At 41.7% G+C, this 72089-nt stretch overlaps 1 protein-coding gene and 1 long non-coding RNA gene across 2 annotated transcripts; one reads left to right on the plus strand and one right to left on the minus strand.

Moving 5' to 3' along the window:
* Window positions 1-11899: 11899 nt before the first annotated feature.
* arsj (arylsulfatase family, member J) lies at window positions 11900-52538 on the minus strand. Its single transcript, XM_033651809.2, has 2 exons — window positions 51566-52538; window positions 11900-13890 (listed from the first exon to the last, which is right to left on the minus strand). The coding sequence occupies exons 1-2, from the start codon at window positions 51874-51876 to the stop codon at window positions 12492-12494; spliced, it is 1710 nt and encodes a 569-aa protein (XP_033507700.1). The 5' UTR covers window positions 51877-52538; the 3' UTR covers window positions 11900-12491.
* Window positions 36188-40277, plus strand: LOC117272762 (uncharacterized). The gene is made up of 3 exons (XR_004502965.2): window positions 36188-36279; window positions 37446-37497; window positions 37783-40277. It is a non-coding gene; the product is annotated as an uncharacterized LOC117272762 (long non-coding RNA).
* Window positions 52539-72089: the final 19551 nt, after the last annotated feature.

The following is a 72089-nucleotide window of genomic DNA, read 5'->3' on the forward strand; positions in this document are numbered from 1 at the left end:
GCCGGATTCTCTCGTCTTTTCTGTGTCCGACTTCCTGTTTGGTACGATCTGCTCAATCCAGCTTGACAGAAGCGCTCGCGGCTCCCGTGAAAAATAGACCAGACGCCGAACTGAAGCGCTGCCTCCGTGGGCGCTCCGCTCTGCTCAGCGGCCTGTGTGGACAGTCAGATAGGTTAACATGGGCGCTGACTGAAAACTGCCTCCGCTGCTGGGCGCCGTGCTTCAGTTCCGCGTCCGGTGTGTCCAGGGCGTTATGTCAACAACGCTACATGAAACAGATGAATGACTTTTTCTCTGCAGTGTGAAAACGGCAGCCACTTAAACCACTGACTGTGCACTCCGCCGCCAAGTGGGCAGGGGTGGTAATTGCAACCGGTCAAAATGACCGACGGCCTTCAGATTTTCCGGTCATTGTTGTAAAAAAACGGTCAATGACCGAGAATATCCGGTTAACGCGACCCCCGCATCACACTATCCAGGCACCGCTGCAATATAAGTTAATCTGCGAGACAGTGGAGCACAAAGGCTCCGGAGAAGAAGCCGAGTTAGTGACATGCAGTATGGCCGAGTTAGCAAGATGCAGTAACAGGGTTGTGTCATGTTGTCTTGTGGTGCTTTGCAGGGGACATCAGGAGGAAGAGTGGCGGCAAGAGTGTTTTGGGGGTGGAGGTGGTGGCAAGTGGACAACAACCCTGGGGCCTAAATACCACTGAGAGATGGACGACACTGTGTTTGTGTATAAGATCCAGGCCTTCCTTGCAACACAGCTGGCTCACCGACAAAACAAGCCACAGGTCTGAACTTGAGCTAAACTTTTGCAGAACTGAGCGAAGCAGTGAACAAGGGAGGACACACAGAGGATCAAAAAAGCATCCAGAGAGTAATGATAGGGGACAAAACAAAAGAAAACAGGATTGCTGAAAGCAGGAGGAGAAGAAAAGATGACTATAACCAATTACCTAACAAGATTAATGAAAGGAAGAACACAAAATATGAAGGTATTAAGGCAGTGGATCCGGGAAAATGCAAAATGGGGCCATAAAGTAGATAAAGTGGGAGTGGACGCCTGTTGAAGGCCAAGAAAAGTTACAGTTGTGCATGGGTAAAATTGCTCACTCCATGCTTGGAGATAGATGACCAGCCAAGAGTGTCCATTAAGCTGATTCACTGTTCTGCCTTCTCTCATACACTTCAAATCTTCTCCTGGGCTCCTACAAATGTCAGTGGCTCTAACTCCTGCAGGGGATCTATAATTACAATAGTACACTATGTATATTCCAGTGTGTGTGTGTGTGTGAACCCTTACATGCTTCCTACAGGAAAGAGGATGTATCATCTTTATCATTTTGGAACATTTGCAGACTTTTTAGAGCTCTTCCCAGGCAGGACATCCTATGACGTCACTGTCAAACATGAGAGCAGCTTCTTCTGCATGTACACCCAGTCGAAAAAAATCTCAGCTACCTCTTATGATTGGAATGTCACACTTTTGCCAAGTAGCTGGAAAGCACAGCCCTGCAGTGTGTAATGCTCTTAGCGCATGCACTGCAAGTGTTAAATGTGTTTTGGCATTTTGGGTGGCGTTCACAATATATTTCATGGACTCTGTATTCATTCTGATTTGTTTGGGCAACAGCTGCTTGATATTTGTCTTGTTTTTCATCACTTGACTTTGGGAGAGATACTTTAGAGCCCAACTTCGAGCTGAGACATGGTGTTCTGCATGTAGCTTTTGGTAGCGAGGTGGTCAGCCCTCTCCAGTTGGCTACACATAATTTGGCTAATTTGCACCTTGATCATACGAAAACCTAAACTATATGTTTCACATGGTGCCACAGCTGAAAGAAAACCAACTCAATCTGGCAAAAATCATACCGCCGTGCTCCGCTTTGATCAAAGCATCCTTACTCTGCCATCCATCAGGTTTATTTTCTCCTATCATTCCCAATGAGCACTAATGGGCATTCTTAATGCGAGGTGGCAGGATGAGGGAGCTTGATGTATTGCCTTACGGCTCAGTTACAGGAAAAAAAATACCCTCGACTTTTCCCACAAGAGGGATGCTAATGCCCATAACTGAAAGCAAATGTGAATTCCCAGGGAATCCAGGGTTTAACTGTTCCTCTTGCCCATGGGAGAGGAAATTCAGCATGACGCTACAAAGTACAAATCTGATCTTCTATAGTTCTCATCTGTCACTCATAATATGGAGGACATCTCCTGTGTTTTATGGTTGAGTGAAGATAAGCTTAGCCAGGTAAATTTTGGGTGCCATGGGAACAATCTGGGCTGTAGGCATAAATCAATGTAAAGGAGCTGAGGAAAAGCAGTGTGATTAACCCCAAGTAGACCTCACCTGCTTTGGATTTACAGAGGTTAAGGATCGAAAGATCCATTTTAAATCTGCATAAACTGTTAACACAAATGCCACTGTTAAAGTTGATTCGGTGCCTAAATGGGCTGAGGTCATAACTTGGCTCCAAGCACAGTGCAGAGGCAGGGGGATCCAAGTTAGCGTGGATGGGAGGGATGTACAGCACAGCAACGGGAAAGCCCCTCTCTCTGAAGCTCCTGATGTTTCATGTGTTCAAAAAAATGTCGAGCATTCAATCAAAGCAGAGCCACAGATTTGCATTGTTCTTGAAAGTTACTAAACTAAAAAGACAAATAGACAGCTGGGGAAAGAAACATATTCCATTTCTAAGTAACTATGCATCTTAAATGGTACAGTATATTTTGAAGTCATTTTGTGCAGGGGTCCTCTATGTTTTTCAGGCCAAGTAACCCTCAGCTGACGGAGCAGGGACCCTTGTACTTCGTATTGTGTACTTTTTTCACTGCAGTTAGAGTTCATGGCAACACTAGCTTTACTGTCACCATCTAAACACTGAAATCTGCATTTTTTCAATGAATGTCTGGAACACTGCCTTTACTGGTTTCTCTCCAGAGCAGAGTCCTGCACTGGGTCGGGTACCTGACAGGTAACCCGCAAAAAGCTGTGTAATGTGTAAAAATATGTATATAATTTGATGGCACAGGTAAAAATGAACTACAGGCAGGCGGGCAGCGGGTGAGAACAAAAAAAAATATATTTTTATGTTGCAGAATAAAACAAATGAAAAAGATGTGCAGTATGTGTGGGATATTTTAACATCTAAATCACTATTAGCAAGCCACAATTCCTTTTATTTTGAAAGTCAATGACACAAGTTAAACCTTTAACCCAGTTGTCACATTCGTCACCAACGTGGAGGACTACAGCCATGAACCGTGGAAAAGGTGACACCCTACATCGAGTTTAAGTTTAAGACACGATCATTTTATCGTTTTACGGTGGTGGAAGGAGCATGCTAAAATGTTTCCTAACCTGGCAGTGATTGTGCAGAATGTTTTTGCCATCCCACCATCGAGTGCAGCCAGCGAAAGAGACTGAGAACGGAGAACCCAGCTTAATGTGAGTGACTATAGCCTGTGTTGCAGGGGTGGACTGGGACAAAAATTCAGCCCTGTCATTTTCTGTCCAGACCAGCCCACTACATTATCAGCGGACACCACGTAGAAGTCCACAAATCTGGGCAGACAGTTAGAGAGGAAGTCTACGCAGCCAAAACAGCATGCCACCTTAAACCTGTGCTCCGTTCACGCAAGCTCCAGGTAGTGACACTGCTGATACTATCTTCCCTAGTTCACGACCCCATTTCCAATACTGAAATACAGACAGAGAGAGCAAGTCCTCAAAAATTGACAGAGGGAGGGAGGTCCACTTCTCAGGCTCTCATATGTCAGGTGCATGGTCAACCTGAGAGAGACATGGATACATTATTAAGTCTGTAATCATCACAAATTAAGTATGAATTCATAAAACATAAAAAATGATAAACTCACCATATCAGAGGAGACTCAACAGCCAAACTTTGGTGCAGTGAAGGCAGACAGTGGAGGCAGAGAGAGAGAGAGAGAGAGAGCAAGTCCTCGAACATGGACAGAGGGGGGTCAACTTCTCCATGTCCAGTGGACAACCTGAGAGAGACATGGATATATTATTAAGTCTCTAATCATCACAAATTAAGTATGAATTCTTAAAACATAAAAAATGATAAACTCTGTGCAATTTTAATTTCTTCACAGCATTGTGCAAAAGAAAAATACACACTTAGAAAGTCCCTTTGGATAGAGCTGTGCACAAACAATATTATAGTCCATTGGAATTGTTCAATTAAGGCGACATTGTCTGGGAAAAAAGTGATAAAGAAATGTATAAAATTTGCTTGACAGATTTTGACAACTAGTTGAACATGTTTGTATGTAATGACTCAAGTAACTAAATGAGGACTATTAGTTTTATAGGGAATGACTATTCAGCATTCATAAGTATAGTTCATTTTGACTGACATGACATAAGCAAATGATAATGTTATAAAACAGCAGAGAATTGTGTGAAAGCAATTGATGCATGTCCAAAAGCATTTGCAATTTGTTAGAAGGAATGAGAAACTGCTGCTATGATGTGCACATATGACTCAATGTTGTGAAGGCTGAACTAACAGTTATGAGACTTTTAATTCTGATCAGAGAAATGCACCAAAACAACTGAGAAAAAAATATAATATTTGAGAGCTGTAAAATAGCCTGAGCACTTTTACTGAAGCCTCAAATTGGACAATTTCTGACAATAACCATCCTTTCCTATCCTATCTCTCCTCATCTTGTACTCCAGATCAAAATATGTATACCTGTATAAACATTTTCTGTGCAGCTATTATACTTTTAAGGTATTTGACCCTTAATAATTCAAAATCATCAGGCAAAACTAATGCTTTAGTCTTTACATCCAAAACAGTTCATGTTTTTCTCCTGTTTTATGTAATTGGATAATTTACTGAATGGTTGTAAATGTATTTTCTCCATTAAAAAGAGTAAGAACTGACTAAATACTACACAGAAAGCTTCATGGGCCACTTTGCAGGTAAAGCATTGCATGAAGAAATGACTACTTGACTTTATCAGTAAAGGTAACATCACATTCAATGTAAAAACGTTTTTTACTTTGTTTTGGACATGTCTCAAAAATATAGCCTAGCCAGCCCCAGGCTAACGTTACTTACCATGTCTGCCTCCACTTGCTCATCATCGGTCACGGACAAGATCACCACCGGCTCCCACTGCTGAGTCTGACCCGGCCCACCTCGCTCGTCTCCCAGTGCAGCACCTGCTGCTGCTGGGGTGGTGACAACGGTGCCAAATAAGTCCGTCAATTTTGCACACTTAGCAGCCTCCACCTCGAGAGAGTTTAGCTTTTTAGTCCTCTGTTTCTCAGCACCACCCGGGCGTTTTTTCTTCCTGTCCATTTTCGTCGTCTTTTTAGTATTGGGCTAGTAAGGTAGCAAGATAAGTTGGCGAACAGCCTATGAGGTCCCGCCCCACCCTGGCTCATGTAGTGATTGACAGCACTGTCAGGGCTCTCTGAGCCTGTCAGCCCATGACTGATTGACAATGATAAACAATAGACCAATAATATGTGTCGATGGCTGCTGGCAAAACACTGCAGTGCTAGCCCTCTGTAGCCAATGATGAGTGGCTGGCCGGCCCAATTGGAGGGAGTTTAGAAAAAAAAAGAGACTTGCACCGGCCCAGATAGACCATCTGATAGGCCATGTCAAAATAATAATTAAAAAATTGGGTCAACGACCCACTGGGATGATGCCCGATATGCCGGGTGGCCAGTCCACCCCTGCTGTGGTGCCATTCGGCACTATGACTTATGTTGTGTTCACACCCAGTGCAAACAAAACAATTCACAGGAGTAAATTACATGTAAAGTCAATGTAAAGATGCAATGAGATGTGAATTCACACCAGGCGGAATGACGTGAAATACATGAATTAAGCAGGGCGAATGAAGAGAGTAGCGCGATTTCACGTCATACGCTTTTTCGCGAGAGAAAACTTAAGCGACCAATTCATGCTGTGATAGCCAATCAGCAATGACATCCTCTCAATCCTTGTATGACAGCAAGGACATACCAGAGGAAGTTCATTCATCGATCATTGATTTTATGCGCATATGATGAGTTATTCTTGTGAGTCAACACAAAGTATTTTGGTGTTCAGACTCACGAGTAATGGGACGCGAAAAATATGCATCACATTTGGTGTGAACACAACATCAGACATAAAGATGGGTAATGGGTTGGCTCTGGTACTGAGCTTTACGGGCACAGCAGGTGCAGGTTTCCCAAAATTGACCCGTGCAGGACACGTGCTTTGCTCTGCTCCACAGAGTCCAGAGAGCATCCCAGGACAGAGCTTGCCTTCTTCATCAGCTTGTCCAGTCTCTTCCTATCTGCAGTCGAGACGCTGCTGCCCTAGCAGACCACTCTGTAAAAGATGGCTGATGCCACCACAGTGTCAAAGAAGGTCTTCACGAGGGGTGTCGGTGGCTTAGTGGTAGAGCAGGTGCCCCATGTACAAGGCTGTTGCCGCAGCGGCCCGGGTTCGACTCCAGCCTGTGGCCCTTTGTTGCATGTCATCCCCTCTCTCTCTCCCCCTTTCACACTTAACTGTCCTGTCCATTAAAGGCAAAAAATGCCCCAAAAAATATCTTTAAAAAAAAAAAAAGAAGGTCTTCACGAGCGCCCCCTACACTCCAAAAGACCTGAGCTGCCTCAGCAGGTAGAGTCTGCTTTGGCCTTTCCTGTATAGTGCTGTTATGTGATTAGTCCAGTCCAGTTTATTGTTAAGATGAACACCCAGATACTTATAAGATGTCACCATCTCAATGTCCTTTCCCTGGATGTTCACCGGTGTTGGGGGAGGAGTCTTCGCCTGCGGAAATCCACCATCAGCTCTTTGGTTTAGGGGGTTAGTTTTGGTTCGTAAGGTACTATAGTTTGCATATGCCCAACTCCGACACCGACAGGAGAGAAGTGGTAGAGCAGCGCGGCCATATTATGAAACCAACACGCAGTAGAGACTCAGCATAGTGAACAATTCCATGACTATTATGACTATTATAACATCTACCTGCCAGTGTGGTGGATAACCTTCTGAGATTGACTTGCACTTGGCGCTAGCTGGGTGTTGATTTCAATCATTGATGCATTAATGTAGTCATCATTTCAATGTTGCAGCTGGTAATGGTGGAGCTCTGTTAAATTACTTTATATTTTACTGAATATATCATTATGAAAATAATGTGGGTTGCACAGGGTAGTGGCCACAGTAAAATCAGACTATCAGCGTTGACATAGGTTACTTAGTGGCTTTGCAATCTTTGTAGTAAGCTCCTGCCATCAGGGGCAAAATTTCGCGGAAAAAATTTGCTTTACGGCAGGAAACGCATCATGTTTTGCGAAACTGGTCGACCAGCCAATCAGGGACTGGAGGGTCCTTATGAGGAGTTGGGCATGAAATAGTTGAGTCACGAGCACAATGGCAGACGGACGAAGTTTGGAGACAAGTGAATAACGGCCTAGCGAAAGAAAACGAGCTCCTCTGTCTGAGGAGGCAAAGAAGAGCAAAAAGAGTGATAAAAGAAGAGGAAAAACAGGAGTAAACCTCAGTCAGGCGTTCAAGAGATGGAGGGAGCTCCGTGACCAAAGAGGATTCAAAACCGATGTCCAGCTAGCTTTCTTTTAATTGATCAGTACGTAACACGGCTAAATGTTAGCTAGACAAGAGAGGACTGTACTGTACTGGCTGCTAGTTAATTCCTAGCTGGCCAGCATCGCAAATCGCCGCAACCAGGGACCGGGTAGTAAGTGTTGTTCAGCTGACATCCTGGTGCCATTTTACGGCAGCCCTTGGACAGTGATACCCCCCTCCCTTCCTTCTGTTCTCTTCTCACGGAGGCAGCTATCGACGGACATCGCCCAGCTAAGTTACGCCCAGCTAAGTGAACACTGGACTTTTCACTGCAACAGCCTTAGACTGAGGAGCATCAAAATCAGTTAACGTTAGTCCACACAGCTCTCCCAAGCTGGCCTGGAGAGCAGGGGGGATCATGTCGGTCACTGGCCATAAATGTGAGGGCAGCCTTCGCAGCTACTGGGCACCCAGCATACTGGGAGAAGTGGAGTAAAATCCTCTCCTCCGCTCCCGTTTGTCTGGTGAACGCCTCTCCTCTGTCAATACACTCCGCCAGCAATTTAATAATATTGATGCCAGTTGTAACATTTGAATGTTTTAGTAGTAAGCCATGTTCTAAGCGCGACAATGTATAGTGAGCCGGTGACTGTTGAAAAATAACTCCGCTGCGCGTTGGGGTTCCCTTCCCCCGTCGGAGTTATTTTTCAACCGTTACCGGCTCACTATACATTATCCCTTACGTGTCTACTGTTGTTTGAACTGATACTGTACATATTGGTATAATTTACTGTGAGTTGTTTGTACTGGTATTGTGCATTCTGGTATAATTATTTGCATTGCTATTTGTTTGTTCTTCAGATAAATCTGATAATTGTTGCTTGGTCTCTTTACTCATTTATTTAGTATATTGTCCACACACCTTCTCATTCTACATATACACAAAGGTATATTGGTGGCTTTACAGCCTACATTTTATTGATTATCTCTGATCCCCACGGTCAATTTGGTCGTTGTGACAGTGCAAGCAACACCACTGACGCTAGGTGGCGCCAAGCTAAAAAACCCTGAATCCTATCTGTTGCCTTTTCGAACCTGTAATAATACATCATAATTTATTTGCTGATTCATACATTGTATGAATCATCATCAGTGTTGGGCAGTAACGTGTTATAAGTAACGCGTTATTAGTAACCCGTTACAGCAACGCCGTTAGTTTTGGCAGTAACTAATACTCTGACGCGTTATCAGTTACTGTTACCAAACGGTGCGTTACTCCGTCATTTTTGGCCAGGTTTTAAAACGGCGCGCAGCATGCAGTATTCCTTCACAAACTGAAGTTCCCTCTCACTAAAACACTTTAGCCCTAAACAATAAAAGATAGTCAAGTCAGATAGAGGTATATGAACAATTCTTACCAGAGCATCTTAATGAAACACGTCTCTCACCATCTCTGAAGTCACTGTTGACCTGCTGGCCTCACCACAGTGCTGTAACGTTACATTAAGCGGTAGCGCTTCTGTAGATTTTTAGTCCCAGTAACAGTTAGTTATAGTTATATCCAGTGACGTGATATCCATTGTTATCCCGAGGAAGCTTTTGTTGTGGACAGACAATGTCTGCAGTGGGCAACAGACTCGACACCATCATGTAGCTCTTCAAATGTTCTCTTTAGCTCATTTTCCATATTTGTATCCAAGTACCGTAAAACGTTTAGCTGGCTGACAGCGAGTGACTACACTGTATAAGACGGTTGCATGTTTCCTATACTGTTCAATTGTTTTGTCAAGTTGTAGTCTAACAGTCCCTTGGATAAACACCATCCCCTGCCGCTTAGGCGATGTAGCTACGAGCCAATACAGTTAGGAAATGTTTTGGGCTGCAGGGCTGAGTTTCCCAAAACATGATCCTTCTTAGCAATATTGTCTTCTTTGTGGCTTAGAAAAACTACACTGCAAAAAAGAAAAGCACCTAGCGCCCTCTAGCATCCCCACTCAGTCATCTACAGCAAGGATGTACTCAGTAACGCATTACTTTCTGGTTTAAGTAACTGAGTTACTAACTGAGTTACTTTTTAATGAAGTAACTAGTAACGGTAACTAGTTACTATTTTTCAGTAACAAGCACAACACTGATCATCATTCATCATCACCATTCATTCATTGTATGATGATGATAAATTGCCCCATTGAGATGTAGTGGAGTAGAAGTATAAAGTAGTAGAAAAAAATACTTACTAAAGTACAAGTACATTAAAGTACAGTGCTTGAGTAAATGTACTTAGTAACATTCAACCATCATTAAGGTTGTGTATTGTAACTGTAACTTTTTTTTATGAATAGGCAAATTTATATTTGATATTTTGGACTCATGTTAATTTGTATTTTTAGACTAATTTAAATTTTTGAAAAGGAAAATCTCAAAAAATAATTTGGTCACAAGCTGTTCACTTAATAAACCTACTACACTAAACTGACTAACTAGAAGCAACAAATCAAAGCATACAAGTGGGTCTCTGCGTGTGTGCGTGCGTGTGTGTGTGTGTGTGTGCGAAGGGAGAGAGAAAGAGAGGGAGAAAATGGTGGGCGCGACCTCCTGGGGTACACGTCACGTCACGCCAGGTACTGATAAGAGTAAGGCAGGAAATTTGAGAGAAGAAGTACTGAGGTGGGATATAAGAGCAAGACAATGGGTCATAAAACAGCTGGCCACGTACACCTTTACAGTATGCACAAGATGGCGTCCAGCGGGATCAAACACACTGTATGCTCTAACAAAATAGCTGTGCCAACACGTGTAGGTGTGTAGACTGTGGTAATGGCAAACTGCTCATAAGGAGTTGCTCACAGGACAATGTGTGATTTTACCACAGGTATAAGGTGTGTGTGTGTGTGTGCAAGTGTGCGTGTAGGTTAGTTAAAAGAGAGAGAGAGAGAGAGAGAGAGAGGAAAGGCGAGCAGGTGCTCGTAATGTGCGAGGTAAAAGCGGCCATGGGGGAACACCAATGGTCACTTTCCTATCCCTCAGACACCAGTAGACTAACTGGGTCAGCCTACCGTCCACTGGTCCTTGTTACAGGTAGGAATGCAGCGTATTGTGAGTGCGCGGCCAGCACAACTAACGGCGCGTTATCCACCGAAATGCACAATCAATTTGCTCTGGCAAGCACAACAACAAACAGCAATCAATGAACAGATTATCAAAGAAAGGGACATGGCGGTCCTCAAAGTTCACAAATCACAGTTAAAATTCACACTTAAATCAAAATAATATATAAATATAAAGTCTCTGCCCAGACTGTAGCTGTCTTACTTGAGTTGCACGGTGTGACGACGTGTGTCCCGTCTGTTGCTCCGGGACTAGGACGCTACAGCGGCCCCGCGCCCTACGGCGGGATGAAAGATGCTGTCCTTGGTGTGGCAGAAGAGGGATCAGTTGAGTCGACTCAGTTGAAGAAGCGGGGCCTTGGTGGCTCCGTCTTCCTCGGGAGAAAAGGGGGTTTCTCCAAACTCTGCAGATGCTGAGGAATGGTGGGGTTGTGCGGTGTTCCTCTGGTTCCCCGTGGAGTGTTAAAAAACAAAAAGAAAAAGTGTCTTTCCTCGTCCAGTGAGTCAAGAAACAAAAGAGTGGCCTAGGTCGGTTGAATTCAAATGTTTGAAGTGCTCCCTAGCAGTAACTTGCGCACAGAAAGCTTTGGCTTCCTTCCAGCAACTCGTCACTCGGGGATTGCGAGGGGCGTAAGCGCGCAACGGCAATTAAAGTCTCAGTGTTCCGTCTGACTCCACCTGAACCTGGCTGCTGTCGCCCAATAGGGAGCAGGAGTTTGAATTTCAAAAGTGATTTACACTTTTATATTTACCGGACCGATGGAAGCTTGGCGCGTTCCTTTGTTCTTAGACTGGCTGGTTAGCCCTCTCTATTGTTTAAAACGTGTGGCTGAGGTCCCAACACAAGCAACAGATGCATGTAAAAACAAGTTTTAGAGATTGCAACTTATGTTCAATCCATGTGAATAGTTCCATTTCTTTTTCTTCCTTGATCACAACTTCATGTACAGTACACCATGACTGATGAGGCAGCCATTTTTTGAGGACTGTAAGAAAACAATTAGGTCTTTATCACCAGTCGGATCCCACTTTACTGTATTTTCCATGAATAAATGTACTTAGTGGCCCGTGTCAGCTTCTAAATATGAAAGAGATGTTAAAACTTTCCAGTTACAAGAGTACTTATTGTAATCACAATAAAGGAAATCGGACTGTAATAAAATGCAAACCAGAAAGAGCTTGAAAGATTGCTGGAGACAAAAGATCTTTGTGTCTGGAGCTTTTATTTTGTGAGCTTGTCTTACATTCGGGTTGGCCTGGTGCCAGACCAGACATCATCTAAAGAGGGAGCAAAATCTATTCTTTCAGACAGACTGTGCTTATAAAACCAGCTTACGTCAACTTATACATAACATAAATCCTACATCCATTTCCATGATTCTGTATCATTGCAATCAACAACACAATACAACTATGTTTTCTTTATTTCTCTGTCACCAAAATTTATGGCAACTGTCGAGGGAAATTTATTTTGTACTTTGAAAGTGAAACATCAATCTACAGAACACTCAAAAGGTGACATCAGTTGAAGCATGCAACACAATCTAGAAACGGTAACATTCTTTAAATGCCCCTAACATTAACATGAGGTCTTGGTTGTGTCTGGGCATGACAGTAGTGTTTGAAAGAGAGGATCATTTTCTTATTGTCTTGAGGCATTTCAAAAAGTCCATCTGCATTGTGTTTCATACAGTATATTGCGGAGTCAAGTTGTGGAGTTAGAAAGTTTGAAGCGGACAATCCTGAAACAGGAAGTGTCAATCCCTGAGAAAAGGCAACTGTCTTTCACAAATGGGCGAGGCTACTCTTCCACTTTCCTTTTCAACTTTCTGTTCTTTGATTTCTTTTTCCACCTTCTTTTTCCAAGATGGTTGGTGAACAAGTTATTGTAACTCTCATCCTCCTCTTGCTCCTCCCTATCTTCTTTGTACCAAGGTCCCCACACGCCCCCATTGTACTGAGGGTTAGAGCGCAGATCTTTAGCCGGGTAGCGTACTGGCACTGCAGTCCTGTTGTGCTGCGCTAGCCGTATTAGCATCTTCTTCACTATGTGAGGGTAGCGCTGGGACAAGTCCACTCTCTCATAAGGGTCGGCTGTGATGTTGAATAGCCAGATGGATTTACCACGGTCCCAACGGACACGCTCATTATGCCAGCGATTGGTTAACCGCTGGTTGGAAAAGGTTTGCGGGGGCACCCAGTCGCTGTACCCGGGGACACCCGTCAGGAGCTTCCAGTGGCCCACCCGGAGTGCAGCCCGGATGGCAGTGTTCCATAAGCCATACCCGGCCTTCCATGAGCCATTCTTGGCTTTGATGTAGATTGGGTCAATGTTGTGAAGAATGTCCTGACGAGGAGATGGGCGGCCTTCACTGATAGCCTCCCAGACATCATAACCATCCAGATTCAGATCTTCGTCTAAAGTCCCTTCACCCAGGGTCACCAATGTAGGGAACCAGTCAGTGATGTGGACCAAACTTCGACATTTTGTCCCTTTATTAACCAACAGGGGACTGTGAACAAAGCCGACCGCCCGAATCCCCCCTTCCCAGTAGGTGGCTTTACTCCCCCTCAAGGGCCAGTTGCTTCCACCTGCTAGCGGTTGGCCTCCGTTATCTGAGGAGTACACTATAACTGTGTTGTCATAATAACCGTAGCGTTTTAGCGCTAACGTGAGGTTGTGGATAGCTTCATCTAGGCAGGACACCATGGCAGCATATTTACGACGATGCAAGTTTGGAATGCCCTTGTAGCGTTCAAGGTAACGGGCAGGAACTTGCAGTGGGGAATGAACGGCCTGATAGGCTAAGTAGAGAAACAAGGGTTGTCTGTGAGGGCTGTGATTGGCTAAGATGCTGATAGCCTTTCGAGTAAACATCACAGTCGAGTACAAGCCACGGTCCTGTTCCCAAGCTGCCTCTTCCCCTTCATACAAATCATAACCACACATACCGGGCCCTTCACATTTATAGTGACTGTAGTAGTCCCCACTTCCTAGCAGGGAGCCAAAAAAAGTGTCAAAGCCACGCTGGGTGGGCAGGCAGCCGCGCTTGTAGAAGCCAAGGTGCCACTTGCCCACCATATGGGTGGAGTAGCCTGCTTGTTTGAGCTTTTGGGGCAGAGTGACATTTTCCAGCGGCAGGCAGTTGGGCTGGGTGGCTCGGATGATGGAGTGTTGAAGGCCTGTGTGGATCTGATACCTACAAAATAAAAACAAATATTAGCCCATCAGAGACATAAACAGTTGTAAAGGGTTTAAGCAACTTTGATTAAAGGTGGTCATCTGGTAAAGCTGGTAGAAAAGCCTGTAAAAAAATATTATGCTACTGAAAAAAATACTTTTGCTATGTCTCCCTGCCAGCGATAGCCATTGCTTGAAGCATTATGTTTTTGGGTTGTCTGTCCGTCCGTCCATCCATCCGTCCGTCCATCTCATTTTCGTTAATGCGATATCTCAACCTCAACACCTTTAGGAAATTTCTTTAAATTTGGCTAAAATATTTGGACTTAACAATGAACTGATTTGATTTTCTTCAAAGTTCAAACGGCAAGATCAGTGTGACCTTGCATCCATCTCATTTTTGTAAATGTGATATCTCAAGAATGCCTTGAGGGAACTTTCTTAATTTTTGCAAAACCATCCACTTGGACTCAACAATGAACCATTTAGATTTTGGTGGTCAAAGGCAACAGTCATGATCAATGTGACTTGGTGTCTGTCTCATTTTCAAGAATGCCTTGACGGAATTCCTTTAAATTTGGCACAAACATCCACTTGGTTGCAAGGATGAACTGATTTGAAGGACACTGTGACCTCACAAAAGATGTCTTGGCCATAATGACAAAGGTCAACTTTACTGTTGCATCATAATGTTCTGCAGAGTAGGGCTGAACGATATATCGTTATCTATATCGAGATATGAACATGCAAGATATTAATATCCCAAAAAGCAACGATATTGATGATATAATTTCCCCATGAGTTTCCCCAGCTCGACCTGCATGTACAGCTAAGGCCAGCCAATTACAAACCTCATGTCCTGCTTGCCTTGGATCGACAACGAAGCCAGCCAATTACAAACATCCCCTTGAGCGAAGGAGGCTGGCCCCTAACAGTGGCTAACAGCTAACAGCGGTGCTGGCCTGTGATTGCATTACCTTTCTCCTTCAGCAGCACTTTCCAGCTGGGAAAGGCTACTCCGATGTTGACCCTCTTTTTTTGAATTCATCGGTCACGTTGCCTTTTTGATTCCCTTTTGCGCTTTCTTGGCGACTAGGATTCCATCTCCCGTGATGCTGCATATGCATGATCCTGCATTATGCTCAAAGAGTGGGACTTTGTTATGCTGCTGTATTGCCGGGGTAGCAGCTAAGTGGCTTCTCAGTCACGCAGCACTGGCATGGCTCTCAACAAAAACGCCGAAGGCGGGGCTATTCCCTGGTAGTGCTATATGTTCCTTGTTGGCGGACGTATTCTCAAGATGGCGAAATGTTATGGAACCTCCCCAGAAGACTTACCCGCACAATGTACAAGCATTCCGAAATTCTCCTTTTACGAGAATAAGTCAGATTATTGGTGGAGGTAATAATACACCAATGATGACATATTTATGAATGCAGACATCATTTTTTGCCAATAAACAACTGAAAATGTTACACAATGTCCCTAATTCTAATCATACCCAGGTCTATGTGGATCAGGGCTGACTTGTCTCTGATTGGGTCTGTTTTTATCAAAAATAATTCATACTCAGGCTTTCACAGGTTAAATTAATTTTAGATCAGGTCAAAAATACTCTACCCCTGAAGATTTCTAATTAGCCTTGAAATCCCTTTTGTAAAGGATATCCAGCCCTAGTAGAGTAGATTTCTTGCCACACCTTTGAATGAAATCAAGGAAAACTAAAGCTGTGGGATTAGTAGTCTAACTTAAAAGAAGCCAAGCCAACTTTGTCATCACTGAGACTGTAACTGTGTGTGATAGAGTATGTGACTGACTGTGTTCTTGGCCCACAGTTAGGCAACCCTGCTGCCTTTGGAAGCAGCTCTCAGAAGACAAGGACAATATGCTTAGACTTTATTTCTCTCTGACTCCTCACGTCTGCTTTGAGCGAGAGTAAGACACCTAGCACACAAGGAACTGATAAAGCCACCTTCTTCACTCTTTTGACCCCTCCTTACTCCCCCCTGAGGTTAGGGATGTGCAGTCAAGCTGTCAGCAGGAGAAGGGAGTGAAAATAAGTGTCTAGTTTTGGTTTCCAGAGAGGAAGATTTTACCTGGAGGAGAACCAGAAGGTGGGCAGTCCGCGCAAACCTCTGTTGCCACTTGAAAATGCAAAAATCCCTCGAGGGTTACATCACTGTGTGGTATGTGCAATGTTCCAAACTAGCAATAAACTCTACTACTACTTACAACTGAAATCCTACTCAAAAACACACAAAAAAAAACCCTAATACAGTTTACAATAAACATATCTGCATAAAAGTACAGAGTGCAACTGCAAACACATACACATTAGGGATGTAACGATTACCGATATTACGGTAGATCTCGGTTAATTTTTACACGGTAAGAATTACTGTTTATGTTTAAATTAATTGCATTATTGCGGTGGATTATCAGGATATGTAATAACAGCCTCATTCAAGTCTCGCGATGCAGGCGCTACACGAATGCGTAGCATGTGTAAACACAAAGAATGAAAACATGGCGGAAGGTGGTGATAGCGGCACTCAGGACATTTTCCCCCTCAACTAAACGCGCAAAGTCTGAGGTCTGGGCGTACTTTGGGTTTCTGAAGAATGCCGAGGGACAGCTGGTGGAGGACAACTATCCTGTGTGCAGAACATGCAGAAAGAAAGTTGCTGCGAAGGCTAGCAACACTACAAATTTGCTGGCTCATCTCCGTGACCATCATCCACAGCTTTACAGCCAATACAAGTTATGCCATGCAAACGTCAGTTATTGTGTGAGGAACTTAGGTTTTACTAAGATTGTCATAGTGTGTAACTCTCGACGTATACGGGACATTTGAGCCGTATCTGTCCTCCTAAATGGCGACTAGGTTTTACGTTTTCGTTTAAGACACTTAGGAGCTAATACTAGCTGAACAGCTAATAGCCGTATTAGCAGCTATGTTGCTAAGTGTTTCAAAACGAAACGGAGCTGAAAACACTGAGCGGAGCCGACAGAATATAAACTGACGTAACGTAACGCTAATTGAGATCAACCATGATTGAATTACTATGATTATGGTTATTGTACGGTGAGCTAGAATCGATATAGATGGCCAGTTATGCTTTCTTGACATAAGCTCAAGGAAAAAACATAAAACGCTGCCGTGTTAACCTTTGACCGAGAGCCTTAATGGGGGCTCTCGGTTTTATTTTAAAGATTTTTTTCTGGGCATTTTTAGCCTTTATTTGACAGGACAGACAAGCATGAAAGGGGGAGAGAGAGAGAGAGAGAGAGAGGGAGTGACATGCAGCAAAGGGCCACAGGCTGGAGTCGAACCCGGGCCGCTGCGGCAACGGCCTTGTACATGGGGTGCCTGCTCTACCACTAAGCCACCGACGCCCCGGGCTCTTGGTTTTATAAGGTTAATTAAATTCACTGCTCACAGTCTTGACCTAACACACGCACACACACGAGAATATGCACTCCTTTTCTCATACAGGCACTCACATGCACACTTCTAATGTCTGAATTATTCTGTGTAATGATGACCATTGCCCTTAGGGTTTTTTTGGTTTCTCCTGCACATTTGTGATATCTATTCTATATATTGTATGTTTTTTGTTCTACTCTTGCATTGTTTTGTTTTATATATGTTTTTCCTCTCGTGCTAATAAATAAATAATATATAAATTGTTTACATATTTTGCTGACTGTTAAAATGCACCAGACAAATAAGCTTTGTTCCTGTAATTTGTTTACATATTTTGTTCATTTAAAATACATTTTTCTGTTGCTGTGCCAATCCCTTGCCCCTTTAATGTGAAAGTTTCATTTTAATATAAGATTTTGGCTGTTAACATTTTAGTATGATAAGGAAGTTACAAGATTGAGTGAAGTTATTTCAATATATCCATTTTTTGGACATTTTACAGCGCTTAAAAAAATATCACGATATTATCGTTTACCGTGATAATTTGGTCACTATAATCGAGATATCAAATTTTCCTTATCGTTACATCCCTAATACACACCACCCTGCATGAAGCACTGCTGGCTGAGCCAACAGCGTTATTTCAGCTAGCTTAGAGATGCTTCTGTTTCATGAGTTTATCTAACCCATGATGAGGCATGATGAGATCTGATAAAATAATGCTCACGTCAACTTAAGTCGTCAGCAATAGAAATGAAGTTATTCACACATTTTTCACTGTGATTAGAATTCACGGTAACACTGGCTTCAGTATTGCCATCTTAACAATGAAATCTGCATTTTTTCAGTGACCTTCTGGAACACTGAATTAACTGGTTTCTCTCCTGAGCAGTGTGCTGTGTATGTAACAGGTACTTTCACATGGGAGGACGGGGTTCGAATCCTGGCCTGGGCGAACATCATCCAGTAAGGGTCCTTCGGTAAGACTCCTTTAATGCTATACCTGCCTACCTCAGGCATGAGCAATTATAATCCTGATAGAATCATACTGGCTCGGATGTCGCTTGGGTCAACAAGGTTTGCGTAGTTGCTAGGGAACCAGGGCAATCTGATGAGAAATGGTCTACTGGAATGAGACATACATTGACAAGGGCGGAGAACACGGAACTGATGGAATGCTACTATATAAGCAATCCCAGAGAGAGGGGATATATGTAGAGAATGTGGGACCTATGGATACTGCAAAACCCACAATCAAGACTAACTAAGACACATCAGTGTTCCAACATCCGCAACCGCCAACTACTATCACAACTAGAGATCAATGAAATACTTCAACAATACTACAGCAAGACGGAGCCAGGACGACAGGTCAGCGGGGGATGTCATCATCATCACCCCCACAATCCGAGATTGGGTACCAAGCCCCGGTAGATACAAACTGCCTCAATGTAAGAGCAGCTGACCTGAGAAGGAAGATTGTGAGCAAACTGGAAACCTGGAGCCTCCCAATGAATCCCAAAGCTGAGTTGCCAAGTACCTTCAGATGATCTGCTAGAAGATGCTAATGCTGCCCTAAATACCATCACTACAAGGATCATCACTGAGACCAACAAGCTGTTGCACGGAATGTCCCAACATCAAACGCAGCCAGTGAAAGAGACAAATCATTGCATTCTCTTTTTATTTACATTTAACACAACATCCCATCTTTTTGGAATTGGGGTTGTACTTTAGTTTGTAAGTTTAGTTTTTTTGAAGCAACACTGGATTGGATCACCCTGAACATTGCCAAATCCAGATAACCAGTGCTCTGAATGAATGAACAGCATCCAGTTTTTTTGGAAATTAGCATCGTAAGATGAAGCTGATCTTTTATAGCAAAACATGGGACATCCAAATCATTTCGATCCAGATTAAATTTTTTGAAAGACTGGTTCCTACTTCTGATGACTCAAAATTTCCCCCGTTCTTCTCATTTTCATCATGGAGCTACTCTCAGTATGAGTGCTACCTCTCAGACATCTGATGATGAGGATTGAGCTATCTCTTCCAATGTTGGTGCACGTGTGATGAATTGATAGACTTTGAGGTGTTGTTAAAGGTGAACTGTGTAAGATTTAGGGGGATTTGGTGGCGTCTAGCAGTGAATTGCAGATTGCAACCAGCTAAAAACGTCCACCAGCCAGAAGTCCTTTAGTTTTCATTGTTCAGGAAGTTTTTAACGGGAGCCGGACCTGGGGCCTCATGTACAAAAGGTGCGTACGCACAAAAACGTGGCATACGTCCTTTTCCACGGCAAAGTTCAGATGTATCAAGAGTGAAATGACAGTGGAAATGTGCGGTGCCTCACGCCAACTTCATGGCTGGTGTATGCACGTTTCTAGAGGGGAGAGTGGAATCTCAGGTGCAGGGCCTATTTAAATATGATTTGCATATTTAAATGGGTGAGTGGACAGGGAGGGGTCGGGTACTTCAACATGTGCGCTCAATTCAATGTTGATTGGGATGTACAAAGGAAAGGTACTTGGATTCATGCCTACGCACAGATTCATACATCTGGATGTTTTTGTGCATACGACATTTTCTGGATGTAAGCGTATGCCATGTAGGCCCCGGGTGATTAGAATGGCTGAAAACGCAGTTTCATGTTACAAATTAGGGCATCTTCAATGCTACTCAGCGTCTCGAGGCTAACCCACAGCATGCTATTGTGTGCTCAGCCCTTTTCTCTCATAAGTTAATGGGCGCAGCGCACCTGCATTTCGCCAACTGGGTGTGGCCAGGCGGATCTTGCAAGTTTGGCACACCGTGTGCCTGGCGCAGCTACTCCTCTTTCCCACCTCTGTCCCTCCTACCTGCGCAAGTCGGAAAGAGGGAGGAGAGAAGGCGTGGAGTGGGTTTTACACACCCTCTCCTCGCCCTTAAATGCACCGTGCGAAGGCGTAGTGAGAGTTTACTCAATTCGCCATGGCAGAAGAGAGCAGCAGCGTCAGACGGCCAAACTTCTCCCAGGAGGAAACTGATGTTTTGGTCCGGGAGGTCCAAGCTTGCAGTGTCCGAATATACGGAACTGCGAGCAGACCTCCACGGGCTGATGATGCAAAGGTAGCCTGGGAAGAGGTCACCGCAATTGTAAATCAATGTTGCGTTTCTCTCGTGCGCGCGCTCTCTCTTTCTCTTTCGCAGTCTCACTCTGTTTCTTTTCTTTTGACTTTTCTAAGATGACAGATGCTGAATATATAGGCCTACTCCCTATCTGATGCTGTGGCTGTTTGTGGTTGGCTGAGAGGGATGTGAACTCATTAGTTTGTAGCTGTATTAATCAAATCAGGTTGGGTTTCCATTACACGTGCCAAACGTGCCAAACGGTGCCAATCCCCTGTGATCTGACATCAGATGTGGACGGGATAGTCGATATAGAGATAAATTTATGTGCTGATTGCAGATAGTTGCATTGAATAGTGTTTTTTTGGGTGTTTATTGCATCGTTAATGTGCCTGATATTCTGGAAACCTGCCTGTGCTGACAGTAGACGTGGTTTCAGTTGGCGAGCTTTTAGCGCACCTTCGGTGAAGCCTTTTGGCACGAAACTGTCACTGCGCCAAGCTGAATCTGTCGACACCTCCCCCTGCTGCGCCGCCACACCCATCCCAGCGCACCTCGGTCTGCCAAACTACCAAACTGAGCGTGCCTCAGGTTGCGCTGCTCGAAACTAGCTCTGCGCGTGGTTCGCCACCTGTGCCACCCTGCGCTGCGCCAGGAAACTAGAGCCCAATCTGTGCTCACCTTTTTCTGATCCAGATGTTTATGAGGTTTTTACCATAAGTTGAATTGTCCAGAGAAGTCTCTTCTTCTCCAAAACAAACAGACCCGATGATTTAAACTGGTAAAACACCGAATAATGCAGTTTCATGTTACAAATCCATGTACTTCTGACGGATTTTGACATGTTGCTGCGGGTGGCTAGTGCAACACATGCAACACACCTTTTTTTCTCAGATAACACAAGATCCAGGGGCCGTATTCACAACTTCTGAGTACAAAGAGTTGCTCCTAGTGACATAATTCTAAGGAAATTCTTAAAATTGTGACTTTTCCTCCCTTAATGTTAAGGTTAGGTGCTTGTAAAGATAAAAGATATTCACAGAGCATCTTGGACCTTGAGAGCTCCTGAGGTGAGCCCCAGCTCCTGACAGTTTTTTAAGAGGCCTAAGAGTTTCTTAAGCAGAGGAGAAAATGGCGGAAACACAAAGAGGTAGGAAAATATTCTCCAAACACTGGAAGGCAGTGAGTAAATGAAATGCTACAGATTAGATTGTGCAGGGATAATATGTGTGGTTAATGTCATTAGGCATACGCACACATTTCCCACCTAATGCTATAACGCCTGAAATAAAATGATCATGAGGATATTTGGAAAACTGGAAACATTTAACAGTGCAGCAGTGATGACTTGGGTCTGTCTCAACCTTCCATCAGCAGAGTGATCACACTAACAGTGACAACACCTTCACAGTTAGCAGTTCATTTCATTTGCACTGGGTGTCCACACCTTGCAGGCTCATAAAAAGGCGTGTCTGTGACAACCAATCACATCTGTTTCTTTCCCTTCCTTGCTTAGAGTTGCTCTGAGAATGTTCCTAAATCACTCCTAAGCTAGTACTCCTTATTAAAATTCTTAGGCTAAGTTAGGAGCTCTCTGAAGCTGAAAACACACTGGCACCATCGCTAGCACACTGGACGTATCGCATTGCAACTCGTCAACAAATGACCACACACAGTTATTACTACTCTTACTGAAAGATCTGTGCCTCTTTCACCTGTGCATTAGCTTAAAATCAGGACAGCCCTATGAGCTATGACTCACCAGGGAATATCTTTTTGGCCATTTTCTTTATAATGTCAGGATTGTGGGTCATTAAGCTCAGAAAGTTTCTCGACCACAACAATGAGTCTCTCCTCATCCAGTCTTTGTCACACACGAGGCAGCAACAGCAACAGAGTTCTCTTTATATATCCATTATGAGGAGAGGAATCAAGCTGCCATAGGATCAATGAAAAAGAGCTGCTACAGGAGCTGGTATGTACAAGCAAAGAGTCTGGGAAAAATCCATTTAATTCTGCGTCCAAGAACGGTGTGGGGTAGTACATTGACATAATATAGGTGTATATTTTGACCCACCACGTTCACCGCCTGTGTGTTTTGGCCTTGAGAGTACCAAGTTCTCAGAATGCTTGTGAATACGGCCCCAGATGTTCAGAAGGTTTTTGCTGGAAGCTGAATTATCCACAAAGGTCTCTTCCTCTCCAAAACAAATGGACCAGCTGATTGAAACCGCTAGAAACACAGTACAAAGCAGTTTGACATGACATATCAGTGCGTAACTCCTTATCACCTTATCTGGAGCTAGTGTTTGGTTTGTCTATTCTGGGCTACTGTAGAAACACAGCAATGCAACATGGCGATCTCCATAAATGAAGACCCGCTTCCTTTGTAGATATAAACAGCTCATTCTAGGGTAAGCAGAACACAACCATTAATATTTTCAGGTTATTATACACTAAAGAAAGCATACTTATTATATTATATTATATTTCTGCCAATATATCCCCCTAAATCCTACACACTGGTCCTTCAATAGCCACAACCAATGGTCACAGGTGCATGTGTTTGCAATTGTATAACAGCTCAACCCTTACCACCTCCACTAACCAACCTCTTTGGGGAAACCCTGACCACTGAACCACCTCATCACCACTGTGTTTAAACTCCAGCTGCAGTTGGCATAGACACTCCTGCTGACAAACCTGGTGACAGAGCTGTTTGTTCTCTGGGGAGAATGATACTGTCTGTTCTGCACTGTGCCTCACTAAAACTAAATGCTATCTAGGTCTGAAGCCTCCAAATTTTTTGAAAAGTGTTTACAGTGTTTACAACTTGGCAACAGTAATTCCCACAGATTTCAAAGCCGGTTCCCAGGACCTTTAAAATATTTAACTCCTCAGGATAATAATAAGGCACAATTCCGAATTTGATACCTCTATTCATTGCAAGTCTTTGAGGTCAAGTCAGTGAAATGAAAATAAGAACCACACTGGGCCTGTTGGGAGCCAAGAGAGAGTGTCGGTTTCATATGGCAATGAGAAGAAGTTCTTGTCACTTGGTGGTCTACGCGGGAGGGGGCTTTGAAACCCAACTACAGACATGCACACACTGGGGGATAGAGAAGGCATTGTTGGTCTGTCATTAGGCAACACAATTTGAATGCACTAAGAAAAGGATGGGAATGAGAGGAAGAAGTGAAGGGAATGTGTTCGTGGGTGAGACAACAACATCAACAACACAAAGTCGACCAAGCCTGGCATGGGAATGTGTTTCTTTAAAAAAAAAAAAAAGGCATTAAGAGACTTGTTTACTCCACAATTTTGTTGAAAAAATCCACATAATATGTAATTAACTCAGTGAAGAGTGAGTACTAGTAAAATCTTGTTCTCCACAATCCCTCTGGACTTTCCACAAGCACAGTACATGGTGAAATTACACTTGTTACAAGTCGATAAATGTCTCTAAAATGACTTTTGGATGTAACACGCTCCATTATCTTCAATCTCCTTTCCCTCTCCTTCTCATTCATTCCATTTATACAAGGGTTATTTTTCCACCCTGCCCTTCACTTTATTTGTTTTTATTTGTCAGACACTTTTGCATCATTACCAAGAGAGCAGAGGAACTGAGAAAAAAGGCCTTGTAGTACCTGAAGTGAAAAGAACGGATGATTCGAGCTCGAAAGTAAAAAGAATGGCATCAACATACATGTGCAAACTTATTAAGATGTGTGTGTGTGTGTGTGTGTGTGTGTGTGTGTGTGTGTGTGTGTGTGTGTTTAAGATTTGACCCCTGAAGAGCCCCAGCCCCTGCTTTTGCAGCTCCTGCAGGTTTGGTGTTCACATACCAAAAGGTTACAGCCATGTAATGACAATGTCATGCTAAGTGCAGCCTATGATTCCTCCACAAATTTTTTAAAGTATCCCTGTGTTGTTTCTCTTTGACATACGAGGGGGTTCACAGGAAAACAAACAAGGTCTTAACTTTGCAGGTTTTGGGGCACCTGAAGGACATTTCTAGGTCTTTAGTATTTATGAGGTCTCAAAATAATGACTGCAGTAACTACTGCCCTCAGGAGATTGTCCCTCCTGCCCAGCAGTCCTTCGTCATGTTCACTGTAAGTGATTTATAGGTTCTTGACAACAAAACAAAGCAGGGCATTAATAGGCAGCCACAGCATCTCTACATCGTTTACAGGCAGGAAAATGGCCTATTTCAAACAGAAATCATCTTATTGCGCCAAAAAGGTGCTGTTGCATTCCTTCTGTAAAAAGCTGGGTTACTGTCTAAAATGGTGCTATAATCATGCTATCTCTCTGGTTTATTTACAAAAGCACTGAGCCACAAGGCCAACAAATCACACACGCCATTAAATTCAAATCACCTAATGTCGGCAATTGCTCAAGTCCCACAAGACAAGTGCACTGGCCACCACTCCAGCCACTGAGGTTGTGGAGGTTCCCAGGCAGACCTGCTGCCCAGGCCTTGTCTTCTTCTCCACGTTCTCCTCACATATGGTTCAAATAAGCAGCCTCGACTCAGCACTCTGCACTTAATCAAAGTCAGCCCCGGAGAAGTTCGTCTTACTTAGCTCTTCCTTTCAGCAGGCTCTTTATTTACTCTTCTGCTATCGCTGAATGTGTCTCTTCAGTTTTGCTCCTGCCTTGACTTTATGTTCTCTATTTTACAGACTCTTACTGGTCATGAGGGCTCCATACTTTCAGGACTTCCTTTTCAACAAATCCTAATCCTAATTTCTTTAAATCCTTGTTAATTCGTCACCCTAAACATTCACTCGCTCGGGTAATTTCTGTGACACTTGACCCAGAGATTTAGGACAGACCGGTGTGTGGTAAGAAAAGGAAGTGAAAGAGTGAAAGATTACTGAGACAACAAGAAAAGGCCGAGTGAGAGGCTAAGACAAGCTTGAGATAAGTTTGGACAGATGGGAAGTGTGTAAATAAGTAGGAAACGAAGTTGTAGTAAGGAGTGGTGTGAAAAGTGCTGCTTTGAGCAAATAAATGACCCCATTCTTCTTCTGGTTTAGACCAGATTCAAGCATAGTGTTCAAGGATGACAGAAGAGCTTTTTGGAATCCAGCCACAATCTTAGGCTGAGGTCTGCTCTTCATTGCCTCAGGACCCCATTCTTCATCTTCTGTTTGTTGATGGATGGTAGTGATGTAGGACACTGATAATCAGGGCCTAAGCAGCAAACGGTGTGAGGACCCTATTGAAACTTAAAGATGTCATATTATGCTCATTTTGGGGTTATATTTGTAATACTGGGGTCTAGTGGAATAGATTCAGGTGCTTTATTGTTCAAAAAACACATTATTTTTCTTATACTGCCCATTTCTGCAGCACCTCTGTCTGAAACACTCTGTTTGGGCTCATGTCCCACCTTCCCAGCAGCAGTGTTGGGTAAGGGTTACTTTAAAAGTAATCAAAGTACGTTACTGCGTTACTTTTTAAAAAGTAACCAGTTACTTTACTGCGTTACTCCCTGAGTAAAGTAACTGAATTACTTTAAAAGTACTTCCAACGTTACTCCCTAAGAAAAGTAACTCAAGCACTTTTAAAGTACTTTTGAGTATTCTATATTTCCTATTGGGCAATGGACCACAGGGTGCTAAGCCTACATTTTTTTGTCTCCAAAATTAAAGTTATGGACCACTTGCCCTTCACTGAGATCCAATTCTCCCATCACAGCCATCACTTTGACCAGTAGAAACACAGAACGATCTGCTGCCGTAGACAACTGTATGACAACAACACCCCTGCATTTTTAATATTTCCTCTAGGGATGTTACCACACAGAGTAAAAGGGGGAAATGATGGTGTGAAACAGCAGAGGCACTTTGTCAACCCGCTGAGTTAACATTACTGTCATTAGCATCAAGCTAGCAAACAATGGTACATCCTCACGGTCGGACATAAAGTAATAACATTAACAAATAGCGACGGGGCTTTTACTCACCACAAGTGCAGAGGCTCCCAGCTTCATTTGAAACAAACTACATTATAGACGGTCCATTATTTATTAATCCCTCAGAGTCAGGACTAAACATGGGGAATCAGGATTCCAGTTTTATGCAGCTAAAAACTGGAACAGTCTTTCTGAAGATGTGAGACAGGCCTCTATTCTGACAATGTTCAAATCTAGGCTCAAAACAGCTCTATTTCACTGTGCATATGACTGAAAGGATCTTATCTGCACTCTTCTCTTTTAAAGTTCATTTTATAATGATTATTTATATTTTTATTTTGTATTGTGATTTTAATGCATTTTCTTGTTCTGTAAAGCACTTTGAATTACTTTGTGTACGAATTGTGCTCGACAAATAAACTTTCCTTGCCTTGCCTTGTGTGTTTATATATTTTATCCGCTCCGTTGTCTTTGTAAAGTTAACATATCGCACCGTCATTTCAAACTCAACACTTGTTTCAAATTAAAAGCCCCTTATAACCTCGGCTGAGAGAATCCCTCCATTTTCTAAATAGGCTTTTATTCTGAAACATTTGTCAGAACTTCCTGTGGAAGATACAGTAGCTTGATAGTTTACATGTGGCGCTTCAAATGTAGCTCCTGCCATATGCTGACACTTTTAGGTGACTACAACAACATGTCGGCTGGCACATGAACAGACACAGTTCTGGCAGTGACTCAAATAATAGTGAAAGTAATAAAAACAGGACAAGAATAACCCGATGACATCACACACGCCGTGAAAGACGACCGGGGATCATTGGTGAGTACCAGCGTGTAGCGTGTATGAGGCATAATGCAAGTCCTGAGTCTGAAATATGTCTGTCAGCGAGTCCTACTCCACCTATTTAGACTCCACCGTAGACAACGGCAGCATTTCTCCGACCACGTAGCGAGCCACAAGCTCCGTGGCTTCTTTCAGACTGATAGGTTTAACGTTATCCCTGTTATTAGAACCAAACGACAGCCGTTGCTGTTTCGGAGCTGAAGGACCAGCGTTCTAAAAGTAACGTAAGTAACTGATGTCTTGTTTGAAAATGTACTTAAGTATTTTATTACTCAAACAGCAAATTAACGCGTTAGGTCACTCGTTACTGCAAAAACTAAACAAAGTACTCTAATGCGTTACTTTGTAACGCATTATACCCAACTCTGCCCAGCAGCCCAGTCTGCTATGATTGGTCAGCTTGCTCAGTCTGTTGTGATTGGTACAACACTAAGAGCGTGTATTGGAAAAGTCACGCCCCTTAACTTTAACTCAATTTAACCTTGGAGGCTACATGAGCTGCTAACAACATGCTGTGGCTAAGTTAACAAGATCCTCAGTTCTTCCGCATCAATTTAAGTGAAGAAACACAAGCTGATAGACTCCGAACCACCTTCGCAACAAAGTCTGGAGCAGGAAAATTCACAGTGGTAAGTTTTTATTTTGTAGCCGTCTTATATTTCAGCTGTATCATGGTAACAACTGTACATCTGTTGATTGACTGAAGGTGAAAACGTCAACAATATACAGTAATCAATTACTGGAGTGGAAACACCTACAGTAGCGCTCGCCTGTTATAGGCAGTGGTGTAATGTATTGTAGTGTATTAGACTAATGTAGCTTGTGTTGGGTAATAATACCAAAATTATTATAAATTCAGCTACTAACACATTCCCCATTAAACCAAACAGGTTTTAACTCATGAATTCAGCAATTTTACCACAGCAGACTGAGATGACAGATTTCAGTATGATACACAAACAAAAACATAAAAATTACTAATACATTCAAATGTCTTCACTGTCCCCATTCGACAAAATCATCTCCACCTTATGTTTGTAATCTACAATATGTACAATGTACCAATAAATCACAGTTTCTCCTGTGATAACATAATTCTGTATGAAATCAAAGTTTCATAGTAAAACACATGTTGCTTCCTGGATCAATATTTGTTCTATGCAGTTATGTTGTCTCCTGAGTCTTTATTTGCTTTCTTATAAAACAGTATGGCTTGTCTCTTTACTTATTATGTTTAAAGGGAATGAACCAGGTTCCACTTCATCCTACATGAATACATACAGTACAGGCCAAAAGTTTGGACACACCTTCTCATTCAATGCGTTTTCTTTATTTTCATGACTATTTACATTGTAGATTCTCACTGAAGGCATCAAAACTATGAATGAACACATGTGGAGTTACATACTTAACAAAAAAAGGTGAAATAACTGAAAACATGTTTTATATTCTAGTTTCTTCAAAATAGCCACCCTTTGCTCTGATTACTGCTTTGCACACTCTTGGCATTCTCTCCATGAGCTTCAAGAGGTAGTCACCTGAAATGGTTTTCCAACAGTCTTGAAGGAGTTCCCAGAGGTGTTTAGCACTTGTTGGCCCCTTTGCCTTCACTCTGCGGTCCAGCTCACCCCAAACCATCTCAATTGGGTTCAGGTCCGGTGACTGTGGAGGCCAGGTCATCTGCCGCAGCACTCCATCACTCTCCTTCTTGGTCAAATAGCCCTTACACAGCCTGGAGGTGTGTTTGGGGTCATTGTCCTGTTGAAAAATAAATGATCGTCCAACTAAACGCAAACCGGATGGGATGGCATGTCGCTGCAGGATGCTGTGGTAGCCATGCTGGTTCAGTGTGCCTTCAATTTTGAATAAATCCCCAACAGTGTCACCAGCAAAACACCCCCACACCATCACACCTCCTCCTCCATGCTTCACAGTGGGAACCAGGCATGTGGAATCCATCCGTTCACCTTTTCTGCGTCTCACAAAGACACGGCGGTGGGAACCAAAGATCTCAAATTTGGACTCATCAGACCAAAGCACAGATTTCCACTGGTCTAATGTCCATTCCTTGTGTTTCTTGGCCCAAACAAATCTCTTCTGCTTGTTGCCTCTCCTTAGCAGTGGTTTCTTAGCAGCTATTTGACCATGAAGGCCTGATTCGCGCAGTCTCCTCTTAACAGTTGTTCTAGAGATGGGTCTGCTGCTAGAACTCTGTGTGGCATTCATCTGGTCTCTGATCTGAGCTGCTGTTAACTTGCCATTTCTGAGGCTGGTGACTCGGATGAACTTATCCTCAGAAGCAGAGGTGACTCTTGGTCTTCCTTTCCTGGGTCGGTCCTCATGTGTGCCAGTTTTGTTGTAGCGCTTGATGGTTTTTGCGACTCCACTTGGGGACACATTTAAAGTTTTTGCAATTTTCCGGACTGACTGACCTTCATTTCTTAAAGTAATGATGGCCACTCGTTTTTCTTTAGTTAGTTGATTGGTTCTTGCCATAATATGAATTTTAACAGTTGTCCAATAGGGCTGTCGGCTGTGTATTAACCTGACTTCTGCACAACACAACTGATGGTCCCAACCCCATTGATAAAGCAAGAAATTCCACTAATTAACCCTGATAAGGCACACCTGTGAAGTGGAAACCATTTCAGGTGACTACCTCTTGAAGCTCATGGAGAGAATGCCAAGAGTGTGCAAAGCAGTAATCAGAGCAAAGGGTGGCTATTTTGAAGAAACTAGAATATAAAACATGTTTTCAGTTATTTCACCTTTTTTTGTTAAGTACATAACTCCACATGTGTTCATTCATAGTTTTGATGCCTTCAGTGAGAATCTACAATGTAAATAGTCATGAAAATAAAGAAAACGCATTGAATGAGAAGGTGTGTCCAAACTTTTGGCCTGTACTGTACATACATAAATATAAATACAGCAGAGTTTTATCTACAACACTAATAGTGTCCAATCCTCCCCATTCAGGTGTCCATCCTTCCCCGTGTGGTATTCCGGGTACGCCAGGAGCTTCCTGATCCGGCTGGTCACTGTGTTGGCCTCCAACTGCCTCTTGGCTGAAGTGAGAGACATGTAAGGCAACCACTTCCCCCTTTGAGGGTCTCTTAAACTGGGATGCCAGGTCCATTGAGATGGGGATCTTCTGCATCTCCTCAGCAAACGGTGCTGGGTTCTCAAACACCTCCACAAAGACAAGCCTCATCAGGTCATCTACAGTCTGTAAAATATTGCATTTAAATATTGATTTTTTTTTTTATTAAATTAGGTGCTTCCTTGACTGCACCTTCTTTGTATATATTTCAAGTGTTGCCATAATTATTTCATATTTTTTTTATCTGATGTCATTATGTTGGTAATAAAAATAAAATTATTTACAAATTACTGTATGTAAGGTCTGTTTTTACAGCCTTTGCTGAGGGCTAAACAAAACTAAAAGAATACATTTTCACTTTACTTATCAAACATTTTTTTAAACTCTGCTAATAGCTCATAGTAACATATACAAAAAATCTGAAACTCAGATTCCTCTGTAATAACAGAGTTGCCAGGGTTACATGTTGAGTCATGAGGGTCTACTAGCTCTGTTGAAGTTTCTCCCTCTTTCTCCTCCAACTCAACATGAGGTATCGTACTTGGTTTGAAACCTATGGCCTTTATTGGTGTTGATGACAGATGGACGTCCAAATGAAAGAAAATATATGTACATATACATATGTATATATTTTTCCTGCTCTAACGTCCTATGAAAGTCAAAGGTATGTGATAATATAAAGCATATATTCTGAAGCTTTTGGGAAACAGCGTTTGAGTACTGTTAGGTACTATATATCATGCACAAAACTACATATAATTTCTTTGTTCAGTGCCTTTGCTTTTCAGGGTCTACTCCCTCAGAGTAGCCCTGTACAGCTGTGTGCTGGGATGCCACAGACTGTGTGCCCACTGAGACGATTTGTGGACGGTCCGTTTGGCATCCTACATCATGGAATCTGGATGTAGTGGAGAGGTGCTGGGTACCAGGGCCCTGCTGTGATGTACAAAGGAAAATTAATGTAAACACATTAATTAATGTTAAGACAAAGGAAAATTAAGTAACTTCATCTGCTATTGCAAAATAAAACAGTCAACATCTAAAATGCAAACAGTGTTGACCCATGTAAAATCAGCAGACCACACGTACCTATTCAAACACATGTAGAGACAGCAACACACACATTGTCCTTTAATTACATAAATATCTCCCCAGCTGTGTTTTCAGGACCAACTACACTGTTAGGTAACAATATTGTGAATGGCCCCCATGTAACAGAGCTCCAAGTAAAATACAAGTTGTACATCTACCGTAATTTTACGGTAGATGTACGGTAGGTGTATACAAGGTATTTTTTAACATATTAAAAGCAGATGATGACAGCTGACTGCTGTCATGTTGTCAGCTAATCACTCAAGCTAGCGTTAGTTAGCTGCTTAAATCGAGTATTACATACACAAATGTTGAAACTTTTTTCAATATGGAGATGCTACACATCGTTAGCTCTGTTACATTCGCCACAATTTAATCTTTAAGTTCATTTTACTGAGACCACCCAGCTGGCAGAGTAACTTACTAATAGCTGAGTAACAAAAGCATCTCAAAACAATAACCTTCTTTAGCCAGTTAGGCAACGCCTACAGCTTCAATGCTATATAATATATTTAAGAAAAGGGAAAAACACAATAAGCATAAAAGGTCCTCTTTTAAAGCTAATTCCAAATTAAACTCCCAGTGTGGCCACACATTTTGACGAATAAATGCAGTTCTTAATTCAACCCCAGTTCAAGTGCTGTTGTGTAGTCAGCTAACTGCTTGAGCTAGCGGCAGTTAGTTGCTTAGATCAGGCATCACACATATTGAAACCTTTTTCAACATGGTCATGCTTTACGTCCATAGCTCTGTTAGATGCTCCACAATTCAATATTTCAGTTCATTTTACTGAAACCACTCAGCTGGCAGTGTAACCTTCTATAAGCTGAGTAGCAAAAGCATTTCAAAACAGCAGCTATGGTTAGCCAGTTAGCCAAGTCCTACAGCTAAGCACTGAGTGTACAGCCTAACGTTAGCTCCTACAGTCATCCACAACATGTTTGTTTTTAAATAACAATTTCACAACTCATAAAGCATACTTACAGGTTGTGATCCTGAATCTCCAGATTTGTCTAACAAAGTGAATTGGCCCGTCTTTCAGGAGTAATTGCAGTGAAAATTCAGCTGTAATTCGTTGCCAGTTTGTGAAGCAGTCCTCAGGAAAATGGAGGGAACACAATAAAATGTACGAGTTATACTGTTGAGGAATATAGTTAAAAATAATTTCCAACCACTTATTCCTCCTCTCCTCTTGCTTTGACAGTCCAAACAATGGTAATTTGCGGTTGCACTGAAAAAAGCAGTCCTCCACAGCGCTTCAACAGTTCAAGCTCTCCATAGCCTCTGCTCCAGCTCTGCTCGAAGTGGGTTTATTTGGGGGAGCGGCTAAGTGGCCAGGTGGGCATTGTGTGCATTGATAATGTGTTAGCGATACGACCAAGTTATGGAAGTAAAGGCAGGACCCCTGACAAGTGCAAAGGTGCAAGGGCCCGTTCATTGCTGCTTGCAGCATTAATGAATTTTTGTTTTTTCTTTGCTTGACAAGAGTGACTGCAGGTTAAACACCTGTGGCCAATGGAGAGAATGGGCAGGGGTGGGTATGAAGACATGATTAAGACCATCTGTATGGTACAGACTGCCTTCTCCACACTCTTACTGCCTGCTAGTATTATCTGACCAAGAGTCAAGAAAAGTAATGCAAAGGGTTAGAGATTTAGCTGAAGGGCTAAAAGGTGTGTTTGTGACGTATGGAACGTGCCGCAAGTCCACATGCTGGATTTGTCTGGACAGGTATGTTGACATGGCTCTCAAGCTCTGGAACATTCATCACTGACACTCCAGAAGCAGGTTTACTTAATTACACAGGACCCAAAATAAGTGGAAAGGTTTAAGAAATATTGGTTCCCCATGTTATGTACATTCCTCCAACATATTTAACATTTTTTAGTGTTGGGGGCTGCCCTCTGCCCTCACTTTTGGCAATCCACCTCTCCTGATCAGTTAAGATCAGTGGGAGTGTGATGAGGTTGAAAAGCACAACAACTCTGGACTTGAAGGAGCGCTCTGACTTTAAGCCTCTAATCTCATCAGTGCAGCTCAAAGAAAACCAGACAGGTTGAAATTTTTCTGATGCTGTGAGTTTCCCAGGGGGTAGATAATGTGGAAATCTCTTCTTAAAGTGCAACTTGCAGGTAATTTTTTTAAAAAATACATAAATATACATAACCTTGTCTGAAAATTACCATATGAGAAGTTAATTCAGAATTTATTATGGTTTACACGACATAAGGGCACAAATTCAGAGGAAAAAGTGGCTATTTTTAGCTCCTCTTCTAAAAACGCTTTTTTTTTTTCAACATCACCTGATACTACATTTTCATTTATCTCTATTTGTTGTAGAGGGACAATATACATTAATGAACATTTTAAAAATAAAATGTAAATGCACCCATAGCCAAAAGGCTAATTTCCATTGGCAGTCCCCCTGCCAGAGGGAACACGGCTAAGTGACCTGGTAAAAAAACAACAAATTACAGTAAAACAGTAACATTACTGTTAGAAAACAGTAACATTACAAATATATACAGTACAGGCCAAAAGTTTGGACACACCTTCTCATTCAATGCGTTTTCTTTATTTTCGTGACTATTTACATTGTAGATTCTCACTGAAGGCATCAAAACTATGAATGAACACATGTGGAGTTATGTACTTAACAAAAAAAGGTGAAATAACTGAAAACATGTTTTATATTCTAGTTTCTTCAAAATAGCCACCCTTTGCTCTGATTACTGCTTTGCACACTCTTGGCATTCTCTCCATGAGCTTCAAGAGGTAGTCACCTAAAATGGTTTCCACTTCACAGGTGTGCCTTATCAGGGTTAATTAGTGGAATTTCTTGCTTTATCAATGGGGTTGGGACCATCAGTTGTGTTGTGCAGAAGTCAGGTTAATACACAGCCGACAGCCCTATTGGACAACTGTTAAAATTCATATTATGGCAAGAACCAATCAGCTAACTAAAGAAAAATGAGTGGCCATCATTACTTTAAGAAATGAAGGTCAGTCAGTCTGGAAAATTGCAAAAACTTTAAATGTGTCCCCAAGTGGAGTCGCAAAAACCATCAAGCGCTACAACGAAACTGGCACACATGAGGACTGACCCAGGAAAGGAAGACCAAGAGTCACCTCTGCTTCTGAGGATAAGTTCATCCGAGTCACCAGCCTCAGAAATGGCAAGTTAACAGCAGCTCAGATCAGAGACCAGATGAATGCCACACAGAGTTCTAGCAGCAGACCCATCTCTAGAACAACTGTTAAGAGGAGACTGCGCCAATCAGGCCTTCATGGTCAAATAGCTGCTAGGAAACCACTGCTAAGGAGAGGCAACAAGCAGAAGAGATTTGTTTGGGCCAAGAAACACAAGGAATGGACATTAGACCAGTGGAAATCTGTGCTTTGGTCTGATAAGTCCAAATTTGAGATCTTTGGTTCCAACCGCCGTGTCTTTGTGAGACGCAGAAAAGGTGAACGGATGGATTCCACATGCCTGGTTCCCACTGTGAAGCATGGAGGAGGAGGTGTGATGGTGTGGGGGTGTTTTGCTGGTGACACTGTTGGGGATTTATTCAAAATTGAAGGCACACTGAACCAGCATGGCTACCACAGCATCCTGCAGCGACATGCCATCCCATCCGGTTTGCGTTTAGTTGGATGATCATTTATTTTTCAACAGGACAATGACCCCAAACACACCTCCAGGCTGTGTAAGGGCTATTTGACCAAGAAGGAGAGTGATGGAGTGCTGCGGCAGATGACCTGGCCTCCACAGTCACCGGACCTGAACCCAATCGAGATGGTTTGGGGTGAGCTGGACCGCAGAGTGAAGGCAAAGGGGCCAACAAGTGCTAAACACCTCTGGGAACTCCTTCAAGACTGTTGGAAAACCATTTCAGGTGACTACCTCTTGAAGCTCATGGAGAGAATGCCAAGAGTGTGCAAAGCAGTAATCAGAGCAAAGGGTGGCTATTTTGAAGAAACTAGAATATAAAACATGTTTTCAGTTATTTCACCTTTTTTTGTTAAGTACATAACTCCACATGTGTTCATTCATAGTTTTGATGCCTTCAGTGAGAATCTACAATGTAAATAGTCATGAAAATAAAGAAAACGCATTGAATGAGAAGGTGTGTCCAAACTTTTGGTCTGTACTGTATATATATATATATATATATATATATATATATATATATATATAATACCCCCCCCCCCCCCCCCAACACACACACACACACTCGGTCCGGTCCACTACCAATGACAAGCTCTGAGTACCCTCAGCCACACAAGGGTGTACATCCCCCAACCAGACAAGGCAAGAATTCATATCAACGACAACAACAAATTTCACACAACAAACAGATAAACCACACTCTAAAAAATAATTCAGCTGCTTAGTAAATATCACAATAATAAAAAGCTATAATACCTTAATAAATAATAAATAATAATAATGATAATAATAAAATCTCTAAATATCACTTAAGTGGTTGTTTGAGTTGGACATACCAAAATAAATGCCTAAAAATCCAACAGTTACTTTTGTCTTAAATGTAAATGTATTGTCTAAATTTATTTCACAGAAAGAAATTAGTATTTGACTAACAAATTACATTTATCAGATATCCTTAATATTTTTTATATACTTTAATCAAAATACTTGCCGATGGAGTAATTGTACTGATCAGTTTCAAGAACTACAATTATTACTCATTCCAAATCAGTATTCTTCATCTCTAACAACAATTTAAGAAATTGAGTAAGTTACGCAACTAACGTTATAACGTGGACGCCATTAACAGCCGCACAAAGCGAACATGCTCATGGGAAAGCTGCTTCTCCGTCTGCTCAATGTCTGAAAACAAGCAAGAGGCCATTAACGGAATGAGTCATTTTTTCATCCTGGTAAGTAGCCAGCTTTCAAAAATTAAGCAGCGGTCAAACATTGAATCTGTCTCCGTTTATACGCAACTTTATACGGTGTAACATTTTGAATACTGTCGCAGCTGTGCTGTCGTAACGTTACGGGGTTTACTATTCAAACAAGTAACGGACAGCGGCGACAGAGAAGCTAGCTAGAGACTGCTACACCTGATAGAGAAGTCTGTCTCAGCTTATACATGTTCTTCTTTTCATTCGACTAACGTGTTGTGTTAAACGGTTGCGGTAAGTGTGTTTTTCTCTGTCTCCTTTTGCTGTTGTTAATGGCCGCGCTTCTCTGTCTCCTCCTCGGTGTGTTTGACCACCGCAGAGCAGTCAGGCTGAAGCCACGTTTCCACTTGGCTTTGACCGCATTTCTTATTGTTTCAGCCACACTTCGCATGTTGGGTCACTTAGCGAACTGTCAGTGTTTGTGTTCGTAACTGCTTATCTTAGTTTGTACTGAATCATATAGTTTGGCAAATTAATGCAAACTTAACTACTGTTGAACAGCCTCCCTCTGTACCTGCGGCACCTGCAGCAGAGGGAGGGCAGGAGGATGTCTGTTTTCTGCACTCTTTCTAAACCTTACACAGTTTTTTGATATCAGAAATATTATCGAGTTTACTGACTCAGATATTGAGTTTTTATTGTGATTTTGTTGTTAAAAACTTTGCTGTTGCTGCACAAGAGATGATATTTGGTTACCGGTATATTTAAAATATAAATCTGCTCCAGTCCTGCTCTAAATTTAAATAATAAAAACTTAAAGAAAAAAATCATATTAAGAAATAAGAGTTATGCTGAAGAACAAGGGCACTAAGAGTTTGGATGAGAATAAAATCCTAATAATACCCACCTTTTAGTTTGGAGGGATGAGAAAGTCATGGTTCAAATCCCTTCACTATATGCCTCATTTATCCAGTGTTATATTTTGGGGTTTCAGAATTTCTATTTCACAGAACTTTTTAATTATTAATCTGCTTGTTCTATTAAGGCATTTTCTATTTCATAATTTGGATAAGTTGGACAGTCCTGTCCAGTCATGTTTTTGTTATATTTTGGGGGGAACACTTGATAATGGCTAGAGCAAGTAAAGTTGATTTTTTTTTTCTCAAAAATGTTAAATATTTTCAATATCTGTTTCACAGCACCATGACCGCTAATGGAGAGGAGGTGAACAAAGACAATGAAACAGAGAAGGTAAATGTCATACTTTAATTGTTCCAGGAGGATAAAATGTGTAAACACTAAAAAAAGGATTCTAAGATATTTATTTGGTTTAATACAGTTTCAGGAAAGCAGTGAATGACATGAGTAGCACCTGGATTTTGGCCATGTTTGATTGCATTGGACAGGGGAGCAGTTACAAAAGTCTTGGACGTAATACAAACTTTTACTAATTTCATATGTCTGATATATCTGAGCTGTCCCTTTCCACTAGTCTGTTAGTTCCCCATGGTAACACTATTTATCATCCTTTTTTAGGTGGCAGCTTATGGGATGGCAATGTAAACTCTGCACATTTGTGGATTCGTCAAAAGGAGCACTTCTGAAGCATTATCGAGTGGAACATGGTACCTTTAGTCATGGATATTCAGTACCCTGTCTTCATTTAAACTGTCCTTGCTCCTTTAAGACCTGGGTTAGCTTGCGTGTACACTTGTTTAGATCCCACAGGTTGCAAGAAACTGAAGAGTGTGAAGTGGTGCAATCTTTCAAATGTAAAATTTGTGACTCATTTTATCCTAATACCAAAGACTATTTTCAACATATTAATTCCCACTTGAAAAGACTTGAAACAATAGAATGTGCTTTTGATGGATGTGATTTCAAGACAAACATATATGGGACTTATGCGACACACAGAAGTAGGAAACACAAGTCCTATTCATGGAAAGATTTTAAGGCTGATGTGATTGAAAAACATCCCTTTCGTAATGAGAATGATATCGACTTTCCAGTGTTGGAATTATATGGACATGTGGACATAGATACCACCTTAGAGTTGAAACTGGCAGAGGAGGTGATGAAGATTTATGTGAGCCGCAACCAAGATGGGTCAGTTGAGGAACCTACTGATGTAGAGATTGTGACTGAGGGCATCACTGTCCTCAGCAGCCTTGTAGATCTTAGCAGAGCCTGCTGCTATCTGTTGGGACTAACCTATGTCTTGGATCTGAGATACCCCAAGAATCTCAAATTCAGTTTTGAGGTATTCCAAAAAGTACTGCTGGAGCTTGATCCTGAAAACTTTTCAAACAAGGCTCAGAGACTGAAAAATTATCTGCGTATGTAGTTTCAGCAAGATGCTCTCCTTACTTGGGAATTGCCTTTTGGACTGTTGTTGTTTGCTGTTTACTTACTCTATATGAATGTAAAGTCTTCCTGTTCTGGGTTTGTTTCCGATACATGCATGGTGACTTAAAGGGTAATTAAGTAGTTATTTACAGTGGGGTTGTGTGATGTACTTGTGCATAGGAAGTGCATTCCATACAGTAGGCCGCTGTCTGGGGAACTGCCCGTTGGTCCGACAGCCCATTGTTCCGACCACATTAAACCCATTGTTCCGAAGTCCCGTTCTTCCGAAATCATCATGATGCCCTGTGGTTAAGGTCTGGTTAGGTTTAGGCACAAAAACCACATGGTTAGGGTTGGGAAAAGATCATGGTGTGGGTTAAAATGAAAAAGAAAGTGGCAAACACATAAGCCGTGAGCCTGCTTTACCTCAAGCCTTTCCCAGCTGACCCAGAGCCGGTCGCGGCGCACCATCAAAGTAGAAATACGCCCACCGGGAGCCGTTCAGCACTGCGGACCATCGGACTAATGGGATGTCGGACCAATGGGCTGTCGGACCAATGACATGGACCCGCTGTCAGCATGTTCCCATTTTGGAGAAGCAAAGGGGAGGTGGACCAGAAATGCTAGGCTATATACAGCTGTCCATTAGGTCGGTAGCTAAAATGCATTTTAGCCACATAAACAAAAGCCTTCTTACAAGAATCAGTTTTTGTTGAAGTGTACACTATAATAAGAATATGTTTAGCTCGTTACCTTGACACCAGACAGCATTTTTTTTTTAAAGCACCAGTTGAATTAATTAGTCCCAGCTACCAGAGTACATTGAGAAAAGGAGCAATCTTAACTTACTACCACATGAGTCATTGTGCTATTGCTGTTAAACACCGAAGTCACAAAATAAATGGACTCTGGTGGCAGGGACGAAGTGATTCATGTTTTTAAATTCAGGTTCCTGTCTGGCAGCAAGGTAACACAGCAAACATATTCTTAGTATATCATACACTTAAATTCTTTAAAGTGGGCCTTTTTTATTTGTCTAAAATCTGTTTTAGGCGCTGGCCCTACTACAAAGGAGTATATTGTCTGGCATCTCTGGTCTGGTCCTATTCCCGTCTGCTTCCTCAAACTGGGGATGTGCAGACTGCTGTCCACTGTATATAATATAGTTACTATTCATAAGCACCTGATATAGACACACTTAAATTCACCCATATTATGCATTCTTTTGTTGTTGATTTTGGAGACCAGACTTGGTTGGTCAGTAATATTAATTTTGTTGTAAAATGTTATGGGTTCATAAGGCAACATAGATGGCTTGTTGTTTTGTCTTATTTCATGGGTCACAACCATGATGATGACCCAGTTGCAGAAATAGTTAACATGTAATAGAAATGGCCAAACTTCTTGTTGATGGCCTTGTTTGCTATGTAGTTAATAGAGACATCAGTGTTAAACAGAAACTGTTTTAGAAATGGTTAAAAACTCACTGTAGAATATTTAAATTGATAGATGGGCATTATTGTTTGTGCATTTCACCCCTAGTTTAAGGGACCTCTTAAAATGTCCACTGTTTTTATAGCATTGACATTGTGACATGTCATTTGCAAAGTAGACCAAGTGGAATTTAGACTTAATGTCATGTTTTATACTGGTCAAAGTTGACAATAAATGTTAAATTTCAATTTTACTGTTCTCTTGTGCTTTGTTTTTTTCTTTGTTTATCATTTGTTTTTTATATATATGTTGACCACAAGTAAAGTATTCTAGAATAAAGAGTAAATAAAATTAGAAAAAATAAATAAATGTAACTGATATATGACTTAAATTCAGTAAAAACATTCAGTAAATATAGCACAGTTGTTTTGTTAAATTGAGTGTTATTTTCTGTTACATCTGCCTAGCATTTCAGTTATATCTAGTCATCATGTTTAGTGTTTTTGACTTAGAGTTACTATTACATGGACTTAAGATTTTAATTATATCTACTCAATTTTATAAGTCATGGTACTAAATGTAGTTATACTGATCAACTTAAATTTTTCACTTGGATTTACTCAAGTCATAAAGTATATGTAAATGATTTCACAGCTTTTAAATTTACTCTATTTTTCAGTGTAAAAATGTTACACCAATATAATTGAGTACACACTAGTTAGAGTTTTTAGAGTGCATGTACTACAGGGGATGCAGGCACTAATGTTGACATATTTGGTTGTAAATTAGCCACTCCTTTAGCTTTTTTTAAAATGAGCTGTATGAGATGGACTCTCTTACGTTTTTTGGGATTGTATTCCACTCGTTACCTGCCCTATTGGTAAAAACTGATTGGCCAAATAAAGTTTTCCTGAATGGGATCTCACAAACTCCTCTAGCTGCCCCTCTGGTGACACTTGTTGCAGGTGATCTAAACTGTACAAGGCTGCAGAGTGGAGGTGGAGCTAGGCTGTGACGGATTTTGTACATTAGGCAACAGTTTTTGAAAATGACAAGATTGTTCCAGTTTAGAAGCCTATATTTATCAAGTATTGTGCAATGATGAAAGGATTGTGATTTTTTATCCAGAACTTTGAGAGCTTGTTTATATAAGGATATGACCGGATTTAGAGTAGTAGAGTTCACAGTGGCCCAGGTTGGTAAACAGTAATTAATATGAGATATTATATGTCACGAGAGGGACTCTGCGTCCTTGACCCTGCCTCTGTCCAATGCGCAGTAGTAGGTGGTAGTGAGTCTGAGTAGTAGTAAACTTGTGAGTTAGTATTTTTTCGGTTGTTAACAGTGCATTTCACCATTTGTGATTATGCCGAATTATTGTGTTTGTGCAGGTTGCACAAACTCGAGTCTGTCAGGACATCGAGTCCACCATTTTCCGGACAGAAAAAGGAGTGGAGTTAGTTTTCGTGCCTGGGTGCGTTTTGTGCAGGTGAAGAGGTGCGATTTCACGGCTTCATCTGTGACCAAAAACGCGGTCGTGTGCAGCGCTCATTTTGGACAGGAGGATTATGGGTGGCATGAGGGTTGATGGGTAGTGTGTGGCATGTTATGTCTGGTCTGGGGGTCAGATTCTCCACCAGAGCCCAGAAGGCATCCACCTCCCTGCAGCACATACTCTCCACAGCTGAGGACATGGGCTGGCAGTTCCCACAGTCTATCATACAAAAAATTGTCAGGAAATCTCTCTCTCTCTCTCTCTCTCTCTCTCTCTCTCTCTCTCTCTGTCTCGCCGTCATATGCATATGAATGTACATTTTCAACCTCTTCAGTCTCAAAACTAGTACTGGGATCCATGTTTATTAATGTTACACTCAATCGAACTCGGCTGGACTCCCTTACGCGTCACTTCCGGTTAGTGGGTTTTTAGATGTGGAAGCAAAATTCTCTCACAAAAACAACCCTAAAACTCACTGTAGTGTGTATATATGTTTTTGTTTTTTGTTTTAATCGAGTTTCTACATCATTTTCCTACACATTTATTCACCATGGTCACCATGGGCTTTAAGCTCCTGTTACTGGAGGGTTGAAGTACTTTGCTATGGGTCCAACAGCAGCTCTACACAACTGCTTCTAATAATCTGCCAGTTCTATCTTATCAGTTCATAAAGATCATATCTTCAAAAAAATCACAGGAAATCTGGGCATTTTTAACATGGACCCTATTTGGACCCTATTTTCTCAAATGGTTTACTTCTGACCAACTACCACAATATTAAAAACATGCCTTATTCAACTGAAATATCAGTGAAAGGTAACAGTACCTAAACAACTGCTTACTAGATTTTAAATACAGGTTTAGTGTGTCAGATCTAGTGGCATCTAACGGTTAGGGTTGCAAATTGAAACTTCTCCTGTATGCCAAGTGTGTAGGAGAACTATGGAGGCTGACGTGAAAAATGCAAAAAAAGCAAATGGCCCTATTAGTGCTCTTTGGTCTGTTCTGGGCTTTTAATTTTTTTGTGGTTCCCTTTGTATCAGTCTGTCACCTCTCTACATTCAGAGGTTTTGGCAGGTCTGTGATCACAGTGCAGGCAGAACTCTTCATGAGTTCTTGTTTCCTTTGTGGAGTTTGAGTTGCGGGATGGATAATTGATCAGTTGATCCGATCACAGCTGATCAGATCAGATTGATGGATGAGGTAAGCAGCTATTGCTGAGGCGAGTAAAAGCAAATTTTTAGAACCAGCGCAATGAATGATTAAGTTTCTGTGCTCCGAGAATGTGAATAACCAAACGGTAAATATATTACAACAGCACTCCTGATGGATGGACCAGCCCTAAAAATAGAAATTCATTTGTGGCACCAGACATTGATATTGTGGGGGGCTGCCATAAATAAATGGATGTGTGGGAAACCCTGGACTCTGTGGAAGAGGACCCACTCAGTATATATCAAGGCTCATTCAAACCAATTCTTACTTTCAGGTGATTCTAAGCTAATGAAAACATACTTATGAATATTATATTCTATTTCTACCAATATACCCTTCTACAAAGATCCTAACTAAACCAAGTTCCCAACCTGGATGTCAGAACCCCCAGATGGTTTGCAGTATAAATCTAAGGAGGTCATAAGATGATTGATAACATGGGAAATAAGAGAATTAACATACTGTGCTACACATTTTTTTCTGACTTCTCTCTAAATCTAATCGCTCAAAAAAAAAAAAAAAAAAAAATACTGGTTAGTTCCTAATGCTTCTATAAACTATTCAAATTGCATAAAACTATCTCTGAAGAGAAAGTTCACTCTTTTGTTGAGCTGCTAACAACTCTGGCATGAAACCCCAGGCCCCAGGGTGGCAAATGGCCTTGTTTTAAAGTGTAGTAAGGCACCAAGGTTGATACTGCACTCGACATCCAAGAAATTCCACGTTTCAATCAAATTTAGATTGTTTTGAACCCAAGGTTATAACAACTACCATCACCAATAAACAATATTGCCGTTACATGACCCCACCCTGGTGATGATGTCATCACTGTCTTTTTTTGTTGTTGTTGTTGTTGAGCCAATTACTTGAAAAATAGTTGTGGCCTGTGTCCAATTAGCAGAACAATATCTGAATTGCCAATGACTCAAAGAGAAGAACTGAAAAATGTGCTAATTTGGCTCTGATGCAGCCCCTCAGTCTACAGTCACCACTCTGTAACTTCACTCAATATCCCAACCACAGCACTATGTGATTGGTTACATATCCCAACCAATAGCATATCAACACTGAAGGCCGCTGTGCCCCAGACAGCAAAGATGGAGACTGGACCTGTTCCAGTGAGTGAGCAGATTCGGAGCTGTGTGTCAAATGTAAGACAGCACATATTACTGAAGTTTTAATAAATATCACAGTCTGTACTACTTGTGTATAACACTTGGGGGTGAACTGCCAAAACGCCATGATATGTTGCTTTGTCACTGCTGTAAAAAAAAAAAAAACTGTTATAGCCTTTTTCAACCTAGAAACTGACTTTCAGATCACCAAATCATTACTAGGAGACTGTTAGTCCCTGTTCCACAACTGCATATCCATACAGTACTAATCGTTGCAAAACCAGTACATTAACCCAGCTGGCACAGGACGTCAATATGACGTCAGAAACATGTTGGACTCTTGTGTCAGACGTTAAATTTGGGTTGGAATGAAAATCAGTTTGATGATATTTTAAATATCTAACAACTCTGTGTGAATGTTATATAAAGCTTTGCAGATGTGTTTTTTTTGACTCCATACCTTATGACTAAATGCCATTATTCTATGTCAAGATGACCTTGGCATGAGATGACTGGAAGATGTTGGATTTCTTTTTTTAACAACACAACTTAAAACCAACAAAACATCAACCTCATCTGTCGTCAGTATTCTTCGTCAAATTGACATTGGCATTAGACGTTGTCCTGACACTGAATTTTGGTCACCTGACATCATACCCTAAATTCAACAAAATGTTAACTTTTAATGGAGTTGGTAGCAAGCTGGGACAGCATACAAGACTTAGTGTAACTATCTCTTTGTGAGAAATAGGTGGAAAATATTTATTTATAATTTAATAAAGCAGGACTGTCACAACTATTCATGATCAAGAGATCTAGTGTAATTTTTGAGAAAGACTTGTATTTGATCTTGTTTTTGTTTTGTGCTATAACTTTTTCTCTACAGTCACCTTCAAATATATTGATCAAGAAAATGCAGTTCTTTAGCTAAGTGGACTCCATCTCCATCAAAATAAGGCTGTAGAGACAAGAAATTGAATTATTATCAGGCTGGCCGAAGGTGTCAGCATAGGTATCAGTATCAGGCCTGAAAGAAAACACATCGATTGACCTTGAATAGTGAATATGTGTATATATTTAACCTGTTGTAAACACTATGTAGCCACTATAGTATCCTGAGTTCAGTCTATCACACAAGGGCTGAGCTGTGATAGATTTAAAAACCCATGAAGACCAGTTCACATTAACAGTGAACACAGGTTCTCCCTGGATTTTCCAAAGCTTTCTGACTGTGGAAACTGTAGTTTTCATGTGATACAGCTGAAGTGATAATGTGTTGGTATCATATGGTCTCAGGATGTTTATTTTGACTGAGCAGTCCCTTGAGTAATTTATGAAGCAAGACAACCTGACCATCTGGGGGACAGTTGAGAAAACCACACAGCCAGTGGTCCATAGCAAATATCTTAAACAAGAACAGAATGAGAAATAAAGTCATAATAAAATCTGATTCTACACAGCTAACATGCAGCTGGGTTCAGACACAGGTAGTTGCCATGGTAACCAGTTTAAACAGCTTGTAAAAACTTAATCTGGGTCTTATGAAGCCGCTTATGTTTTGGATCCAATCCTTTACTCAGTCTGATATTTGCCTTGACAAGTCGATGCAAGTGTGCCAGAAAGACTTAAAGAACTTTGTTCCCTGAGCTTTAGTGAGAGTCCAGCTGACACAGACAGCTGATGTTTTAATGTTAGCACACAGATGCATGGTGTTTTCCCATTCAAACTCAACCACACACACACACACACACACACACACACTCCCTTGCAACCACCTGCTCAGGAATACAAGCCTGGAAACCTAATTGTATCTATAGCTATATGTCTACATGGATGTTAGCTAGGGGTGTAAATCACCAGTTTCATCACAATATGATACTATACGATCTTTTCATTTTAACCCAAACCATCTTTTTCATAAAACTTCAGGTCTATCTGGCTTAAAGCCCTGAAGGAAAACTTCTCCAAACAGCCATAAAACAACAAGATCATTAAACAAAAGTATCGAATTCAGCTCAGTAACAACTGTCAAGGTTCATGGATAAAACAACTGATTTTTGCTAATCACCCATTATTAGCTTAAGCATGTTTACAATGCACAAATTAGCCTAGCAGCTAGCGGACTTTGTTTCCTCTTCTCATAGCTTAACAAATTACATGTAAAGTCATTATTATTCTTATTCACCAGCGGTTTAAGTCACTGTATCCCCTGACAGAACAGCTCAGTTGAATTTCAGTCTGCAGCTAATGTTGCCACAGTGAGAAGTTAGCAGAGTGAGACACTCGTCCAGGCAGGTATGTCATGTTTTTTAATCTCAAAACAGTATTGTTTACATACACTATGTGCTCTGTCTGTTAATCCTTATTTCAGGGTTGCCAACTCTCACGCATCTGGCGTGTGACACACGCATTCAACTTCCATCTCACGGTCTCACACTGCCCAACCAATTCTCACGCCAGCGACGAACGCTGGAAAAAAGGCTGGCAGCTGAGTATTTTAAATTAATTTCAAACAGCCGGTGCACCGGGTGGGTGGAGCCAGACTTCAGAGAGGGGAGAGGAAAGGGGCAGACTCCACCTGACCGGTGTACCGGTTGAGTGAAATGGAGTGTAGCCAAATGTTTCTATGGAAAACTACTCTCTGATTGGTGCCCAATCCATACTTGCGCTTTGATTGGGCAGCTCTAGTCTCACAGTCAGCCAACTATGGGCCGTTTCACGCGCTGGGGAGGATGTGACTTTTCAAGTGAACTGAGAGACGTTTGACTCACTGGTAGTTTGATGTCTTCGGTAGCGCCCGGACCGCATACTGGATGTCCACTGGATGCGTCGCGTGCGCGTTCCGTCAATGTCTACTGGAACTTTAGCGGCACGCATGCGAGCGGCTGGAATTGTCGGATCGCGAGATCATAATGTCACGCGATAATTTGCAGAAACCCTGGAGGTATAAAGCAGGGCTGGACTGGGACAAAAAAATGGCCCTGGCATTTGTGGCCATGGCGACCCACTATGATTGGTGAAATGCCATACGCACATACTATGCTGTTACCAAAATTAAAATAAATCTCAGTAGTACCCTACGTGCCCTGGAAGAGAGTACCAAGGCTAGAAAATCAATGTGCTCATTCACTTCTCATATATATTCTGGTGGTAGTAGATGGCCACGGAGCACACAATGCTTATGGTGAAAGCACTTGACAAAGAAACTCTACAAGATTTATCATTTCAATTTTTAATAAAATGTGTGCAAGTACAAATATGATTATATAAGTTAATAATAAGAAGAAATAAGATAAGATTGCATTTTTTTGTCCCAGTCCAGCCCTGTACACAGGTCATTGAAAGTCCTTGAATTTATCTATTTCTGTATGAAATTGCATGAAAATAGGATTTCGCCATGTGAATTTCAAAATTTTCTCAGGGGAGCACCCCCCGAACCCCCCTTGAAATCTTTCTGCTTGTCACAACAGGACATATTACTGGATTTAATGATATTGGATCGTTGATCATTAAATCGATCTATTGATCAAGATCGATGGATTGTTACACCCCTAATGTTAGCTGAGTCTGTTGCTCCTGTCAGCGATTGGAGCAGCTTACAGAGAGCAGAGGAACAAGGAGGGGGCTGCACTTTTCTCATTATTTTCTCAGACCCCTGCTAAAAAACAGCAGTGCCCAGCAAGTTTCCTCCTTTTTTCTAAAGAATGGAACAGATGGTGGAGGCAGTGGAGGAGAAACCCTGCAGAGCTGCACATACAAAGAGGGAAAATGCAAATGTGAAACATACTGTAAGCAAACTACAAAGCTGGACAACCATTCAGTCACCATGTTAAAGGGGTGGTCCGGACTATTTGAAGTGGGGTTGTATGAGGTACTTATCCATAGTTGTGTATTACCTACAGTAGATGGCATTCAGCACACCCACAGTTTAGAGAAGCAGGATGGAGTATTGCCAAGGAAGATATGAAAGATATGTACTGCTGTGGACGGGGGCAGCAGCAAAATGTATTTAGCCACGTAAAAAAATCAGTTAAATGTACACTATAATTAGAATATTTTCACTGTCTCACCTTGCGCACAGCCATTTCCAATGAGGAACTGTAGTCGTCATCTATGCTCTCTTCAAAGCCACCAGACTCCTTTGACAAACTAGAATTACCGCCCCCCAGTTAGGCCTATATGCCTTAGCACACCACTCAAGTTTCTCTTACAGTTTACATCAATGTCTGTGAAAACATGGATGTTTCAGAGTACAACAAAATTGAGGTAGCAGCTCTCAGATTCATGGCAATAAAGGTATAAGTTAAAAACAAGGCAGCGAAACAACAGCAATAGAAATATGATAAAAAGAAATTATAAATAAGAAATAAGAAATATCACTAAACTGTCTACAATCAGCATAGGTGGAAACACAATTATCTATCTATTATTATCTATTAGCTATCCAATCTCCCAGGGAAACCCTGCTTTGACGGTATCAATATAATTGATGCCACATAAAATAAAACATTAAATCCAGGTTGTCATAAACCATGATTTTCCTTGGAACACAGCAGGGGGTTTATAACCATGGTCTATAGCAATGCTGCAGCCACCCAGGGATGAAATAGGGATCCATAATATTGGATTTTTTTGCCGATATCTGGTATAACAACTTTTTTCCCCAGCTAATTTTAGTGATCATCAAGTCTCTTCTGTAGTATAACATTAACATCATATTATACATGCATACTTTTATCCTGATGGCCCACCAGCAGATGGAGAATGAAATAGAATGTGTCTTTATGTAATATTCATTCATTGTGCAAAATAAGAAAAAGCATGTTGGCCAATTCTGATAGATCATTTTAAAGCTAGTATCAGCCGATACTGATGACGTGCCGATATTATCATGTATCCCTTGGATGAAACATACTGGATGAAAATGAGATACAGCTCTCAGGAGACATCCATCCATTCTTTATCTGTAGCTGTTTATCCCAGCTGACACTATTTAAACACCTCATTATTTGATTATCAAATACTTTATCTCTAATTAGTTTGACTACTAAATCAATACTTGAGATAAATCAGATATGACTACTTGATGACCTCATCTTCCTGCCACTGACTTATTCCAACACTGACAACACAGATTACATTTTCCTAACGTTAGAGAAATGTAGATGTTAGCAGTGTATGTGCAGCCAGTGAAGGCCTATACCTGGGAATAACAGCACTTTCTACTGTAAAACATCACCAATAAAAGCATATAAACAGAACTGGACATGTCGCAGCACAAACTGGATCTGAAATCGAGGAGAAATTTGAAACATTGGCAACCGCGTTTGCGTTTCCCTGATATTGGCACGTAGCTACAGGTAGCAGTGTAGACTATCACTGTGTCTCAAATCACAAACATCCGTTAGTACACTACAATGTAGTACACTATGTACTTATGTGGTGCCATTTTGCAATTACTGAAAGTGATAACGGCTTTTTATATATATACAGTACAGGCCAAAAGTTTGGACACACCTTCTCATTCAATGCGTTTTCTTTATTTTCGTGACTATTTACATTGTAGATTCTCACTGAAGGCATCAAAACTATGAATGAACACATGTGGAGTTATGTACTTAACAAAAAAAGGTGAAATAACTGAAAACATGTTTTATATTCTAGTTTCTTCAAAATAGCCACCCTTTGCTCTGATTACTGCTTTGCACACTCTTGGCATTCTCTCCATGAGCTTCAAGAGGTAGTCACCTGAAATGGTTTTCCAACAGTCTTGAAGGAGTTCCCAGAGGTGTTTAGCACTTGTTGGCCCCTTTGCCTTCACTCTGCGGTCCAGCTCACCCCAAACCATCTCGATTGGGTTCAGGTCCGGTGACTGTGGAGGCCAGGTCATCTGCCGCAGCACTCCATCACTCTCCTTCTTGGTCAAATAGCCCTTACACAGCCTGGAGGTGTGTTTGGGGTCATTGTCCTGTTGAAAAATAAATGATTGTCCAACTAAACGCAAACCGGATGGGATGGCATGTCGCTGCAGGATGCTGTGGTAGCCATGCTGGTTCAGTGTGCCTTCAATTTTGAATAAATCCCCAACAGTGTCACCAGCAAAACACCCCCACACCATCACACCTCCTCCTCCATGCTTCACAGTGGGAACCAGGCATGTGGAATCCATCCATTCACCTTTTCTGCGTCTCACAAAGACACAGCGGTTGGAACCAAAGATCTCAAATTTGGACTCATCAGACCAAAGCACAGATTTCCACTGGTCTAATGTCCATTCCTTGTGTTTCTTGGCCCAAACAAATCTCTTCTGCTTGTTGCCTCTCCTTAGCAGTGGTTTCCTAGCAGCTATTTGACCATGAAGGCCTGATTGGCGCAGTCTCCTCTTAACAGTTGTTCTAGAGATGGGTCTGCTGCTAGAACTCTGTGTGGCATTCATCTGGTCTCTGATCTGAGCTGCTGTTAACTTGCCATTTCTGAGGCTGGTGACTTGGATGAACTTATCCTCAGAAGCAGAGGTGACTCTTGGTCTTCCTTTCCTGGGTCGGTCCTCATATGTGCCAGTTTCGTTGTAGCGCTTGATGGTTTTTGCGACTCCACTTGGGGACACATTTAAAGTTTTTGCAATTTTCCGGACTGACTGACCTTCATTTCTTAAAGTAATGATGGCCACTCGTTTTTCTTTAGTTAGCTGATTGGTTCTTGCCATAATATGAATTTTAACAGTTGTCCAATAGGGCTGTCGGCTGTGTATTAACCTGACTTCTGCACAACACAACTGATGGTCCCAACCCCATTGATAAAGCAAGAAATTCCACTAATTAACCCTGATAAGGCACACCTGTGAAGTGGAAACCATTTCAGGTGACTACCTCTTGAAGCTCATGGAGAGAATGCCAAGAGTGTGCAAAGCAGTAATCAGAGCAAAGGGTGGCTATTTTGAAGAAACTAGAATATAAAACATGTTTTCAGTTATTTCACCTTTTTTTGTTAAGTACATAACTCCACATGTGTTCATTCATAGTTTTGATGCCTTCAGTGAGAATCTACAATGTAAATAGTCATGAAAATAAAGAAAAAGCATTGAATGAGAAGGTGTGTCCAAACTTTTGGCCTGTACTGTACCGCATCTTCTTCGTCTTCTTTTTAAACTGTGGATTGCAAATGGACGGTAGCCTGATCGCCAACATTTGACCTATTGGCTTCTATTTGACAACAGTAGTGCAAAAAACATAGTTACATCTGTATAACGTCGTGGTGTTCACTATAGCGCTACCACTGACTTATATCTTATGTCTTTGTTCATTTTGTCATAATATTGAAAGCTTAGAAATATGAGAATGAGGATGTCATGGTTAAACCCATGTTTTCATCTCACACTTGCATGCACATTTTACTGACTTCATTTCTGCTTCCCATCATTACTGACACCAACGAAGAGATCTGATCACGCCATGTCATAACTGTCTAATCTCACATTAAAAGAGATTAATCATTGCATAAGAATTAACAGACTTGGCACAGTCAGATGGATGATAACCTGTACTCTTTTAGCTGACTACAGGCTGTCCAAGCTTTTCTCCCAATTTCAGAGAGCCCCTGCAGGTGCATGGCAGTCTGCCTGGAATCCGTCTATCAGATAGGCCTATTTCATCCGGTAAACTCCATTAAGATGTGAAGTACAGGGACCAGAGTTAGGAAACTAGAGCACTACCTGCCGGTCATGAGTTGGCTCCTGGATGGGCTGCAAAGCGGCTGCACATAATAATTTTCCAATTTGACTCCCTGCGCTGCCAGCCGGTCCAGAGTCGGGGTTTTGATCTCGGAGCCGTGATACCCAACGTCCCGGAAGCCCTGATCATCCACGAGGATAAAAACGATGTGAGGCGGAGAGTTGGGCTTATTAAACTCGTTCCCTCGGTTGCGCAACTCGGCATTCCAGTTTTCCCACGACATCTGAACGCTCCATGTCTGGGAAATGATGAAGCTGAGGAATAAACTAAGCGGGACCCACAGGATAAACATGTTTCAGCCCGATTCAGAGCTCCAGGTGCGGTTAGTGTCGGTTGGTGGGGCGGTGTATGCGGGCGGTAACGTGTCGCACATATTCAGGGGGAACAGCAGCACTTGGAAATCGGGTTCGCATCGTTTTCGGTCCTTTTCTCGAACCACACAGTCCACCTACAACTCCGCGGTTTGCGGAGAAAAAAAAAACATCAGAGGGGAGGAAACTGTCGATTAATCCACGTGGAACCTGATACACCTCCTGATCGGCTGGTGTTTCGGTTTTACAGCACACTCTGCATGTTAAAAACCTTCACAAGTTTCAAATGTGCATGAAACTACACGGAGGTCTGTCTATCATCCCCCTCGACTGTGGAGTTCTTGTCAAAAGACGCGCAGAACTTCCACATAACTAACAGCCAATGAAGCAGCCAGCGCAGACAGTTCACAGCAGATGTCCTCCATCCTGTCACACTGCGGTCCTTCCCAGCACAGAGCACACTGAGGAGTGAAGGATTTCACTGCTATCTGCTAAAGGAGGAAGGTCCATGTGGATATCCTCTGCTCGCAGGAGCGCCCAGCAATACACTCTGTTACGATGCGTTCAGGAACAGCTCGAAAAGCCCATTATATTATTTATTTATTTTTTTTATTTAGCCTATTTTTGAGTGTCATTATCTAATACATGGTTTTAAACAGGGGGTCCGTGACCTCCTAGAGGGTCCTCAGAGTTCGGGGAGACCGGGGTTGGTAGTCACACTTGCTCTTGTGTGAATTGCTCATCATCAAAACATCTTTCAATAGTCATTCCTAAATTAAATAAAAAGCTTAAAGTCTTGGCATGGAATGGATATCCTTTTCATTTTTACAACTTATTGTAACAAGACGAAATTCACCACTGTCACACATTGTGACAAGTAACCCCATCACAAAAAAAGATTAAAAACTCTTTAGGTTTTTTGTGTTTTTTTTTTTTTTTTTAAAGATACACATACCAAATCCATTTTGAAATCAATACCACATCTATATTAGTGCTCATCAATACCAATAATGTGTTTTAGCCATGAATTTGAACCAGGTTGTTGTTTGAATTAGAAGATGGCTTTTTTAATGCCCGAGGGGGAAATTCATTTTTTTCACTCTGTTGTCACATGCACACATGCACAAACAAGACCTAAACACGCGTTAAATGGAGAGATGTCAGAGTGAGGGGTATGCCCATGGAGGCTTGGCCTGTGTGGGGGCTTGAGCTGGTGACCCTCCAGTTCCCAACCCAAGTCCCAACCCATGGACCCACCCCCTTCAATTATCCTCTGTAATGAGAAGTGAAATAAAGAAATTTACAGTGCTGAAAATAATCTAGCCTTTATTACTGTAAAGCCATTGTTTCAGAACAGTTCATCACAAATATAACATTAAGTATATTTTAAGGCTAATACTTTAACTTGAGTAACATTTTTTCAAAGATATTTTTTCAGGCATTTTTAAGCCTTTAATTGATAGGACAGATGAGTGTGAAGGGGGTAGAGAGAGGGAGTGACATGCAGCAAAGGGCCACAGGATGGAGTCGAACCCGGGCCACTGTGGCAACAGCCTTGTACATGGGGCGCCTGCTCTACCACTAAGCCACCGACGCCCCTAACCTGAGTAACATTTTGAATGCTACTATCAGGCCACATACACAGACACACACACACACACACACACACACACACACACACACACACACACACACACACTTTTCAGACACAATTTAAGCAGTGTAATGTGTGCACTGTTTACCTCGCCATCATCTGCTGTCTGTCTCTTGTCTTAAAGGCCCTGGGCCTGTGTGCAGTTGGCCTATTCAGTAATCTATCCATGACCACATGACCACAATGGCAGTTGTGGCCCAGCGTCATGAAAATTCTATGCTTTACAAGCTAAAAGGAGCTCTGTTTTTTCATTATTGTATTTCAAATATATGTCAATCCATGCACAGAACCACCACATGTTGTGAGTCAAAGATGCTACTCATTCTGTCATAGAAAATTCTTGTAGGCCTGTACAGTCGCATTTACGATGTTGTTAGGTTTTCTTTTAATGTAAGTCATTTTTCCAACATGACTTGCTATTAGCAACAGATCAAGTGTGCAGGACCTGATCACTTGCCTCAAATCTTATGACTACGGCCTGTCAACAAAATGGGCCTGCTTTCACTGCAGCTCCTTGGTGAATAGAGCAATATGTTTTTCTTTCCTGGATTTACACTTGTGAAACCGGGTATTTCATTTATGTGTTGGCCCTGGAGAAAAGTCACATAAATTACAAAAACAGAGCAGGAGAGGTATATTTCACATCGTCCTTGTTAAAATAATGGTACACCAGGGATGAGTGACATGCAGAGGTAAGGTTGCAAGGACAAACATCCCTGCACACATAGGCTGTCATAGCTTTAGAAACATTTATTCAAAAGTGAAAATTGTATTCAATAAACTGGAAACAGCACACAGGGAAGCACCAATTAATGTTTTTTAAGCCATTTGCATCCCATCAGCTACAATTCTTTTGGAAATAACTTGATTATTTGGTGATCATGATGCCGACTTTGTGAGTAGGTGATACTATAATAGCAACAGTTTTGAACAAGCCAAAGTTCAGTTAACGAAAGGAAGAAACTATTTGACACTTAGCCATGGTCACAACAGGCTGGAAGCCTGGTGATGTAAAACTCAAATAGCTTGTTTGTGAACTACTGTAGCTGATGAAAGAGCAAGCAAGCTTGCTAACTGTCAGCATCCAATAGCCATTTTCCATACACATGTACTCGGCTTGACCTGCGCTGCAAATACAGAAAAAAGCCGAGTACAGAAACGCACTACAAATATCTAAAACATAACATATGCCGAAGCGCCCTGCAAATACAGAAAACACAACAAAATGCAGAAAAGCACTGCAGCTACTGAAAACACAACAAAAGGCGGAAGCACACTGCAAATACTAAAAACCCAACCAAATACTGGAACACGCCACATATCAACTACAGAAAACACAGCAAAATGCAAAAATGCGCTGCAAATACAGAAAACATAACAAAATGCAGACATGCACTGCACAGAGAAAACACTACCAAATACAGAAATGCGCTGCAAATACAACAAACACAGCCAAATACAGAATGGCACAGCAAATACAGACATCACAAACAAATACAAAATAGTGCTTAAAATACAGAAACACAACAAAATGCAGAAACAAACTGCAAATACAATTAAATCAGGAGAGACTTGTTTTTATGGTAAAAGAATATTTATTAACATGTGAACGTATGAATAAGAATGTGGAAAGTCTTTGGCGATTAGACCCCGTAGAGATGGTTTGGTTTAAGGAGGGTGATGAATCCATAGTCGAATAGGGACCCCCCCCCCCCCCACGGGGTCTAGACGCTGGTGGTGGTAGAGGTGGTGAAGATGAGATGAGAGGAAGATGGAAAAGTGCCGATGATCTGGATGAGAGGAGGAATGAGTCTTTGAGAGCTTGTCCTGGACTCTGGATACGATGGCTGGAGGTGAACGGGGTGGAGGAGGGTGTGAAGATTCTGCCTAAATTGATGGCTGGCATCAGCAGAAGAGAGAGCAGATTTAAAATTTTGCAGTGGCATCCTGATTGGCTGAGAGATCATGGAGTAAGGACGTGATAGTTAGGAGTGTGGTTCCAAATCCAACCAAGGGGAGGAAGTGGAACCCAAGATCGGCAGTTCAGGAGGCAGAGGCAGCTCTCAGGCATGCAGAGATTGTAGGTAATGTTCAGTTTGGCCGGGGAGGCCTGGGGCTTGGCTCAGGCAAACCGGTATGGAATAAAGCAGGTCTCAAAGATAAAAGAAAGCTGGTTGTAGAACAGATACGTAGACAGGAAGAGATGCTAAGGGGTGCAAAGGTAGTGGCCCAGGCTAAACAGGGACAGTGGTTGAATTGGGAAAGTGTAGAGAAGAGGAAGCTCAGTTGGAGGGACCTGTGGAGTATGGAGGAGAATCGTATTAGATTCCTGGTAGGGGCTACATACGATGTGTTACCAACCCCCCAGAACCTAAAACTGTGGGTAAATGAGGACCCATCATGCCCATTGTGTTCATGTACCGCAACCTTAAAGCATATTTTGTCAGGCTGTAAAGTTAGCTTGTCACAAGGCCGATATACATGGCGACATAATCAGGTGTTGAAATGTTTAGCTGCAGGCATCGAAGGGAAACGAAGACAGGTGAATTCAGAAGGTGTTAAGGATGGGAGTTTAGTAATTCAGTTTGTCCGTGAGGGAGAGAAACGCAGACGAGATAAGTTAGTGAAGAGGCAAGGGTGTGGCCGCCTAGAAGGTGCTTGTGATTGGGAAATGCAAGTAGATTTAGGGGGAAAGCTTGTTGTTCCCCAGGAAATAGTTTGTACCAGGCAGAGGCCTGACTTAGTGTTGTGGTCAGTGAGTCAACAGATAGTTTATTTCATTGAGCTGACAGTTCCTTGGGAAGACTCAGTGGAAGAAGCCTATGAAAGAAAAAAGCTTAGATATGCAGACTTAGGAGCAGAAGCTGAGCAGCGAGGATGGAAGACTAGGATTTGTCCAGTGGAAGTGGGGTGTAGGGGATTCATAGCAAGATCAGCTGTCTCGCTCCTGGGGGAACTCAGAGTGCGGGGACAGAGTTTGAGGAAGACAGTGAGGGAAATGTCAGATGAAGCAATTAAATGTAGCCAGTTTATCTATAAGAGAAGAAGTAATGTCAGTTGGGGGCCAGCAGGGGGAACTACTAAACAGGGCACATAACTCCTTGAGATCAGGTGGAGAGATCCACTTCCTCTCAGGAGGAAATCCAGGAAGAGGAAGTATTTAAGTGTGGGAGTGGCCTATTTGAATCCATTTTGTTTGAGGCCATGCGGCAAGGTGAGTGTGCTTGCTGATCCTGTAAGTTCATTTAGCTCCTTTAACTTTAGCTTATATTGTAGTTATGCTATGTAGCGTGTGAGATAGAGTATGGTGAATGTGCTAAGAAAAGTAGTATCAGCCCTGTTTCTACCTGGAGCTCGCATGTACGGAGCCTGGGTTTGGTTGAAGATGGCAGTGCTGTTTGGGCTGAGAAAGCCATGTGTAAGTAAGGAGGAAGTCCAGGAAGAGGAAGGTTATTTAAGTGTGGGAGTGGCCTATTTGAATCCATTTTGTTTAAGGCCATGCAGCAAGGTGAGTGTGTTTGCTGATCCTGTAAGTTTATTTAGCTCCTTTAACTTTAGCTTATATTGGAGTTATGCTATGTAGCGTGTGAAATAGAGTATGGTGAATGTGCTAGGAAAGGTAGTATCAGCCCTGCTTCTACCTAGAGCTCGCATGTACGGAGCCTGGGTTTGGTTGAAGGTGGCAGTGCTGTTTGGGCTGAGAAAGCCATGCGCAAGTAAGGTAAAGGAGGTTATTGGGTTGGTGCAGGGAGGGGAGCAGTGAGACCTGGCATTAGGGGAGTGTCTCTGGGACGCTAGAGATCACTGTCTAGCCTCCTGGAGGTGTCGTGGGACCAACTAGACGAAACACCGGTGAAAGGAGGTTCCCACCCGATGACCCCAAAGACATGGTACTTATCACTGCTCATTGGTTTGTATAGTTAAGCCTTGCCATATTAGCTTATCATAGGGCTTAGGTTTTTCACTGAGTGTTGATCCTTTCTCTAGAGCACAAGCTTCTTGTGTTTTATTTGAATATATACATGGGTAAGTGTAAACGAAGATCTTTTTGAAAACGGAGATGGTGAAATGTCCGTTTATGAAAATAGCCGGCCACGTGTAAACGGCCTCTCAGAGTGGGATGGAGAGAAATGTGAAAGGGTGAGCACAGAGAAGGTCTTCCTGACTGAATTTACGCTGAGCTTCATATAACAAAACCAAATACAGAAATGCTCTAAAAGTAGCCTAGCACACAAAACAACAGAAACTGTCCCCAGGTGGCACTAAAAAGCAAAGCACATGGTTGGGATACGCTTGTTGTTGCCATGGATTTTAGCTTATGAAGCTAGAAAACATGCCAGTCTACCCAGCTACCTATATACATATTGGGAAACTACCCAAAAAGCCCCCAAAAGATGACAAGTTTGCAGGTAGGCATATAGTCTGTGTGCAAATACTGGAACATTTTAAAAGTAAATGTAACCTAACAACTAGCAAGAGCAGGCCTCAGGGGTATAAAACAGGCTCCAAAAGGCTTGATGTCATTCAACATGTTTGTTGACTCACTGGTGATGTGGTGGCAGCCTTACCTGGTGTTGCTTTACACCTGCCTATACTAGCATGGGGCTGCTATAAAGAGGCCCGCTGTGAGCCACTGAATTGGGCAGGTGGTCTCTGTGGGCCTGTACACCTCTGAATGACCCTTTGACATGCTGTAACTTTAATAGTTCTGCATACATGCATGTACAACACACCCAGCAACTCTGTGGTATTGAGACATGAATACATTTTCTGGTTGAAAAACTAAGTTGACAGTTTTGAGCGTCCAGAACAAATAGCAAACGAGAGAGTGTCTCCAACATGTCTACAAATGTGACCAGAATGAGCATACATTTATAAATCATTGAAATGCATGTTGGAATAAATGTATTCACTTCCTCCTACTTTTCTGGGACAGTAATTGAGTCATATCCAATACACACAATGAGGCCTCAGCATTGTAAGAGAGGTTGATTGCCTTAGTCATGCTATCACAGGGGGGAGGATATCACTCAGAAACAATTCAGCCCACTCCAAGTTGTGACCTCAAGCTTGCTGACATCCTTAAGGAGCAGCATGATCTCATCCTAAGTCACCACTTATTGCTGCAACTCACCATTATGATGCAGTGGCACAGGATGTGAATAGCTGGGCTGGGATATTGTGTGTGTGTGCCATCGAGAAATAAAATCCCTGAGGTGCTCGGACTCAATGGATGCCATGCCAGGATGTTTCCAACAAATCCTTTGTTGTTTGGCTGGTTGCATAAAACAGCGAGAAAGTGCCCACACAGGCTGCTCCCAAACCCCCACCCTCCACGGCTCCACCCACACTTGACACATATTGGCAATATGCTGTTGATAGGTAATGCTCTGGCCTCTTGGTACAAACCTAATAGCTGTCCTGCACTGTATCTGCTTTATTGTTGGAAAGCATTTAGTAGGGTGGGTGTTGGGGGGGGATACTTAAATTGCTTATGGATAGTGTAATTAAATTCCAGACATAATTGTTTGGAAAGAATGTCTTCAATGCTATGTTACACTGTCTTAGGTTACTGGAGCGCAAAGGACAAAGAATTCTTCAGCTCTACAGGGTTTCTAAGGGGATCTCTGAAGAATCCTGCAGGGATCAAAGTTTGCACTACAATGCATTAAAGATTGCTTGTAAAATCACTTAAGTTCCACAGGCAGATAACCAGCAGACAGGCTTACATTTAGCACCATGTTACATCATACCTGAAGACACAGGACTAGATGTTGTTGGAAGGGAAGATGATTTAGACTGTGCCTGATAGCCAACACAGTGGTCTTGCAACCCGTTCTCCTTCTGAAGTCTGAAGTCAAATCCTGCCGCTTGCTCAGTGATTTCCGCATCAGACACTGACAAAAAAAAGCCTCCTTTTGCAGTGGTATGATACGCAGCTTAGATGTGTCCGTTTTTAATGCCGCCGGAGAGTGTCAGTTAGAAACGGTGCCAGTAACAACATAATATAAGCAGCTGGAAGGTCTGGAGAAAACAAACGCAAGCCTAAGATGTGGTAAGATACGATATTCCTCACTATATGAATTGACTGATAACACAATCTGTATAATGGATTGTAAAGAAATTCGTCAGGTTTTTATTTTGTAGACAATTGATCTGGATTTAAAGCATGACAGGATGACAGCACAATGATGTGTGTGGTATCATTGGAAAGCTCCGGTCCTGTGCTTTCATGTGATATGTGTGGCATTTCTGTGCAAGCCTGCATTCGTGAGAAATCCATCCAAGAGTAATGTATGTGCAAAGCTGTATGAAAGCTCTGTTATACATAATTTTAGTGTAACTTTATCATTTTTTTTTGCTGTGAAAATATTGGACTACCAACAAGTCGGTCTTGTCGGAAAGCTACTGCTCCGCTGTTTCACGTGATATGCGTGGCTTCTCGCTATGACGCACGGTCGCAGAGAAAAACCATAGAGAAGAACAGGTGTGAATTTGGACGCACTATGCGTCGTTCGGGCCCATAGGGTTAACCACTTTCTTTTATTGCCTAAACCTAACCACATGCGTTTGTTTTCTAAACCTTACCATGTGCATTTGTTGCCTAAACCTAACCACATGTGTTTGTTGCCTACGCCTACCCAAGCATGTTTGTTTGCCTAAAACTAACCACATGCATTTATTGCCTAAACCTAACCACTTGCTTTTGTTAGTGTTGCCTAAACCTAACCATGTGTGTTTGTTTGCCTAAACCTTATCATGTGTGTTTGTTGCCTTAACCATGCGCATTTGTTTGCCCAAACCTTACCAAATGCGTTTTTTGCTTAAACCTAACCACTTGCTTTTATTGCCTAAACCTAACCATGTGTGTTTGTTTGCTTAAACCTAACCACATGCGTTTGTTGACTAAACCTAATCACTAGGCTTGTGCCACCCGGTTTAATTCACGTCAACCGGATAAAATGGGTGGGGGTGGGGGGGTGGAGCTTTTCACATCAGCGGCGTGTCAAGGGACTATATTCAACTTATCTTGCATTGAAACATGCATTATGACAACTTAATAAGGTTTATGTATGTTTTTAAATGAAGTGGAGGAGCCTACAAGTGTTTTGTTTAGTTTGTCTCAGAGGCTCCAATCGGCTGTCTGCTGCTGCTGCTGCGAGAGAACTGTCCTTCTTCTTCTTCTTCTTCTTCTTCTTCTTGTGTAACCTTGTGTGTATTGGCGGTTAATACAGCATTATCGCCACCTAGTGGATTGGAAGCACATTACACCTATAATAGGCTTTTATTGGGAAAAATAGCTCAAATGTGACCCCCAGTAGTAAAATTAGGTATATAATTCAATATATTGGTTCAGTTAGATATTTGGCTTTAAATCAAACCGGTTGGAAAATTTTCAAACTGGCACAAGCCTACTAACCACTTCTATTTGGCATTTAAACCTAACCACTTGCATTTGTTGCCCAAATCTAACTGTGTGTCTGTTTGCCTAGACCATCACCACCATCATGTTGATGATGTTGTTATGTTCGACATCTATTGTATGTCTGTCCATCCTGGAAGAGGGATCCCTCCTCAGTTGCTCCTTCTAAGGTTCCTACCATTTTTTTCCGTTAAACATTTTTTTGGGGGGAGTTTTTCCAGCGGATACGCTGTGAGGGTCCTAAGGACCTAAGGGCTGTAAAGCCCTCTGAGGAAAACTGTGATTTGTGATATTGGGCTTTATAAATAAATCTCCTAGTAACAACACCTCTCTGTTGTCAGTCAAAAGCTACCATAGGAAGTGCTAACTGAGAGACTTGAAGCTTACATTTCCACAAATATGTCAGAAAATATTTTATTTGTACTCTTTTGAATAATGGGGGGGACAAACACAACAACCGCAGTATCATTATACATGATATGTCCTTACATACAAAGTGAGGAGTATCCAAATTTTAGTTTCACTAAAGCTACAACTTTCTGTGCCAAGTATGAACAGCAGCAGCATTTCCACTCATACAAAATACTTCCTGCCAGTGTAAAAGCTGTAAGTCTCTTTCTGCTTAAGTATGTCAACATTTCCATGTACTGTACTCCTACAGTTTCAACCAATACAGCTGAATCACCCCAGAGTGTAAGAAGAGTCAGTGCTGAAGTGTTGACATGGAGATTATAGATTACCCACATGATCTGTGGCACTCACCCGAGCTCCATTATTGTGTCAGACATTCCAGAGTGAGTTGACAGTGGGGCAGGTGGAGCCTACATTGCTGCAGAACAGTTCCTTGTCACTCAGTGTAGATAAACCTTGATCAGCAGATAGGAAGAGAATGTCAGCTATGTTAAGATGTATGAGTCTCAACAAAAAAAATCAGGGAGGTTGGTCAGAAAATACCCCCCTGCCCTTTGTCAGTCTGTCTGGAACTGTAATTCTGAAAAACTCTGCAGCATTTGAGAGATCAGATCCATTTCCTAACCAGTGTTTGTGTTCACAGAACTTGTCTTCAATTGGCCTACTGTTTTTTGCTCTGATCAGGCTCTTTCATTCAATGATTTTTAGATTTATCAAGACTAAACCATCTCTCATCTAATACTCAAGGGTAACCATATGGTTTATGGCTGGCATGGCAGAAAGCATTAAAGGGTTCAGTATAGGCCTACTTGAAAATACACTGTACACCCCAACCACGGCAGCAGCACAACCACGCATGTCACACTATCCAGGCACGGCTGCAATACGAGTTAATGTGAGACACAGTGGAGCACAAAGGCTCCGGAGAGGAAGCCGAGTTAGTGACATCCAGAATGGCCAAGTTAGCAAAATGCAGTAATGTTACTGGCTTCTTCTTCTGTTACACCTTCAATGCTATTCGACTTCACAGTCAAAGCCTGCGACAGAAACTGTCGCGCATGCGCAGAGCGACTAGGCCAGTTTGGGTCTGATTGACGGTATACATGCAGAAGTAATAAGACTCCCAATCTAGTTAGGTATGTTAGTCCGACTTTAAGAAATTCCATTTAGTACAATTTCAGTTAGACGAACATGTGTACATATATTTTAAAAGTTTGGTTTTAGTCAAACTACCACAATAAATTGATTTTCTCTAATGTCATGGAAATGTACTGAGTGTGGGATGTTTGTTGGCAGAAAAGACCTCCTGCTGCACCCAACACCAGAATGCTGTCTTGTAAAAGTCAAAGAATTTACATGTATCTCAGTTCGTGAAGACAGATTCAGCCCTAACACTGTTTAATCTGACGTCTCTGCTTCTTTTCTCCAGAACACAATCTCACCTAGAAACACATGCAGTGAAGCAGACCATCTGGAAACAACTTAGTCCTCCTTACACCAATCTAGTGAGTCAGCTGATCTCTCCAACTGAAGGCTATGTGATCTTTTGACCTATCAGCAGATCCACTCCCAATGAAATGTCTGGTGGGTGTTAAAAGTAATAGTGAGCAGCACGCACCCCCACTGTAAAGCGGTTAGGAAAAACAACAGTTTCACAACAAATTAGTGGCTGGTTCCTGGGTTTTATAGGCCTGGCTGGGCAGGAACAAGCTGTTTCACTAACATTTCATGTCTACCAATTATTTTAGTTCAACAATAACTTGCACACCTTTAGACAAAGCAAGGCTTTGTTCAGAGTGTTACCTTTTTTGAGCATGTCTTGGATATATATTTTTATTAACTTTATAGAGTAATGTCAGCAATTCAGAGGCTGATGCTTGATGTTGATGTTTCTAAAATGATCTTAAAATGATATACGCTTTATCGTCTCTATCGGAGGCCTACAATCCTAACCGACTGCTGACTGCTTTGTCTGCATGTCAGACATGCCCTGGCACAGAGACTTCAGCGGCTCAGAGAATAGGTCCTGTCAGTTCCTGCTCGGCTCAGTTCAAGCATGCTATTCTCTCCAGATAGAATCACTGTCTGTTTGGCTTTGATTATGCTGCAGAGGTGAACAAGAACAAGCACTCTCACCTGTCACCACAGAGTTGATGCTAAACAAAAAGTAGGGTTTTGACACCTTCACTATGTGCAGACACAGTTTAAAGGCTTTTATGGAATGAACTGGAAGTATGAGGGAAAGTAAAAGAAAATTCTTTAAGGGTAGCTTTGGTATTTTTCAACCTGGACCCTATTTTCTCATGTTTTTGTGTCTAAGTGTAGCAGAATACCAATATATTGTATACCTGTTCAGCCTACGTGGGCTTGTATGGGCTGCTGTCTGAATTACTCAGCAATTTCTAGCCAATCAGCATGTGTGAGCACACTATAAAGGCAGGTACTGGTCAGCTGAGCTCTCTCTCTCTCTCTCTCTCTCTTTCTCTCTTTTGTGTTTGATCATCTTACACAGATTTATATTGCTCTGCAGAGTGGTTTCTTTAAGTTTCTTCTTAGTTATTTTTTGTTATATTTGTTTCACATTTTTGGTTCTGTTAACACTGGCGGGAGGCCCTTTTTTGAAGCTGAACACTGCCACTGGTGTTTCATTTTGTGTGTGTAAAGCCCCACTAATTGTTTCTCTTCCTTGTCCCTTCACAGAGGCTGAGTGTCTACAGTGGTGGGGTTGGTACTCTCTGGTGGTGGTATCTGCTTTGTGTGCACTGTGCTCGTCTGTCCACCCCCCATCTTGATAATTCACGTGTGTGTGTATGACGTGGGGTGACTCTTAGTTGGGCTACCGTCCCCCCTTACTGGCCCACATCTCCACCGCTAAGCCTCACTTTCAGTTAATTCCCCTTGCCCTTCCTTGTTGAGTGTCTGAACATGTGCTGATTGGCACTTTTTACAAGTATTGTTATTTGTGATTAATTATTTAAAAAAATATTGTTAATAAAGAATTATTGGTGGATGGAACCACATCTCATGCCTTGTAGTATCGCGAACCTGAGTGCCTTCTGAGTTATTGGTCTGAGGTAATATGAGTCCTTAGGTGAAATTCCTAGGGTGTCAGCTCCTTTTTAATTACACTAGTTAGTGCTCTTAACAATATCACCACTACAGCCCTGCTACATGAGTAAGCAACAGGAACAACAGTTTTTGAAATTGGTCCAACATTGAGCAAGAGCACTGCAGCTGACAGCCGTGAAACAGGCTGTAATGTTACCGTTTTTGCCGCTAAAAGGTTCAGATTATTATTCTAAGTGTCTGACAACATTATGGAGAGGATCCTACAGAGATAGATCTTTTTGTTTAAGTGTAGCCTAAGATCGTTTTTGTCAAACAAAAAACAGCCCCAAAATTGCTAGCACCATAGCCCCCAGAATTCATTTAAATAAACAGTAATCATCGCAAAAACACACTTCATTCAGAGTTGACAGAGACTAAATGAAACTCACAAAAACAATTTGCCTGTCCACAGTTCCAACAACCACCAAATCTGGTTTGGTTGAAATTAACCCTAAACTCACCCAGCTGGACATGAAAGTATGCTGTCTCTATACATGCCAAAATTACTGTGTTTAAATGGAGGCTGGGGGCTTTGGTGAGAGTGATTTTGGGGCTGTTTCTGGTTTGACAAAAAAGATCTCGGGCTACTTTTCAACAAAAGATCTGTTTCTCTAGGGCTCCTTTCCAAAATGTTGTCAGACACTTATAGTAACAATCTGAGGCTGTCAGTGGCAAAACAAACACTTTTGGTGGATGTAAATTCAATCAGTTCAATTTCAATCAATGTTAGTTATAAAGCCCAATATCACAAATCACAATTTGCCTCACAGGGCTTTACAGCATACGACATCCCTCTGTCCTTTGGACCCTCGCAGCGGATAAGGAAAAACTCCCCCCCAAAAAACCTTTAACGGGGGAAAAAATGGTAGAAACCTCAGGAAGAGCAACTGAGGATGGATCCCTTTTCCAGGACGGGCAGACGTGCAATAGATGTCGTACAGAACAGATCGACATAATAAATTAACAATAATCTGCATGACAGAATAAGACAGAAAGAAATACAGAGACAGAGAGAGATGCAGGACAGACAGTAATGACATTAGCTTATAACAACTGTTGTGGCCATTTGTTCAAAGGGCAAAAAAGACAAAAATAAGAGCTCCTTCAAAAAATATCAAAATTCAAGAAAATTCAAAATCCACTCACAAAGGGCCACAAATGCACCAGGTTAGTTAGGCTTACTCAGGCAAAGAATTCATTTTCCAGGCCAGTAGCTCCGTTCAGAAGGTTTATTTTCAGCTTTCAACAGCAAACAAACATGTTCAAAAACCATGCTGCCTCTCTGCTTTGTCCTGCTGGTAAAAAAACATTTCCCCTTCCTGGTGCATCACCTGCCTCTAACACCTGGCTGCCTATATCCCCTACTGTCTGCCCCTAGTGTTTACCCACAAAAATAAATAAATAAAAATAAAACAACACAAAACAAAAATAATAAACTAATCAAACTAATGACATAGCTCCTTCAACAACATTAATGAAACACATCTTCAGTAATAACACCTCAGTCTCATTCTCCCTCCGATCCAGAAGAACAGCATCGGAATATCTACAATTCAACTCTATCCTTCAAACTAAATGACACCCTATGTTATTATACCTTTGCTTTGGATAAGGAGAAACTCCCAAGAAAAATCCTTTAATGGGAAAAAAGTGGAAGAAACCTCAGAAAAAGCACCAGAGGAGGGAACCCTCCCTGGATGGGCAAACATGCAATATATGTTGTGTGAACAGAATAACCATCATAATTTTGAAAAAATCCTATCTAGAATATAAAGAATTATATCCAGATCAGACAAAACAATAGCCCTTCCATCACTAAAATAGGGAACCTGATTCATACATCACCAACGCTGACCAAAACTGAAAGTGTCATCCAAACAACCAAAACAATAAGCTGAAAGAGGCTGCAAAGCTGTGACGCGCTGAGGGGATCTGCAGAGGTAGTGGAAATTCTCATTAGATTCATCACTTCAAGCAACATCTTTCATTTTACACATAGTACTTTCATCCATAATGAAATATTGATAAGAGCAGCTTAAGTAGGGTTTTTTAAAGGGATATTTCAGATTTTTGAAGTGAGGTACTTATCCATAGTGCATATATTACCTACAGTAGACATCAGTCTGCATGCCCTAGTTTTGAGAGGCAGGCTGACATGGAAGCTAATCATTGTGGTGATCAACAAAACATGTTTTAGCAACATAAAAAAGTCACACCTGAAAAAATCAGTACCAGTTTCAGGGTATGCTATATTGACAGTATTTTTGCCATTCTACCTTTCCATCAGACAGTGATTTCTGTCAGGGAACTGAAGCTGTTATCTTGCTTTCTTACAAAGCCAGACTCCACTGAGAAAAACAGTGATTTTACATCACTGGACACAGGAGCTGCTGGTCTACCACTGCCTTGATCAGTTTTTGTGTGTGTGTGTGTGTGTGTAAATTGGTTAGTTTTGATTCATCAAAGTTATTTAATAACACAAATCATAGTGTATTATAACACTATGAAAGGTTCTGTCCGGCTGTATTACAAACTGAAGCTGCCTGGCAGTGTATCATACCACCGCAAAAGGGTTTTTCTGGGGGAGTTTTTCCTTATCCGCTGTGAAGGTCCTAAGGACAGAGGGATGTAGTATACTGTAAAGCCCTCTGAGGCAAATTATGATTTGTTGTATTGAGCTTTATAAATAAAATTGATTGATTGATTAAAAAGGTGGCTTTTGGCATCGGTGTCTGACCCTGAAATAACCGACAAAGCAGCAGTATTTGATGACCTTGGAATGAGAACGGGTATGAAACCACCCAATCTGCTTCCTGTCTACACTGGTACATGCATGCTCAGTGTACATGAATGATCTTTCAGGAGTGTTAGTATGGACAGAGATTTTTTTCTACAACTGAGCCCAAACACTCTTGTGTATGGAGATTGTCTTTGTTTTAAAAACTGGCCTTAGGATTGCTTTATTGAGAAACTTTATAGTGAAGCTTTATGACGATATAACTGTCCTTGCAGAAAACATCTAAAACCATTTTGCCTTCCCTTCTGCTGTGTGTGTTTGTGTCTGTGTTTGTTAATGCTATAGCTTGTTGTCATATCAGTCTATCAAGATCTGTATATGTGCAAGGAGGAGTTATCACATGTGGATATAGTGCAGGTGGCTTGACAATGACTGAATAAATGTATATGCTTTCATCCCACCCACCATCAGGTACACCTTGTTTACTATGGAGGGCTATCTGTCCGTGGTTTGGGGCTTACAAGTTTAGAAAGTCTCTAATGGGGCTGTAGGCCATCATATAAACTGACTGGTAAAAGGAAGGAAGTCATGGAAGGAGGGTCTTTATGATACAAACACAACCAGGGGCTTTCGAAGAGAGTCTTTTTATGGGTTCAAACTGGTGAACTTGAGGTGCTTACAATAAATACACATGCAATAGCCATGGTACACATGGGGTGAGGTACTTATCCATAGTGCATATATTACCTACAGTAGACATCAGTCTGCATGCCCTAGTTTTGAGAGGCAGGCTGACATGGAAGCTAATCATTGTGGTGATCAACAAAACATGTTTTAGCAACATAAAAAAGTCACACCTGAAAAAATCAGTACCAGTTTCAGGGTATGCTATATTGACAGTATTTTCGCCATTCTACCTTTCCATCAGACAGTGATTTCTGTCAGGGAACTGAAGCTGTTATCTTGCTTTCTTACAAAGCCAGACTCCACTGAGAAAAACAGTGATTTTACATCACTGGACACAGGAGCTGCTGGTCTACCACTGCCTTGATCAGTTTTTGTGTGTGTGTGTGTGTGTGTGTGTGTGTGTGTGTGTGTGTGTGTGTGTGTGTGTGTGTGTGTGTGTGTGTAAATTGGTTAGTTTTGATTCATCAAAGTTATTTAATAACACAAACTAACTAACTGATCCAGGCAGTGGTAGACCAGCAGCTCCTGTGTTGAATCACTGTTTTTCTCAATGGAGTCTGGTGGTTTTGTAAAGACTGACGTACGCAGGGACTCAAAAGCAGACTCGTGCACAGTGGAATACACAAACTTGTCCTTTAATCTTGCCAAAGTCGGTACACAGGAGGTCAAACAGCGGAGGCAAAGGTACAGAGACGGCAGGCAAAAAACAGGGTCAAAAAAGGGTAGCAACTGGTCAAAAAACACTGAAGACTCACAAGGAAAAAACACTGGAACGCTGTCACAAAGGAACAAGACGAACTGGCAGAGAGGGGAGAAAACAAGCAGACTAAATACTCTACAGGGAGGGGAGACAATGAGACGCAGGTGCAACACATTAGGGGCGGGGCAGGTAATCACACAGGTGGGAAAACACGAGGGCAGGAAGTGAAGGACCTGAAATGAGACAACAGGTGAGTTTCAACATAAAACAACAAAGATAAATGTGAGAAACAAAAAGTAACTTAACTAACAAGGCGAGGTGTGACAGGTTTCAGTGCGAGCATACATGTGGAACTGAAGCCGTTACCGGCTGCCTGGCAGAAAGATAAAGTGGTGAAAAAACTCATTATCGCACACGCTCAATCTTTCAAGGATTTCTTTTTAGGTGGGACTTCTTTAGATGGCTAAAATTAGTTTTATTGCTAACCCTACCACAGTAGTACATTGCTTAGCTTTTCTGTCGGCCTCCAGCCTGCTTCTTTAAACTGGGGGTGTGTTGACTGACATCTGTTATATGTAATAAACTGACTATAGATAAGTAACCTCATACAGACCTATACCTATCCCTTTAGAAGCTTTGTGCTTTTGACCAGTTTTTCAAATCCCCTCATGCACACAAAATAATTGGTGGGACCAACCTATCAAAAATATCTCATCTAAAATCTACTGATAAATATTTTTTTTCATCTCATTTTTTAAGAGGAACTGGGACACTGTTTCTGAAAAGACACATTGCTGTTTAAATTATTAAATTTCAGTTTTCAATGCTCTGAGCACCACAAACAGAATTCCCTTCACCTCCAAAAGATAGAAAAGATATTACATTGGCTCAGTGGAAGTGATTTACCTGACCGAGGCACTAACTCATTCATTATCCAGTCATCTCAGTTTAAAGTGACCAGTGCTGTCCAGCTGGGTCAGTGGTTCAGTCTGGTTTTGAGTTGCAGCTGCTTGGTTATGACACATGAAAAGGTGTTTGAATGTTAGCTCACCTGTGTTTTTCCTTAACACAAGAGGACTATTCTCTGTGTGCGTCTGGCCAGACATATTGGGGTCAAAGGTTAGATTTCGGTTGGTACCTGAACCAGACCCCTGTTGACTTCTCACTCACAAAACCCTCCGTCCTGCTAGCTATCTTTCTTGCACTCTCTTCATCGGTTCATCCCTTCCACTGAGCCAATGTAATATCTTTTAGTGTTAGCTTCTGTTGTTATTCCTGTAGGCCATGTGCACAGCTGCTCCCCAGTGCAGCCCCAGTTAACATAGCTGCTGCTTAATGTGTTATCCAGTTGGCTCGGATGACTGTATCAACAAGACCTGTTTTTACATGGCACACTTTCAGCGGGACCCCCCTTTTCACCAAAACAGATCCCTCCAGCACACGGGGAAGCCATCTGAGAGTCCCCAAGCTGGGGGCTGAAGTGTACCTCGGTGGATAGTTGGTGTCCTTACGGCTTCATTAATTTTTAACATCCACCAGCAGAATAAAAGTATGACATGAATTGTCAGGTGAAATGTTCACTCTTGAGGCTTGACTGATGATTCTTACATCAGGTCAGTGTTTTCCTTTGGTTTAAAGTCAGATTCTGGTGGCCTCTTCAGCAGATGTGAAAGATTTATGTTTTTCTTTTGATCCTGATCTCCCTGCTGGCATCAAAGAACAGTAAATATAAGACAAATAGACTGCTAAAGGACGAAGCAGAAGCAGGGCGCTAGGTTCATTCTTGGGTTGGGACACCTGCTGCAGCTCCAGGTGAGTCTGGAGAGCACACAGAGCAGGAAATTCCCAAATGCATTGCCAGATAAGAAGGGTTGGCAGTTCTGCAAAACCTGAGACTACATTCAGTGATGTTATAAAAATCTTAACTTCAGATTTTCTGAAGTGGGGTTGTATGGGGTACTTGTTCATAGGCAATATATTACAAACAATACATGTCAGTTGGCACGCCCCCAGTTTGGGGAAGCAGACTGGATTCTGACATGGAAGCCAGGTAATATACTTCTGTGGTGGGGTCAGCAACAAACAATATTTTAGCCATCTAATTAAGCCCCACCTACAAAAATCAATATCGTTTTAACTATATGTTATATTTGGAATATTTTAACTTATTTACCTTAATCTCAGACAGTAATTTCCAACAGGAATATGAAGCCATTATGTTACTCTCTATATGGCCAGTCTCCACTGAGGAAAAACTGTGATTTAACATCACTGAACACAGGAGCTGCTGGTCCACCACTGCCTTGAACAGTTATTTTATTTGTGTTATTGTGTGACTTTTGCATTTAGAAGGGTTCGAATAGAATAGAATAGAATAGAATGCCTTTATTGTCATTTCATGTAGCATACAACAAAATGTGTTGTGTCTGCTTAAGGATAACTGTATTCTTTCACACACAAACACGCAGACACACAAACACATTTAAAAAAAAACAGTAGGATAAGTAGCCTATAAAAAAAAAAAGTAGTTCGGATTCATCAAAGTTGCACAATAACACATTCTAAACATCTTTAAAAAATAAGCAAAAAGCCTTTTTACTATATATGATACATCATAATTCCCTCTCTAGTACCTATTTTACAGTGCTGTGAAATCAACAAGTTTCTCTTTCAAACAACTGGATTTATTCAAGTTTCTCACCAAAAGCTACATTTTAGAAGATTACACATAATTACAACGTTATAATTTACCATTGCCCAATACTGATTTTTACTGAGTAGAGATTTAACACTAGTAAATCAATGCAACCCCTGTGAGCTGATTGTTAGGGCCACAGGCTGCTTAGTAACGATAACTAGCTCTCTTTTTTCATGTTCTTTCTCTCCACATCCACTCTTCTCAGCAGTGTAGTGGTAGTTGAGTGTGCACCAGAGAGCTTTTGTTGTTTTGACATAATAACAATACTGGCTGGCACTGATGGTTAGGCTTAGGCAACTGAAACACTAGGTAAAGATTAGGAATGACCTCCACACCCTTAGTTTCTGCCTCACTTCAGTCTTTATTAGTATTATCAATATTTAGAATCATATTTGTGTCTCGACTCTGTGCATGCAATGGGAAATCTTGAGTACAGAAACATATTTTTTGAATGCAAATTTTGTAGAGAAATTATTATCATGCAAAGAATAATTTCATTGGAGCAAACAAAACTGATTCTGTCTTCAAGGAATGTTTTTATCATACTTGCATTATCCCCATAAGTGCACAATAATAACCTCTCTCACTCACTTTTAATAATTTGCCCATGCTCAAATTCCAGCCTTATATCCCAATTACATCCATATTGGATGAATCCATGCATTGTGATTTTTGTACCATTCCACAACCATAGTTTTATATTTTCCATAGCCACAGCCTTCTCTTAACCTTAAACATCCCATAGCTACCATGCAAGATAGTACAGGAAGTACAGT

The sequence above is a fragment of the Epinephelus lanceolatus genome, chromosome 22, assembly GCF_041903045.1.
Source record: "Epinephelus lanceolatus isolate andai-2023 chromosome 22, ASM4190304v1, whole genome shotgun sequence".
Classification (NCBI taxonomy): domain Eukaryota; kingdom Metazoa; phylum Chordata; class Actinopteri; order Perciformes; family Serranidae; genus Epinephelus; species Epinephelus lanceolatus.

Coding starts and splice junctions, on each gene's coding strand:
- arsj (XM_033651809.2), bottom strand. CDS start 51,876: ATGTTTATCCTGTGGGTCCCGCTTAGTTTATTCCTCAGCTTCATCATT. Junction 13,891..51,565: donor AGCCAACTCATGACCGGCAG/GTAGTGCTCTAG, acceptor TTTATTTTGTAG/GTATCAGATCCACACAGGCC.